This window comes from Rutidosis leptorrhynchoides, chromosome 3 (genome assembly GCF_046630445.1).
Source record: "Rutidosis leptorrhynchoides isolate AG116_Rl617_1_P2 chromosome 3, CSIRO_AGI_Rlap_v1, whole genome shotgun sequence".
NCBI classification, from domain to species: domain Eukaryota; kingdom Viridiplantae; phylum Streptophyta; class Magnoliopsida; order Asterales; family Asteraceae; genus Rutidosis; species Rutidosis leptorrhynchoides.
Genome location: NC_092335.1, coordinates 31263512 through 31335600, shown reverse-complemented (window position 1 = coordinate 31335600; position 72089 = coordinate 31263512). Strand labels below are relative to the sequence as shown.

The following is a 72089-nucleotide window of genomic DNA, read 5'->3' as shown; positions in this document are numbered from 1 at the left end:
GAAGAAAAGAGCATCAATGATGTTCCCATTGCAAAAGAATTTCCCGATGTATTTCCGAAAGAATTACCGGGATTACCCCCACATCGATCCGTTGAATTTCAAATAGATCTTGTACCAGGAGCTGCACCAATAGCTCGTGCTCCTTACAGACTCGCACCCAGCGAGATGAAAGAACTGCAAAGCCAATTACAAGAACTTTTAGAGCGTAGTTTCATTCGACCAAGCACATCACCGTGGGGAGCTCCTGTTTTGTTTGTCAAGAAGAAAGATGGTACATTCAGGTTGTGTATCGACTACCGAGAGTTGAACAAAATTACCATCAAGAACCGCTACCCACTACCGAGAATCGACGACTTATTTGATCAACTACAAGACTCGTCTGTTTATTCAAAGATTGACTTACGTTCCGGGTATCATCAAATGCGGGTGAAAGAAGATGATATTCCAAAGACTGCTTTCAGAACACGTTACGGTAATTACGAGTTTATGGTCATGCCGTTTGGTTTAACTAATGCACCAGCTGTGTTCATGGACCTTATGAACCGAGTGTGTGGACCATACCTTGACAAGTTTGTCATTGTTTTCATTGATGACATACTTATTTACTCAAAGAATGACCAAGAACACGGTGAACATTTAAGAAAGGTGTTAGAAGTATTGAGGAAGGAAGAATTGTACGCTAAGTTTTCAAAGTGTGCATTTTGGTTGGAAGAAGTTCAATTCCTCAGTCACATAGTGAACAAAGAAGGTATTAAGGTGGATCCGGCAAAGATAGAAACTGTTGAAAAGTGGAAAACCCCGAAAACTCCGAAACACATACGCCAGTTTTTAGGACTAGCTGGTTACTACAGAAGGTTCATCCAAGACTTTTCCAGAATAGCAAAACCCTTGACTGCATTAACGCATAAAGGGAAAAAATTTGAATGGAATGATGAACAAGAGAAAGCGTTTCAGTTATTGAAGAAAAAACTAACTACGGCACCTATATTGTCATTGCCTGAAGGGAATGATGATTTTGTGATTTATTGTGATGCATCAAAGCAAGGTCTCGGTTGTGTATTAATGCAACGAATGAAGGTGATTGCTTATGCGTCTAGACAATTGAAGATTCACGAACAAAATTATACGACGCATGATTTGGAATTAGGCGCGGTTGTTTTTGCATTAAAGACTTGGAGGCACTACTTATATGGGGTCAAAAGTATTATATATACCGACCACAAAAGTCTTCAACACATATTTAATCAGAAACAACTGAATATGAGGCAGCGTAGGTGGATTGAATTATTGAATGATTACGACTTTGAGATTCGTTACCACCCGGGAAAGGCAAATGTGGTAGCTGATGCCTTGAGCAGGAAGGACAGAGAACCCATTCGAGTAAAATCTATGAATATAATGATTCATAATAACATTACTACTCAAATAAAGGAGGCACAACAAGGAGTTTTAAAAGAGGGAAATTTAAAGGATGAAATACCCAAAGGATCGGAGAAGCATCTTAATATTCGGGAAAACGGAACCCGATATAGGGCTGAAAGGATTTGGGTACCAAAATTTGGAGATATGAGAGAAATGGTACTTAGAGAAGCTCATAAAACCAGATACTCAATACATCCTGGAACGGGGAAGATGTACAAGGATCTCAAGAAACATTTTTGGTGGCCGGGTATGAAAGCCGATGTTGCTAAATACGTAGGAGAATGTTTGACGTGTTCTAAGGTCAAAGCTGAGCATCAGAAACCATCAGGTCTACTTCAACAACCCGAAATCCCGGAATGGAAATGGGAAAACATTACCATGGATTTCATCACTAAATTGCCAAGGACTGCAAGTGGTTTTGATACTATTTGGGTAATAGTTAATCGTCTCACCAAATCAGCACACTTCCTACCAATAAGAGAAGATGACAAGATGGAGAAGTTAGCACGACTGTATTTGAAGGAAGTCGTCTCGAGACATGGAATACCAATCTCTATTATCTCTGATAGGGATGGCAGATTTATTTCAAGATTCTAGCAGACATTACAACAAGCATTAGGAACTCGTCTAGACATGAGTACTGCCTATCATCCACAAACTGATGGGCAGAGCAAAAGGACGATACAAACGCTTGAAGACATGCTACGAGCATGTGTTATTGATTTCGGAAACAGTTCGGATCGACATCTACCGTTAGCAGAATTTTTCTACAACAACAGCTACCATTCAAGCATTGAGATGGCGCCGTTTGAAGAACTTTATGGTAGAAAGTGCAGGTCTCCGATTTGTTGGAGTGAAGTGGGGGATAGACAGATTACGGGTCCGGAGATTATACAAGAAACTACCGAGAAGATCATCCAAATTCAACAACGGTTGAAAACCGCCCAAAGTCGACAAAAGAGCTACGCTGACATTAAAAGAAAAGATATAGAATTTGAAAATGGAGAGATGGTCATGCTTAAAGTTGCACCTTGGAAAGGCGTTGTTCGATTTGGTAAACGAGGGAAATTAAATCCAAGGTATATTGGACCATTCAAGATTATTGATCGTGTCGGACCAGTAGCTTACCGACTTGAGTTACCTCAACAACTCGCGGCTGTACATAACACTTTCCACGTCTCAAATTTGAAGAAATGTTTTGCTAAAGAAGATCTCACTATTCTGTTAGATGAAATCCAAATCAACGAAAAACTTCAATTCATCGAAGAACCCGTCGAAATAATGGATCGTGAGGTTAAAAGACTTAAGCAAAACAAGATACCACTTGTTAAGGTTCGATGGAAGGCTCGTAGAGGACCCGAGTTCACCTGGGAGCGTGAAGATCAGATGAAGAAGAAATACCCGCATCTATTTCCAGAAGATTCGTCAACACCTTCAACAGCTTAAAATTTCGGGACGAAATTTATTTAACGGGTAGGTACTGTAGTGACCCGAACTTTTCCATGTTTATATATATTAATTGAGATTGATATTTACATGATTAAATGTTTCCAACATGTTAAGCAATCAAACTTGTTAAGACTTGATTAATTGAAATATGTTTCATATAGACAATTGACCACCCAAGTTGACCGGCAATTCACGAACGTTAAAACTTGTAAAAACGACATGACGATATATATATGGATATACATATGGTTAACATGAGATTATGATAAGTAAGTATCTCCATAAGTATATTAACAATGAGTTATATACATATAAACAAGACTACTAACTTAAGGATTTCGAAACGAGACATATATGTAACGATTATCGTTGTAACGACATTTAAATGTATATATATCATATTAAGATATATTAATATATCATAATATCATGATAATATAATAATTTAACATCTCATTAGATATAATAAACAATGGGTTAACAACATTAATTGAGATCGTTAACTTAAAGGTTTCAAAACAACACTTACATGTAACGACTAACGATGACTTAACGACTCAGTTAAAATGTATATACATGTAGTGTATTTAGATGTATTAAAATACTTTTGGAAGACTTCAAGACATATATCAAAACACTCATACTTAACGAAAATGGTTACAGTTACTTTCCCATTCTTTTCTTTTATCAAGAATTCTAGTCGTATTTTTACCCGTATTATATACAGCTTCAAAACGTACTTACTATGGGTATATACCAATAGGAACTAGCATGGGATTCCACTCTTGATTATGTCATGTATGACTAATCAATTTTAACTTCTACCATGAGCTAGTCAACTAACTAGAACTCCTTTTAACCCCACTCACCAATTACCACTCATCATTCACTCCATTTCACTTCCAATTCTCTTTCTAATTCTCTCTCAACACACACACACTATTATGAACGTATTTTTCCAGTAGTTAATCATCATCTTCATCAAAAATCACTTCAAGAATCAAGCTATAATCATCATAGGAAGAACACTTCAAGAACACTTCAAAAATCCCTTCAAGTTTACTAATTTACTTCCAAGCTTTCTAATCCATTCCAAGTAATCATCTAAGATCAAGAAACCTTTGTTATATATAGTAGGTTATCTTTCTTATTCAAGGTAATATTCATATTCAAACTTTGATTCAATTTCTATAACTATAAACTATCTTAATTCGAGTAAAAATCTTACTTGAACTTGTTTTTGTGTCATGATCCTACTTCAAGAACTTTCAAGCCATCCGAGATCCTTTGAAGCTAGATCATTTCTTGTCACTTCCAGTAGGTTTACCTACTAAACTTGAGGTAGTAATGATGTTCATAACATCATTCGATTCATATATATATAACTATCTTATTCGAAGGTTTAAACTCGTAATCACTAGAACATAGTTTAGTTAATTCTAAACTTGTTCGCAAACAAAAGTTAATCCTTCTAACTTGACTTTTAAAATTAACTAAACACATGTTCTATATCTATATGATATGCTAACTTAATGATTTAAAACCAGGAAACACGAAAAACACCGTAAAACTGGATTTACGCCGTCGTATTAACACCGCGGGCTGTTTTGGGTTAGTTAAATAAAAACTATGATAAACTTTGATTTAAAAGTTGTTATTCTGAGAAAATAATTATTATTATGAACATGAAACTATATCCAAAAATTATGGTTAAACTCAAAGTGGAAGTATGTTTTCTAAAATGGTCATCTAGACGTCGTTCTTTCGACTGAAATGACTACCTTTACAAAAACGACTTGTAACTTATTTTTCCGACTATAAACCTATACTTTTTCTGTTTATATTCATAAAATAGAGTTCAATATGAAACCATAGCAATTTGATTCACTCAAAACGGATTTAAAATGAAGAAGTTATGGGTAAAACAAGATTGGATAATTTTTCTCATTTTAGCTACGTGAAAATTGGTAACAAATCTATTCCAACCATAACTTAATCAACTTGTATTGTATATTATGTAATCTTGAGATACCATAGACACGTATACAATGTTTCGACCTATCATGTCGACACATCTATATATATTTCGGAACAACCATAGACACTCTATATGTGAATGTTGGAGTTATCTATACAGGGTTGAGGTTGATTCCAAAATATGTATAGTTTGAGTTGTGATCAATACTGAGATACGTATACACTGGGTCGTGGATTGATTCAAGATAATATTTATCGATTTATTTCTGTATATCTAACTGTGGACAACTAGTTGTAGGTTACTAACGAGGACAGCTGATTTAATAAACTTAAAACATCAAAATATATTAAAAGTGTTGTAAATATATTTTGAACATACTTTGATATATATATGTATATATTGTTATAGGTTCGTGAATCAACCAGTGGCCAAGTCTTACTTCCCGACGAAGTAAAAATCTGTGAAAGTGAGTTATAGTCCCACTTTTAAAATCTAATATTTTTGGGATGAGAATACATGCAGGTTTTATAAATGATTTACAAAATAGACACAAGTACGTGAAACTACATTCTATGGTTGAATTATCGAAATCGAATATGCCCCTTTTTATTAAGTCTGGTAATCTAAGAATTAGGGAACAGACACCCTAATTGACGCGAATCCTAAAGATAGATCTATTGGGCCTAACAAACCCCATCCAAAGTACCGGATGCTTTAGTACTTCGAAATTTATATCATATCCGAAGGGTGTCCCGGAATGATGGGGATATTCTTATATATGCATCTTGTTAATGTCGGTTACCAGGTGTTCACCATATGAATGATTTTTATCTCTATGTATGGGATGTGTATTGAAATATGAAATCTTGTGGTCTATTGTTACGATTTGATATATATAGGTTAAACCTATAACTCACCAACATTTTTGTTGACGTTTTAAGCATGTTTTTTTCTCAGGTGATTATTAAGAGCTTCCGCTGTCGCATACTTAAATAAGGACGAGATTTGGAGTCCATGCTTGTATGATATTGTGTAAAAACTGCATTCAAGAAACTTATTTTGTTGTAACATATTTGTATTGTAAACCATTATTTAATGGTCGTGTGTAAACAGGATATTTTAGATTATCATTATTTGATAATCTACGTAAAGCTTTTTAAACCTTTATTGATGAAATAAAGGTTATGGTTTATTTTAAAATGAATGCAGTCTTTGAAAAACGTCTCATATAGAGGTCAAAACCTCACAACGAAATCAATTAATATGGAACGTTTTTAATCAATAAGAATGGGACATTTCACCCCCCCCCCCCCATTGTACGAGACAGATCCTCTCATGGTTAGGATAAGTCTGACCACTTGGCGACCCTGTTTGATGCTGAGGTCCGTGGATTTTCAGCTGATTTTCGAGAAAACTTTTCAAGGTTTTTCGTAGACTCTACAACTGGTCTGGAAGACAACTTCCTGACCTAAATCAAGAAGCACGTGTCTTTTTTGGAAGACTTTTCTTCCTTTTAATGATGGAATTGATTCATCGTGTAGATCCATCTTTCTTTCAAATATAATATAGTAAATCGGGTAAAACTTATTAGTTTTGTCCAAAACAAAAGTACCTACAATAAGCTTGTACAAAAATATGTGATATATGTTCTAAATAACTTGGTAAATTTTTCCCACACTTGGCTTTTATTTTCCTTTCTTTGCCTTTTTATTTTCCTCTATTCCATTTTAAATGAATTCAAGCATTTTGGGTTGTTTCTCAATTTATGTCCTTTCCGAGGTAACAATAATTTCGGTGTTAATACCTAGTTTTATCGTTCATAAATATGTATAAACATGATTTTGAGTTCATTTACTTGAAAATTCTGAAAAATTTTACTAGAATTGGGTAGTCGGTATATAAGACTAGGGCTGTTCTTTATTATCAGAGAGCACTAGATTCTAATACAACTACTGCGTTACTAGTATTTTTAATGGTAACCAAGTGTTTAAATTTAAAATTTTAAAAATCTGAAAGAATTTAACCCCTTCCCACACTTAAGATCTTGCAATGCCCTCATTTGCAAGAAATCAGTACAATTTAAATTATTGAGGGTGATTAGCGTAGAAAAATGATTAAATTTTACCAAAGTTTCCAAACATATTGGATTTTTTTTTTAAATCTTTAACTTATAAAACAAATAATTAATTAATTTTAAAATTTTGTTTCGTTCTATAATGAGGGCGTTTCGGTACGTTGACCTAGTCCGTCCCTCGAAAAAAATTTAAAATTTGTCATTTTAAAGCGTTTGTTTTAAAAGCAAAGATTTTTGGGTTTTTTAAATGTTTTTGGTATACTTTAAATCAATATGATTAAAAATAATGATAACAAAACTTCTCGTCCCGTCCTTGGGTAAAGCAATTTCGGTTCAACGACCTAGTTTTCAACTCACGACGAATTTTAAATATCAAATTTTTAACTTAATAAAATAAAGTAAATTTTTGTTTTTAAATTCACACCAAACTTAAATTTAAAATGCATAATAAAATTTCATACAAATATCATTAATATTTAAATATATTAGTTTTACAAACTTATATTAAAATATTTAAAAACTTAAATATATTGGTTTTAAAAATTTACAATAATAATATAATATTAATTTAAAAACAAGGTAAAAATTAAAATTAAAAATCTTTTTGGTCTTTTATCCCACTTTAATCAATCAAATATTAACAAAAATATACGTCCCTCTTTTTGGGTAAAGTAATTTTGGCTATATTACCTAGTTTTACTCTTGACGAATTTTTGAAATATTTTGGATTGATTGATTAAAGATATTTATACCTTATGAATAAACGGTAAATTTCGCAGTGATGTAATAAATTTTTGTATGATATCAATAATTTCAGTTTCGCATACCTAATTTTATTGAATATCAATTTAATACTTTATAGCGAACGATTCAGCGTTTATTATCAAAAGGTTAAAAGCAATAAATAAAAAATAAAAAAATATACATACTTACCTGTAAGATAGAATTCTCAGAGACCTACTTTAGCCGACTCATAGGAGAGTCGTGTGATTTGGTTTTTCATAGCTACATAAGCGTAACCTCGATTCTTCAATAACTTTTCTTCTAAACATATGACCGGTCCTTCTCTGAATAGAGTAACAAATTCGGTATATGAATATATTTGATTGTTCAAACATTTACCTTCGTATGACCATTTTCCGCATTTATGACATCTTTCAAGGTGTCGTGCTCTTCTTTTTGTTGCAGATTTTGATTTTCCTTTACCAAAATGTGTCTTATGATGATCTTTCCTGAGTTCTTTCCTCACTTCGTCCATTTTTCCTCTTATGAATGATACCAGTTCACTCGGGAAAGTGTTATTATTATGTTTAATAATCATAGCGTGTAGTAGTAGACCATGGTTCAGATCAAAGGAATTCTTCATCTCGTAAAACCTAAAAAAAATAAAAATTCAGAATGGAGGGAGAAGACTAGTTCTTTAGGGTCTGCTAGGGAAAGACCATTCGGATTCCATTCTCGAGAACTACACGAAAACAGAAAATCTAACTCTAACAGAAATATATATTATCCTTAAAAAGACTTGATTCTCCCCACACTTAGTTAGCTGTGGTATCGAAATTGTGATTAACTTCATTGTCAACTTCCATCGGACCATGTATGTAATGTTTAACTCTGTGACCATTAACCTTAAATTCAATCCCATTTGAATTTATTAACTCTATTGTTCCATATGGGAAAACTCTTTTGACTATGAATGGTCCAGACCATCTTGATTTTAATTTTCCAGGAAATAGCTTGAATCGTGAATTGAAAAGAAGAACTCTGTCTCCTTCTTTAAATTCTTTTGAACTTCTGATTCTTTTATCTTGCCATTTCTTTATTCTTTCTTTATAGATTAACGAATTTTCATATGCTTCATGTCTTAATTCTTCTAATTCATTTAGTTGACTTAACCGTAGACGTCCGGATTCATGTAAATCAAGATTACATGTCTTCAAAGCCCAAAATGCTTTGTGCTCAATTTCTACTGGAAGGTGACATGCTTTTTCATAAACGAGTTTAAAAGGTGTGGTTCCAATTGGAGTTTTGTAGGCTGTTCTTAAAGCCCAGAGTGCATCCTCCAATTTCATGGACCATTCCTTCGGATTTGATCCTACGGTTTTCTCTAGAATACGTTTTATTGCTCGGTTGGTATTTTCAACTTGTCCACTTGTTTGTGGATGATAAGCGGTTGAGATTTTATGAGTTACTCCATATCTTTTGAGAACTTTCTCAAGTTGATTATTACAAAAATGAGTACCCCGATCACTTATTAAAGCTTTCGGTGTTCCGAACCTTGCAAAAAGACGTTTTAAAAAATTAACTACAACTCGTGCATCGTTAGTTGGGAGAGCTTGTGCTTCCGCCCATTTAGATACATAATCAATGGCAACGAGAATGTAGAGATTATTATGAGATTTTGGAAATTGACCCATAAAGTCAATACCCCAACGTCAAATACTTCACATACTTGAATGACATTTTGTTGCATTTCATCACGTTGACTTATTTTTCCTGCCCTTTGACAAGCATCACAGGATTTACAGAGAAGGTGTGCGTCTTTAAAAATTGTAGGCCAATAGAATCCAGCGTCGTAGACTTTTCTTGCTATGAGTTGAGGCTCATAATGCCCTCTTGTTGGTCCTGTGTGACAATGGTTTAAGATTTGACTGGCTTCATCCCCGAATACACATCGGCGTATTATTCCATCGGGACAACTTTTAAACAAATGTGGATCTTCCCAGAAATAGTGTTTTATATCACTAAAGAATTTCTTTCGTTTTTGGTACGACAACCCTTTTTCAAGGAATCCACATACTAAGTAGTTTGCATAGTCTGCAAACCATGGAATTTCATTATAATCTATCTTCAATAGATATTCATCAGGAAAGTTGTCTTGTATAGCCGATTCATTTAGAACTTCTAATTCAGGATTTTCAAGACGAGAAAGATGATCAGCTGCGAGATTTTCTGCTCCCTTTTTGTCTCGGATTTCAATATCAAACTCTTGTAGGAGTAAGATCCAACGGATTAATCGTGGTTTGGCATCTTGTTTTGAAAATAGGTATCTAAGAGCAGAATGGTCAGTATAGACCACCGTTTTAGCTAGAACGAGATATGAACGAAATTTGTCAAAAGCAAAAACAATAGCAAGGAGTTCTTTTTCAGTAGTTGTGTAATTTGTTTGTGCTCCTTGTAACGTCTTACTTGCATAATAAATAGGTTGAAATCGTTTTTCAATCCTTTGTCCTAAAACGGCTCCCATTGCAAAATCACTTGCATCGCACATGAGTTCAAATGGTAGATTCCAATTTAGAATTATCATGATCGGCGCATTAGTGAGTTTTTCTTTGAGAATATTAAAAGATTTGATGCATTCATCTGAAAAGATGAATGGAGCATCCTTTTCTAGGAGTTTATTCATAGGAGTGGCAATTTTAGAAAAATCTTTTATGAAACGTCAGTAAAAACTGGCATGCCCTAGAAAACTCCTTACTCCTCTAACATTGGTGGGATGTGGAACTTTAGCAATTACATCTACTTTAGCTCTATCCACTTCAATTCCTTCCTTTGAAATTTTATGACCAAGAACGATGCCTTCTTTGACCATGAAATGGCATTTCTCCCAATTAAGTACTAGATTTGATTGCTTGCATCTAATAAGCATTAGTTCAAGATTAACTAGACATGTTTCAAAAGTATCACCGAAGACTGAAAAGTCATCCATGAAAACTTCCATGCATTCCTCTATCATGTCGTGGAAAATTGCCATCATGCACCTTTGAAAGGTTGCAGGGGCGTTGCATAATCCAAATGGCATGCGTTTGTAAGCAAAAGTACCATAAGGGCACGTGAATGTGGTTTTCTCTTGGTCCTCGGGTGCTATTCGAATTTGAAAATATCCGAAAAAACCGTCAAGAAAACAATAGTAACTATTTTCGGCTAATCTTTCCAACATTTGATCAATGAAAGGTAAGGGAAAGTGATCTTTTCTGGTGGCGTCATTTAATTTTCTATAATCAATACAAACACGACATCCTGTTACAGTCCTAGTAGGAATAAGCTCATTTTTTTCATTTGTGATGACAGTCATGCCACCCTTCTTAGGTACGCATTGAACTGGGCTTACCCATGGACTATCAGAGATTAGATAAATTAAACCTGCATCTAGCAGTTTAATAATTTCTTTCTTAACAACATCTTGCATATTAGGATTTAGTCTTCATTGGCGTTGCACATAGGTTTTATGGCCTTCTTCCATAAGGATTTTATGTGTGCAATACGAAGGATTTATGTCTTTAATGTCATGAATCTTCCATGCAATAGCTGGTTTATGAGCTTTTAGCACAGAAATGAGTTGAGATTTTTCATTTTCAGTAAGAGAAGACGATATTATTACAGTTAATTCAGATTCACCATGTAAATAAGCATATTCTAAATGGTTTAGAAGTGGTTTTAACTCTAATGTCGATGGTTCTTCTATCGATGATTTATATCGATATCTGTCTTATTCTTTTAACATTGTAATTTCTTCTTTGTTGGTTCATATCCATTAGACATGAGTGCGGCTAACATTTCAGCTTCATTAATTGGTTCAGTTTCTTCTCCTAAAGAACATTCTCCTGTTCCTTGTAATTCTGGAAATTCTTCTAACAATTCTGCATGTGAATCTATAGTTTGAATGTAATAACATGTATCATCTACAGATTGCGGTTGTTGCATGGCTCTATCCACAGAAAAGGTAACACTCTCGTCCTCTATACTTAGGGTCAGTTTCTTACCGAACACGTCTATTATTGCTTTAGCCGTGTTTAAGAATGGTCTTCCTAATATGAGAGGAACTCGAGAATCTTCTTCCATGTCCAGAATAACAAAATCTACTGGAAATACTAAAGTACTAACTTTAACTAGCATGTTTTTCATTATCCCTCTAGGATATTTTACTGATTGATCTGCTAGTTGTATACTTATTCGTGTTGGTTTTAATTCTCTAAGGTCTAGTTTAGCGTATAGTGAATAGGTCATTAGATTTATACTAGCACCTAAGTCTGCCAATGCTTCTATTGAACTAAGACTACCCAGAAAACATGGAATTGTGAAACTTCCTGGATCTGATAACTTTTCTGGTATCTCATTCAACAGCACTGCAGAACAATTAGCGTTCATTGTAACAGCCGAGAGTTCTTCAATTTTCTTTCTATTTGTGATTAGATCTTTCAGAAATTTAGCATATCTAGGCATTCCTGAAATCAAATCAATGAAAGGAAGATTAACATTTATTTGTTTAAATATATCCAAGAATTTGGATTGCTCGACTTCAAGTCTTTCTTTTCTCATTTTACTCGGGTAAGGAAGTGGTGGTTGGTATGGTTTAACATAAGGCTTTGCCTTAACTGTGTTATCTTCATTAACCTTTTCAACTACCGGTTCTGTTTCCTTATCTTGCTCAGATTGTGGTGCCTGTGGAGTAGGAATAGAGTCCTCAGATATTACAGGTATTTCAGGTGGTTTAAGTGTAATACCACTTCTTGTGGTAATGGCTTTAGCTGTTTCATTTCGGGGGTTAGCATTTATATCGCTAGGTAGACTTCCCGGTTTTCTTTCACCTATCAACCTTGCTAGGTTGCTTACTTCTTGTTCCAGATTTTGAATAGAAGCTTGTTGATTTCTAAATGCTTGAGCATTTTGTTCATTGGTTTGTTTCTAAGATGTGAAAAATTGAGTTTGAGATTCAACTAGCTTCGACATCATGTCTTCTAAATTTGGCTTTTTATCATCGGTTTTTAGTGGTTTATTTTGAAAAATAGGTCTTTGCTAATTGTAAGTATTATTGGATACTTGTTGATTGCTAGGACCTTGTTGATTGTTGTATGGAATATTTCGGTTATAATTCTAGTTTTGATTGTAGATTGGTCTTAGTGGTTGATAATTATTCTGATAATTATTTCCAAGCCTTTGGTTTATATATGAAACATTCTCTCTTTGTTCCATTGTTTGTTCAATACTGAGACAATCTTTTGTCAAATGTGGTCCTCCACACTGCTCACAACTAATTCGTATTGAGTGAATATCTTTAGTCATCTTTTCCATTCGTCTCTCGAAAGCATCTATATTTGCGGACATGGAATCAAAGTCATGGCTAGAATCGGCTCTAGCTGCTTTAGATGATCTAACGATATGTTTTTCTTGATGCCACTCATGTGAGTGGGAAGCAGTGTTATCAATAATTTTGTAAGCTTCAGTTGCTGTTTTCTTCATAATGGAACCACCAGCTGCTATATCTATGTCTTTTCTTGTAGTGATGTCGCATCCTTAGTAGAATATTTGTACTATTTGATAAGTGTCTAAACCATGTTGTGGACATCCTCTTAACAACTTTCCAAATCTTGTCCACGCTTCATATAGAGTTTTATTTGGCTTTTGCGTGAACGTAACAATTTCTCCTTGAAGTCTCACGGCTTTAGATGCCGGAAAGAACTGTTTAAGAAATTTTTCAACTAAAACATCCCATGTATCAATCGCCCTTTCAGGTAACGATTCTAACCAATCTTTGGCTTCTCCCTTTAAAGTCCAGGGAAATAACATGAGATATATCTGTTCATCCTCTACTTCTCGGATTTTAAATAGAGTACAGATCCTATTAAAGGTTCGAAGATGTTCGTTTGGATCTTCCTTCGGCGCACCACTAAATTGGCATTGATTAGTTACCATGTGTAGGATTTGTCCTTTGATTTCATAATCTGGCGCATTAATGTCTGGTTGAGTAATTGCAAGACCTTGGCCAGTGCATTTAGCCCTCATTCGGTCTTCCATACTTAGAGGTTCCAGATTTTCCATGATTGAATTTGTTGAATCTGAATCACTAGAGGATTCTGATTTAATGGTTTCTTCCTCGACAATCTCTGGATGAGTGATTTGTGGTTCAGGAGGAATGATTAGAGGTTCAGGATCTCTGAATTGTCCCTGAATATCCTCCGGATTCTCAATTGTGAGGTCGGGTTCAAAAAATGGATTATCAGAAATTTGAATTGGAGTACTTGGTCGACTAGATGAAGATTCTAAAGAAAAATCAACGGCGACAATATTGGCTAGATGTCTTGATCGAGTTACAGGTGGTGAACGTATGAAAGGTGGTGAACGTTTTGCTCGGTGCATTCACTGAATATCCTATTAGTTATAAAAGATAAAAATTATATAAGTTATTAAATTAATAGACTTTTCTAATTTTGTCCAAATTTCGAATAGCCAATAGATGCAGCAGGTAGCCAGGACCCTTTAAATCGGAAGCCCACAACTCGCCACTAACAAATCTAACTATTACTACGAACCAGAAAATTTTGGATGTCTATCAATTTAACCGCTTAAAATAATTTTTTGTTTTGAAATTTTAGAGAAGAAATAGAAAATTCTATGTCCTAAAAACTAGAGCGTCGAGAAATAAGAAAGAAAAAGAGTGCGTCGGAAAACGTCGAAAAATAAGAGGTCAAAAAATAATAAATGAAGCGTCGAAACTTAAAAGTCTAAAAACTAAAACTTAAAACTTACGTCTAAAGGTATTAAAGCTTAAAAGGAATTCTATATCTAAAACGGCAATAACTTTAAAAGTACTAAATCTATTAAAACTAAAGTGATAAGCGATGTCGTAAAATTCTAAAGCATCTAAATCTTAATCTAAAGAAAAAGCACTTAAGGGATTTTACGGCAAATCTTAGAAATCTAATAATAAAAATAAACTACGGCAAAAACTAACTTAAAACTAATTACGAACGATAAAAATACAAATTACGATTAAACGATTAAAAGATACAAAATTTAAAAATAAAACTAAAGTTATAAAAATACAATTTTTATAAAAATATTATTTTTATATTATTATTTTATAAAAGTATTAATTTATATAATTAATAATAATAAGAACACTTAATATTACAAATAAAATAATAAAACTAAAACTAATATTAACAACTAATTAATTAAACCCTAATTAGGGTTACTAATAATAATAATTATTAATACTCCGTAATTAATGCAGTACCAGGTCAAACTTGGCGTGTCAGAATGTACCATGCGGTCGCATGGGTTTCAAGGCCTGGGCTCATGCGATCGCATGAGATCGGATACCAGGCCAGAAAGTTGGGCTGCTACAGTGATCGGCCCGATTACTTTTATAATTTTTTTTTTCTGTTTTATATTTTTGTAAAATATTTATATAAAACTTATAAATAAGAAAAATTTACTTATTAGTTTTTATAACTTTTCACAATAAAAAGAAATATAAACTTTTTAAATTTAACTAAACTTAAAAATATAGATATATATTTTTCTTAAAAATATAGATATATATTTTTCTTTTTCTTTTATATTTTTGATTGTATTATATAAAACGTATTTTTATAAAAATGAATTAAAGCTTAATAAAAATCTTTTTTTTAATAGCGTTTCGCTTCAGCGTTCCCCGGTAGTGGCGCCAAAAAATACTTGATGTTAAAGCAGAGGGGTACAAAATAGTTATATTTTTGTTGCGAAATACTATTAAATACGATACAATTTTACACAAGTTATTTATTTATTTATAGAGTGGATATACCTAAACCTTAGTACAACACTTTATAGGCAGTGTACCTAATCGTACAGTAGTGTAGTTTTTAGTAAGTCCGGTTCGTTCCACAGGGAGCTAGCCAAGTGTAACGCTATATTTTTAAACTATATTTGTATATATATATATATATATATATATATATATATATATATATATATATATATATATATATATATAAGTAGTATTATTATTATTATTATAAAGGGAGGTTTTTACCGTTTAATGACCGGTTTGTCGATTTTTTGTCTTAAATCACAATTAAAACCTAATGTAAAATATTAAAAATAAATATAACTTAATTTAAAGCGTAAAGTAAATGACGATAATAAAATTGCGATAAATAAAAGTGCGATAAATAAAGTGGCAGTAAATAAAAGTTGCGATAATTTTAAAGTACGATAATTAAAAGTGCGATAAATAAAATGACAGTAAATAAAAGTGCGACGAGATATAAAATAAAGGAATTATGCTTATTTAAACTTCCGTAATCATGATGTTTGACGTGTTGATTTTAATTTATTACCATGGGTTAATTGTCCTTTGTCCTGGATTATTCGATATGTCCATCTGGTTTTTGTCCATAACAGTCCATCAGTCATAAATATAAAGTGCGAGTGTCCTCGTCAAATTATCCTTATATCCGAAGTCAAATATTCCAACTAATTGGGGACTTAAACTGTAACAAGGTCTTAATACTTTGTTTAATAATTACACCAGGATGTCGACTGCGTGTAACCCAAGGTTTTAATACTTTGTTAACAATTACGTCAAGTGTCCTTGTACATAATTCACCCCTGTTTTAATGAGTCCATTGACTATTAATCCATTCCCGTGTCCGGTTAAATGAACGATTATTAGTATTTATAAATATCCCGCCCATCGTGTGCGATCGAGTGTATGTGGTTATTTATAATTAGGTCTAATTGTAAATATTTATATTAAATTAATGAACTATCATTCAGTTAAACAAATATAAAGCCCATTAATAGTCCATAGTCCAATTTCTACAAGTGTCGTTCTTTTGTCCAAACCCCAATTATGGTATAAAGCCCAATTACCCCGTCTTTAATATTTAGCCCAACATCATGATTACTTTAATTTAAATAAGCATAATAATAACTTAGCTACGAGACATTAATTTAAAAAAGTTGAACATAACTTACAATAATTAATAATAGCGTAGCGTTACACGGACAGAATTTCGACTTACACTTACAACGTTCGCTAACATAATCTTATTATTATTAATCTTAAATTAAAATTAAAATTAAATATATATATATATATATATATATATATATATATATATATATATATATATATATATATATATATATCGTGCGAGAGAGAGATTAGAAAAAGATGTGTAAAATTCAGCCAAAACTCGCGAAATTTATAGACCTGGCCAAACTTTTGGGGCCATGCGATCGCATGGGCTTCCTTTGCACTTGCCATGCGATCGCATGGAGTCTAGGGACAGCTCACAATCTTTTGTTTTCTAGTTTGCCGACGGTTTTTAATATAATATAATATATATATAATTTTAAGAATTAATTATATATTATATTATATTCATGTGCATAGTTGACTTGTAATTTTTAGTCCGTTGCGTCACGCGTTGAGAGTTGACTCTGGTCCCGGTTCCGGATTTTCGAACGTCCTTGCGTACAATTTAATATCTTGTACTTTGCGTTTTGCGGCTCGTACTCTTGTAACTTTTAGACGTTTCTCATCAATAAATTGAACCACTTTGATTGTACTTTGTACTTTTTAGCTTTTTGATCGTTTGCGTCTTCAAATCGTCGAATCTGTCTTTTGTCTTCACCTTTTATTATTTAAACGAATATCACTTGTAAATAGAACAATTGCAACTAAAGGTTGTCTTTATTGAGGGATAATGCTATGAAATATATGTTCATTTTTAGCATTATCAGTAATCAATTCATTCTAATATTTCCATCATTACTAAAAAAAAAATTACACAACTTCTATCTTCTGCTAATGGGCAAATTAAATCATTTTTTTAAAGCTCGTAAACCTCTGTTTATTGTTCAGTTTTTTAAAATCTCGAATTCGAATTGTATTTCAAAATGTATAAATGTGGTCTTGTTAGGAATCTTTTGTTTAAACTATCTGTAAAATAGCAGCTTTCAATTCCTCTTATTCACTTCGAATTTTCGAGTCAAAGATTTATTACAAAAAGTCAAAGGATGCGTTCATCCTGAAATTCGATTTTTGTTCGATGTTTCTAGTTAAATTGATGATTTATAAAGTTTCTAGGAGTAATTTTAAACATAATTCGTGTTATAAACTTTGGCCAAAACGTTCTTAAAATCAAAAATCAATATTTATTTTTGTTTTTGCCACGACAAACAGCAGCAGGTGCTGTTTCCATTATTATTTTTTTAAAACATCTCTTTTTAGTTTAATGTTGCTTCAAATCCCAAAAACCGTTTTGATGATTGACAAATAAGAAATTGTTTTTGGATCGAGTAAATTTTTAAGAAGAGGAAGAAAATATAAACAGTTTTATTATTGGGTTATATACAATTAATTCAGGATATAAATCAGAAAAGTGGTAATAGAGAGATGGTATGAGGTGTTGCGGGTTAGCGAGAGGTCACGGGTTCGAGTCTCGTCTTGGTCATTTTTTTTAGAAAAGTTTTTCAAGGTAGTTTTCTATTTCTATATTATTATTATTATTATTATTATTATTATTATTATTATTATTATTATTATTATTATTATTATTATTATTATTATTATTATTATTATTAATATTATTATTATTATTATTATTATTATTATTATTATTATTATTATTATTATCTTTATTATTATTATTACTAATGTTATTATAATTATTGTTATTATAATTATTGTTACTAGTATTAAAAGTATTATTAGTATTATCATTATAATTATTAGTATTATCATTATAATTATTATTATTTATATCATGATTATTATTATTATTATCAAAAATTATTATTTTCATTATCATTTTATTGTTAATATGAGTATTTTTATTATTATTAAGAACTATTGTTATTATTATTTTTATTAAAAACTACTATTATTATAATTATTATTGGTATTATTATTGACATCAGTATCATTATTTTTAAATCTATCGATATATCCAATATTATCATTAAGAATATTATTAGTAGTATCATTATTATAAAAATTAACATTTTTATTAAAACTATCATTTTAAATAAAAATTATCATTTCTAAGTATTAGTATTATTACTACTACTATTATGATTATTATCATTTTTACTACTAGTATTATTATTATTGTTACAAAATAATACAACTCTTTATTCATTAACATTATTAATAGTATTTTATCAAATAAATACTTATATAGAATATATATATATATAAAACTATATATACAGAAATATATAACAACTGAAATAACATATATAAACTTATTCGATTACGAGTATATGTGTTAATATATATATACTTGATATAGGTTCGTGAATCCGAGGTCAACTCTGCACTTGTTCAGTGCCGCTCATATGCATAATTACTACGAAATACGAAATACAATATCGTGAGTTTTCATAGTTCCATTTTTATATATATTTTTGGGCTGAGAATACATGCAATGTTTTATATCTGTTTTACAAAATAGATACAAGTACTAAACTTAATTCTACGTGGGTTAGAATCACAAATTATTCCCCTAGCTTGGTAACTTAATCTACTGGTCTCTGTACCGTAGGCGCGAATCCTATTGATAGATCTATAGGGTTTGACAACCCCATCCGGGCTAGTCGCGCTAGCAGTCAACGGATGTTTAGTACTTCGAGGGTATTTTTCGCACTTGATTCGGTGCTCTATAGACATCAGGGGTATTCATTATTATATTATTATCGTTAAGGATGTTACCAAGTGCCCATGATTGTAGAATCTTTTTTATTACACTGCGGTGTAAGGATATTTGTGGAAACTGAAATCTTGTGATCTATTACTATTATCAAAATCATTAGTTAAGATAAACCTATGAACTCACCAACCTTTTGGTTGACACTTTTAGCATGTTTATTATCAGGTACTTTTTGCTTCCGCTGTAGAACTTTGCTGTTACATAGAAGTCAAGCCAAGCATTGAGACCAGAGTTAACATTGTCGTTAATGGATTTTGACGGGGTGTTACACGGATGCATAATGCATATCTACGGATACATGTGCAACCGCACGGTTGCAAACTGCAACCGCACGGTTACATGTGTAGATACTAAATATTGAGGATTTCGGGTACATTGTTGATGTTACGAACCTTTCCATAACCCTAGCCGTTTAGAACATCCTTAGCAAGTCTAGCACTCATCTAAGTCGATCTATAACGTTTACAAGTCGTTTACTATCAATAGATCAAAGTTGTTTAAGGTGTTTTTGATATAAAATTCAATATCGAGATTTCCACACTCGATATTGTTGATTAGGTCGATTAATACTGTTTAATCGGTCCTACAAATATACCTTTTGGTGAAGTGTTTTGGATATGATTTGAAGATGATATTACTTAAAATTTAAGCGGTTAATGGTTAAGAGAGTATTTCATCTCTGAATGGTTCAGCAAAAATTCTGAACCATTCAGCACCATATTTAATTCAAAAGTCAGAATCAAACGCCCTAAATACTGAATGATTTAGCATACATCGTTAAACCATTCAATTAAGAAGCAAACAAACACATCCTAACTCACTAATAAAGTTACCCTTACTTCCTTAGTCCTTAATCTCCATAACCATCTCTTTTCAATCTAGTATTCTCACTGTATACCATCCAATGCTACTTTAGGCTCAACAGGCACAGTTCAAAGCGTGGCTCAAAAGAAAATCAAGTACAACAACCAGAGTTGTAATCCCTTGAATCCAATAATTTGCTTAAAATTCAATGAACCAATCAGAGCGCGACATGTGGCGCGACAATCACATGTGATTGGAAAAAAAAATTAATTTTTTCTGAAAAAAAACATTTTTGATTTTTTTTTGAAAGTTTTTTTTTTATATTTAGCATGTCAAATCCAATCACATGTGATTGTAAAACCCAATCACATGTGATTATAAAACTCAATCACATATGATTCTGCATATCAAATTCAATCACATGTGATTGAAAAAAATTACAATTTTTTTTTTAATTTCAACCGGAAACAGACTTTAATTTGGTGATTTGATCAAGTTTGTTAGCGTTTCGTGATCATAACTTTAAAATTTCAAACTTTTATTCGGTGATTTGATCAACTTTTGATCAAAAACTTGGTGTTTGAAGGTTTTAGCACAAACTTATTGAAATTCGTCATTTTACTGGGAAAAAGAAAAATTTTAATCACATGTGATTGGATTTAAAATGCAAAATCACATGTGATTGGCATGCAGAATCACATATGATTGGCATGCAGAATCACATATGATTTACTGCATGTCAAATCCAATCACGGGTGATTGAAAAAAAATTGAAAAAAAAAATATCGAAAAAAATTGTTTTTGGAAAAAAAAATTAATTTTTTTTTCCAATCGCATGTGATTATCGCGCCACGTGTCGTATTCTGATTGGTCCCTTGAATCTCAACTTAAAAATTGATTTCATTTGAATATTTCTCGCAACATCTATACTACTTTAGTTTAGTCCCCCAACAAGCACGGTTCAAAGCCACTTAGATAATTGGCCCAAAGTTTATCAAGATAATTCGGCCTAACTAAACAAGCGCATAACCTTTTGTCAATATTTTTCTCCACACAAGAAAAACAAAATCATGATATAGAAATGAACACGCCCGTCTTCTTTCTTCTTTTTCCTTATCATTTTCTTGATCAAAAAAATTCAAGTAGAAAACAACCATCAAATGAGTAGTTACCTAGATTTTTACCTAAATTATAATAAGAGTTATCGGCTCTTGCTGTGGCCGATGTATGATGCCGCTTCTTATTTAAGTTCCACATAAACAAAAATAAAAATACTTGCTTTAATTTTATAGAATTGAGATATGATGCTATTCATAATTGAACTTGGCCAAGAACTTGTGTTTGTCATTGCCGTGTAAACTTGGCTTTATATTACAAGTATTTAAGACTTCATAAAAGGAGAAATTAATTAGAACACTTAAAACATTTAGCGTAAATTTGTCTTGGTTGGTCAAGTTCGTTAAAAGTTAAGTTACATACAACGACAATATTAGTGTATTACTGGTGTTCATTGGCTACCGGTCGTACTTTTGTTGACCAACCCGAAATTAAAATAAAATAATAAAAAATTATATTAATGGTAGATGTAACTAACTCTGGCGTTACATTAATTTGACAAGTTTTTGATGGTGTAATAGAGCAAAGTGGAGGGCATGTAAAGTTTTGGACAACATCACCTTAGTGGTAGCCTGGTAGGGTTATAATCTTGATCCGATGGACCAAAGTCAACTGTAACAATGTATTAAAAATATTTATTTCAGTAAACTCATTTGCAATAACGTGATAACCACTGATACAAAAGTACACAACGCTTGAATAGTTGAATATAATAAGTTGACAATATCTCATTTTAAATATTTTATATCGATGTAATATTATCAGATATTTTCTTATGTCAAATATAGTATTGTTAATAAGTATTGCATTTATTTATTTGGGTGCCAGTGTAATAACCTGTGGGATACGGCACCAGCTATTTGATAGTTCTCGTTTAATAATGCACATTTGTAGACCTTGGTTTTCTCAAAATCACCTTACAATTTTGCATAAATATATAAAAGTCTCCCCATATAGCTTATTTTGCGTATTGACATAGTTATCATTTTGCAGTTTTCATGTCCTGTGAGTATAGCCTAGTGATTGAGAGATATGTAGCACAAAGCACACTTTACGGGTTCAATTTTAGTTTTATGTCTCTTATTATGAATTACACGATATTTCTTTTTCATGTTAGCTATAATCATTGTGGATAATTTTACCTTTTTCTAATAAGGGACCAAGTACTGCATAATAATATAGTCATCCTCTTGGCAACCCATCCTCGATAAATTCGATAAACGTCTCTCTGACTGGAAAGCTAAAACCATATCATATGGTGGAAGACTCACCCTAATCAAATCTGTGTTATCCAGCCTCCCACTCTACTACTTCTCCCTTCTCCACGCACCGACAAAATTTATTAATGCACTTGAAACTAAAAGAAGGAAATTTTTTTGGGGGGGATTGGAAAATGAAAACAAAATTAATTGGATAAAATGGGAACAAATATTGTCACCTTATGATAAAGGCGGGTTAAACATCGGATCCTTACGCTGTAAAAACATATCACTGCTATGTAAATGGTGGTGGAGATTTCACAACGAAAAAAACGTACTATGGGTTAAAATCATATCGAGCATCTATGGGGCGGGGGGCGGGGTTTGCGCTAACGTTTTTTCTAGAAATATTTCAGGTAGCACGATTTGGAATGGAATTATTAAAGCAGGAAAGACAGCGGACAGCATCGGAACCAACTTCTCCACCTCTTTCGTTATTAGCATCGGAAACGGGATTAACACCAAATTCTGGCTAGATAACTGGTGCGGAACTGACAAATTTTGTAATACATTCCGAAGACTGTTTATGCTTGAAACAAACAAGCACGCATTGGTCTCAGAAAGGCTCGCAACACACAACTCTTCTACCACCGGCTTGTGGAGCTGGTCAAGAACACCCTCGGGTCGTGTACTCACTGAATTATCTGAGCTAAATTCCCTTTTAACCTCCATTTGCCTCACCGATAAACCCGACACCTGGAAATGGAATCTCGACCCATCCAGCACCTTCACAACAAAATCACTAGCCCGCACCCTCGACAACCTAAAACTGGCTAATTCTCACACATCAATTACAACACCAAATAATAAACTCATACCACTTAAAGTCAACATTCTCATTTGGCGTATAATAAATGGAAGAATCCCAACATGAGTCGAACTTGACAAACGTAGCATCGACCTCGACACATTACTTTGCCCACTTTGTAATTCACAGGTCGAGACTATAGAACATGTCCTTTTCCATTGTCCAAAAACAACATCGATTTGGAATGCTATTCTTCAATGGTGGAACCTCCCTAATAATTCTTTAACCAACATCCATGACATCACCTCAAACAATCAAAACTTCGCTTCTACACATACCGGTATTTCAATTTGGCAAGCCACCAAATGGGCCTCATTATATATAATTTGGAAATTCCGCAACGCTAAAGTCTTCAGTAAAAAGGAATGGAATGTCGCAATCATCCTCACCGAAATTCAATCCCAAACCTTTGCATGGATCTCAAAAAGGACAAAAAAGACATTAATCGATTGGCATCAATGGTTCATCAATCCATCTTTCTACATTTCCTCGAACACGCAAAGAATGGGTATAGGCTAAAATCGAGTCTATGATACCCTCCGAAAACCACACGTGATAATTCGCTATTATATTTTGGGCTGTGGTCGTCGTTTCGCACTTGACTAATTGGGTGGTTGTGATCAACTTTGTCATCGCAACTGCGATACTGTTGGTTTGCTCCCTCCCAGCTTATATTTTTAAGTGTCGCGGTACGTTGCGGGGCCTCGTTCCAAAATATTATAGCTCCTTAATGTAAATTTCCATCATTTGATACGATGTATAGTCTTATAGGGATTTGTAATTGACTCCTTTATATTAATACAATTTTACTTGCTTTTCAAAAAAAAAAAATAATAATAATATAGTCATCTTTTATTTTTCTATATAAATATAATACGTTACCATGTTGTATCGATTTTATACCTTGTTAATCTCCGAATCTCATTATTTATATTACTATATTTTCGCTATGAAAATAAAAGCTATGTTCATCTGTTTTAGACGCATTAAAGACGGGTAAAACAAAAGACATCGATGTTTCATAGTGTTGATATCACTCTGTATCATGTTCTGAACTTTTATTTAAATTTTTATTTATTTGATCCAAACATTTGTGGATCTGAATTAATTTAAATTTCATAAATATAAAGAACCAAAAAATACATCGTACTTGCAACGATTTAAAAAGTTTAGAAAAGGAAAACCTGCCTGTAACATGTGAATGTGAAGAAACATTAATACACAAACCTTACAACACAAGACATCCTCAAATATCTTCAACTACTTCCATTAAAAGCTGAGTGATTACAAATGATCCATACCATATATAACTGTACATTATTATATTATATTATATTATATAAACTATTAAAAGAATTCAAATACAATATATTTATTACTGTGTATATTATTAAATTAAATTAAATTTAAATAAAATTTTAAAATGGCTCATATATCAATCTGTCCGTTATCCAAATGAAAATACCACCCCCTTCCCTTAAAACAAAGTTACAAAACACTCACAAAATCTCTCTCCCTGCACAAACTGATTATTTTATTTTCTATCTTTTTGTTATTTATCACAAAAATCAAAACTTTGTTTGCATAATCTGCTCCATCAGTTGCAAGTATTTCACTTTTTAAACTACCATGATGAATGCATGTTACAAAATATCATGTGACATATCTTGATTCTTGTGTTTAACTATCTATTTTGACTATTTTTTTTGTTAGAAATAAGATATTGCCTTTACAGTTTTGTTCTTCCCCAAAATGTTTTTTTAACTGTATGTCCAGACTTAATTAACCATATCTTTCTGGCATCACAGCATATACTTGCCTTGAAATAACTGTATTCAATTAAATATTAAACATTAAATATAAATATCATATGGGAAACTGTTGTAAGTAGTTTATATACATACAGAGTATAGTAAATCTTTGTTACTGATTGTTATTGTTTTTGAAGATGATTTAAACTGCAAATGGGAAAAAAGAGTCATTGGTTATCTGCAGTCAAAAAAGCACTAACTCCTTCTGAATTCAAGGAAAACAAAGACAAGGTTTGTTTTGCATAACTGCTTACAATATTTTTTTTTTAATTTATTAAAATACTAATGTATGATTAAATTAAATGATAAATTTTGACAGAAATCTAATAAGAAAAGTTCTAAGAAATATTGGTTTGGGAAGCAAAGAAATGTGGATAAAGATTTATCCCAAACAGAAACTACAATAGTGACCGATGTTCATGTTTCTCCTTCAAATGAAGAACTGAAACTTACAAAAGCCGAAAATGAACAGACCAAACACGCGTATTCAGTCGCATACGCGACTGCTGTGGCTGCAGAAGCAGCCGTGGCAGCGGCTCATGCTGCCGCCGAAGTTGTTCGCCTGACCTCCACTGTGCGTTTCTTAGGTAAATCGAAGGAAGATATTGCAGCCATCAGGATTCAAACTGCTTATCGCGGCCACTTGGTAATCATGAATTTGCATCACAAACTTACAAACGCATAGTTAATTAATGTAACGAAAAGTGTTTAAGGATATGTTTGGTTAATGTGGTTTTCAGGCACGAAGAACTTTGCGTGCTGTGAAAGGGCTAGGGAGGTTAAAGTCGTTGATTGAAGGTGAATCGGTTAAACGCCAAGCAACAACCACTTTAAAATGTATGCAAACAGCCAATGGGGCTTTGCCTCATTGGTCACCATGTTAACATGGTGTTCGAGGAGACCAGGGTTCGAGTCTCGGGGGGGGGGGGATTTTCGTGAATTAACTTCGTGTGCTAACCACTAACATTGCCTTTCAAAAAAAAAAAAAAAAAAAAAAAAAAAAAATGTATGCAAACATTGGCTCGTGTACAAAGTCAAGTCCGGTCAAGGCGCATTCGTATGTCTGAGGAGAACCGGGCGCTCCAAATACGATTGCTTATGAAACATGAGAAAGAGTTCAACAATCGTAGATCCTCTGTAAGTGTTAAAATATTGACTAAAATCGCGATTGTTTTGTCAGTTATTGTCAGAGACGGATCTTGAACGGCTTTAGTGGGAGGGCCAAAATCGTTTCAAAAACTTATCAATTATATTAAAAAGAAATTCTAAAATTTTGGAGGGGCTATTATATAAAATATTTATATTTTAAATCCAAATAATATAAAATTTACACTTAGAACATAAAATTTTGGAGGGGCCACTGCCCACCCCTGCCACCCCAAAGATCCGTCCCTGGTTATTGTTAACAATAGCCAGAAGGGATGTCATTCTGATACATGCTCATATGGTTTTACAGTTGGGAAATGGATGGGATGAAAGTATAAAATCGAAAGAAGAAACTGAAGCAAGTTTACAAAGCAAACAGGATGCTGCTTTACGTCGAGAGCGGGCATTGGCATATGCTCATACTCATCAGGTACTTTCTGATAAAACGAGTTAGGAAGCCCGCGCGTTGCGGCGTGAGTAGTTTAACATGATGTCATCTATGTTCACTTAATTTCATGTTTTAGTATATGTGTTAATATGGTTGTTTATTGTTTTGTTTTCTCAAATAGAAATTGTGGAATAACTCTGCAAAGTCTGCAAATTCGACATTCCTGGACCCGAACAATCCACATTGGGGATGGAGTTGGTTAGAACGTTGGATGGCGGCCCGTCCCTGGGAAAATCAAAGCTTATCAGAGAGAGACAATTCTTTTAGAGAAGTTGGCAAACGGGTTAGCCGACCTGCTAGCCGCCAGTCACCGTCTACACCACCCAGGCCTTCTTCGTCCAGTCGAAGGATCAGGCCCGAAAGCCCAATAGGAAGTGTGGACGACGAATCTAGGAGTTATTATAGTGTGCAGTCAGACAGGAACCGACGTAATAGCCTTGCCAGTTCGGTGCGTGATGACGAGAGTCTTAACTCATCTCCTGCAATGCCTAATTACATGGCTTCCACAATGTCTACTAAAGCTCGGTCCCGGATGGCTAGTCCTGTTAATAGTCCAAGCCCACTAGGGTCAGGAAGAAAAGGCAACTCGGATAAGGGTTCACCGGTTGGATCAGCAAAGAAGCGGCTTTCATTTACTGGCTCACCTGCTCGCACCACTAAAAGGTCCCTTGAGCCATCATTGTTGGGTTCTAATTCGTAAGGCATTGTTTGTGTTGTTCTTTGTGTGTGAGTGTTGTTTACTTTATTACCAACTTAAATTGTTTGTTAGTTATGTATTGTATGTATTTAGAGAGTTGTTTTTGGTATTGTTTTAATTATGTACAACTGTTTTATTGTACTGAGTTTGGATCACATTTATTGTGTGATTCTTTTATGAACAGTGTTACGTACAAACAAATGATGCAATAGGCTTGTGTTGAAAGGTAAAATGATTAGTTGATAAAAAGTACCAAAAGTGCAAGCATCTTAAGTAGTACTTTGCTTTGTCGGAGGAACAGAACAAAATATATGTGTACATATTTCTTGTTATAAGGAATTTAATTTATGTTGTGTGAACAATTTGAAACAGCAGGGGTAATTTGTGTGTGCAAATGATAAGTATCGTTGAAATAAATGATACATTGATATGCAAAGTTTGTCGTTAATAAAAAAAACGTTATATTAAGAAAGAAAAAATGTTCTATATAGAGAAAGTCATAAAACTCAACTTGTTTCATATCTATATTCTATTTCTAACAAAGAGATAAAATGACACAAATAGAGAAACATTGACGTTGGCTTTAGCTTATTTACATGCTTAACATTATTAATTTGACACGCGAGATTAAAAATAAATCGTCGACAGCAGGGTTCGAACCTGCGCGGGCAGAGCCCAATAGATTTCAAGTCTATCTCCTTAACCACTCGGACATATCGACGTTTTGTTTTATTTGAGAGATTCAGAATTATATACTGGATACCTTGTATTAAGATTTTGATTTTAATTGTTTGAGTTTGTTATATATTTATTAATTAATTTATTATTATTAATTATTAAATTATCAATATTCGTTCATATGTTTAAATAAACAAAATTATCATCATCATTTTCATCTACCTATCGCAAAAATGACACACACAAATCAATAAATGATTCAAGTCTTTAGTTATTCAAGTCAAGCAGACCTAACAATGTAATAAACGAGAATTTGGAATGTTCTTATGAACATTGAAATACTTCATTAAAAGACTTATTTTTATAATGTTATACCAGGAATGTGACACATAATAACTAATAATGTTAGTATTAATAATCTAGTAGGTCAATATAATGCAATAAGTTTTGAGATTTGCGCACTATATTAGTCATCCTCTTGAAAATTTGATGGATAAGATTTAAAACTTAATGTGTTATGTTATGTCACGAATGATATAAATAGGTTAATACAATATCATAATAAATTACGAAATAAAAGTTTAATTTTAAATTATGAGAGATTTACACATATGTATATGATGTATGATGTATGAAGATACTTCTTACCATTAATCGATCAAAATCGAATTTGTTGATCAAAATCGGTCAAAGTCAATATTGATCAACAGTTTAACATATTTAAATTAGAATTTTTAGAATTTTTAGAATTTTTGAACAAAATTGATGATTTTAAATAATTATATCAAACTTTATATTTATGTTTATAATTTTCTTCTATAATTACATATATAATTTTGAATTTTAATATTTAAATATATAAAAAATACAATTCGATTAATTCTCGAATTGACGATTACTTTTTCTAAAGTCTTGATCGATTACTTCTCGAATAGTGAATTTTGAAACCTTCATTTTCCTACTACGGGCTAATATTAATTTAAAAATATTAATTTAAAAATGTACTAAATACGAAGTATTTGTTTTCTATTTATGACATATAATAAATAAAATAAATTTATCATCTTGATCATGCTAATTAACTAACCATTATTTTACTCCTAAACATCAAGTAAAAAAAAATTTGGAGTACAGTATAAGGTTTACATGGAATTACTTCTTACCATTATATCACCTTTTCATGGCTTAGCAGTTGGGACTTTCCACATCAGTTCTTGAAAATATACTTATTGAATTATATAAAGTAATCTAAACATTTGTTCTTTATTTTGTATTTATTTCTGGGTTAAGAATGTGCAGGGGCTAAAGTTGTCATTTCTGGAACTGAAGTTGTGTGGCTGAACTGTAAAAAACAAAAGATGAATGTACTAGGAATGAAGACTTGAAGGGCTTTTCTGCAAATTAATTTATCTATATATAATTTATTTTCTTTTATAATTTATTCATTCAGTTTCATATTTATGTAGTTTTGGGCGATTTCTCTCTCAAATTAGGGTTTGCTGTTTGATTCAATTTGTGAGTTATAACAAGATCAAACTGTATTGATCTTGTTAAAGAGTGAATCATTGTGTAATTGTGTAAACTGAATCATTTATTTTCTTTGATTGGTTTGAATAACCTCTTGTGATTAGAGGTTTTATCCTTCTGTGATTGAAGGATTATATCTTGTGATTCTTCTATTGTTTGTTCATGGTATCAGAGCGACAAGGTTGATTTCGTTCGATCTATTGATTAATTGATAACTAATTTTCAGATATGGAAATTAGGGTTTCTGTTCTTCAATTGATTCTTTCAAGATTGGTTGAAAGTGTGACTGTTATTGCTGTGTTTGGGTTCGACAACGGCTTGTGGATTCTTTTGTTGGGTCGATTTTGTTAATCTGAAGCTGTTTGGTTGAAAACCCTAATTTTAAAAAATTAGGGTTTGTTCGTCTTTGTTCTTCCGCTGCTTTTCTTGTCATCAAAGGGGAGTCTCGTGTTTATTCGTGCATTTTTTTACCCTAACTAGATCTCTACGCCCAACTCTTGATCTAGATCCTTTGAGATCTATGAAAACCTGATCAAGCGTAGATTGATCTTGACCATTTATTCTGTAAATCATCTCTACAGGTTGCCTGGTTATTAACCAGTCGATTGGGGTTTGTTTTCTTTCCCTACAGGTGTCTGAACCGTGGATTTGTTGCGGTTATTGTGTGCTACTTGTTTAACTTTCTTGCTATATTGTTTTGTTTGAGTTTCTTGAATCTTGCTTGATTATTTGTTATCTGTTTGTGCTATCTTGATCTTATTTGTTATCTTCTTGTTACTGCAATCATGTCTGATGATAGTTCTGTTAGTTCTGGTAGTATTACTAAGATTAGTAAGCTTGAATTTAATGATCCTCTATATTTACATCCTAGTGATACATCTGGTGCTTCTTTAATTACACAAAAGTTAAAAAGAACTGAAAATTATAATGTTTGGTCTTGTGCTATGAAAGTTGCTTTACAAACAAAAAATAAACTTGGTTTTATTGATGGTACATGTGTCAGGTATGAATATGAGGATGATGAAGTGTTATTAGGTCAATGGGATAGATGTAACTCTGTTGTTCTTACATGGATTCTTATGTCTCTGTCTGAAGATGTTTACAATGGTCAAATTTTTTCAAAAACAGCTGAATCTGTTTGGAATGAGTTAAAAGAAACTTATGATAAGATAGATGCATCTGTTACCTTTAATCTATATCGGAAAATTAATTCATGTAGTCAATCTGGTCAATCATTATCTGACTATTATCATAAGTTGAATGCTATGTGGAGACAATTTGATGATATGGTTAAAATTGATGATATTGTGTCTGCTAATAAATCTTTCCAAGAACATTGTCAATTTCTGAAACTTATGCAGTTTTTAATGGGTCTTGATGATGTTTATGTGCCTATTAGAAGTCAAATTCTTACTTCTGATCCTGTTCCATCTGTGAAAACTGCTTTTTCAATTATTTCTAGGGATGAGTCTCATAGATTGCATTCTGCTTCTAGTTCTAATGTCAATAAGATGCACTCATATGCTTTTAATTCTAAAACAACTAATTTTATTAATGGTAATAATAATTTTACTAATAACAAGAAAAAATACAAAAATCCACCTTTGAAATGCACTAACTGTAACATGCTTGGTCATACTATTGAAAGATGTTATGAACTAATTGGATATCCGCCAGGTTATATTAAAAAACTTTTCAATCAAGGTGCTCCTAGGTTTAATAGTAGTAATTGTATTACTGAAAAACATGATTCTTGTGCTACTAATGTTCAATTGACTAGTGATCAGATTATGAAGCTTCTTAATCTTGTTAATGAGAAACCTGTCTACGATCAAGTGGAGTCAAACATGTCAGGTAGTATTCAAAACAATAATGTGTTTTTTAATTCACAGTTTGATAAATTTTTCTGTTCATATATTTTTCAAAATGATTCAAAAGGTTGGATTATTGACTCTGGTGCAAACCAACATATGGTTTCAAATTCTCACAATTTAAACAAAGTTATTGATGTTTCAGATTTAAATTTAACTGTCAATCATCCTAATGGTGCTGTTGCTAAAATTTTACAAATGGGAAATTTAAGACTGTATGATAATATTGAACTGTATGATGTTTTAGTCATTCCTCAATATTGTGTTAGTTTACTGTCTGTAAATAAAATGATTAAAGATAGCAATCTTGTTATTAGTTTTGATGCAAATAAATGTTATATTCAGGATTTAATTCAAAAAAGACTGATGGGGACTGGTAGTGAATTTGATGGTCTTTACTTCTTTGATGATAATTTCAATGGTAAGATATTTAAGTCTAACATGATTTATTCAAATTTGTCTAAAAGTAAACTGTGGCATGAAAGACTTGGACATCCTGCATATCAAGCTTTGAATGAATTAAGTGATAAACTTGGTTTTAATAAAATTAATGACAATGCTGAACCTTGTGAAACTTGTCATAAAGCTAAACAAACAAGAGATCCTTTTCCATTAAGTGATCATAAAACAAAAAGTTTAGGTGACTTAATACATCTTGACACATGGGGTCCTTATAAAGTTAAAAGTCTAGAGGGATTTAGATATTTTCTAACTATTGTTGATGATTTTTCTAGGGCTGTCTGGACTTATTTGTTAAAAACCAAAGAAGAAGTATTTAGCTGTTTTGAAATGTTTTACAATTTATTTTAAATCAATTTGGTAAAACTGTCAAAGTTATAAGAAGTGATAATGGAACAGAATTTTTAAACAATAAAATGAGTAGTTTTGTTAAAGATAAAGGTATTATACATCAAACTACATGTACTTATACCCCACAACAGAATGGCATAGCTGAAAGGAAACATAGGCATCTTCTTAATGTGGCTAGGTCCCTTATGTTTCAAGGGGGATTACCTCTGTATTTGTGGTCTGGATGCATTATAACTGCTACTTATTTGATTAACAGAATTCCTTCTTCTGTTTTGTCTGGCAAGTGTCCCTATGAATTGATTTATGGAAATGTCCTAATCTCTCTCACTTAAGGATTTTTGGTTGTCTTTGTTTTGCTACTATTTTAAATAATCATGACAAGTTTTCCAGTAAAGCTTTAAAATGTGTTTTCATTGGGTATTCTAATTTTCAAAAAGGTTACAAGTTATTCTGTTTATATGACAAAACTTTTATTTTTTCAAGGGATGTAAAATTTTATGAAAACATTTTTCCTTTTAAACTAGATTCTGTTTTTAAAACTGATTTTGCAAAAGAAAATGTTAATTATCAAAATTTCTTTGATTGTTTTGAAGATTCTTTTTTTAATCTAAACCAAAAAACAAAATTAAATGTTATTGAGTCAACTGAGTCTGAAAGTTCCAATGATGAAGGGAGAGGCAGTACTAAGGATGATGGCAATCATGGCTTACTTTATAGCTCAATTGAGTCACAAAGTGATGGTGTACCTGCAACATCTAATGATGAAAGTATTGAGACACAAACTGTCTCTGAGGGCAATTTAACTGATAATGTTTTTAACTGTATACCTCAGTTAAGAAGGTCAAGTAGAAAAACAAAAAATCCTGTTAAATTCAAAGATTATGTGCTTAACAATAATGTTAAGTACAGTATCAATGATTACTTGAACTATTCTAAACTAGGGTCTGAAAATTATTGTTTTGTAACAAGTTTAACCAAAGGACATGAACCAAAGTCATTCAAAGAGGCTTGTATAGATCAAAACTGGGTTAATGCCATGAATGATGAAATGAAGGCTTTAAATAGAAATAATACTTGGATATTAACTGAGTTACCTAAAGATAGAAAGCCTATTGGTTCTAAATGGGTATATAGAATCAAGTACAAGTCAACTGATGAAATAGATAGGTACTGAAATGTCCTGTTCATATTGATTATAAACGTTCCATATTAATTGATTTCGTTGCGAGGTTTTGACCTCTATATGAGACGTTTTTAAAAGACTGCATTCGTTTTTTAAAACAAACCATAACATTTATTTTATCGACAAGGTTAAAAGGACACCACCTAGATTATCAGAAATGATAATCTAAAAATATCACACTTACACACTACCAATACATATTGGTTTACAATATTAATATGTTACAACAAAGTAAATCTCGAATGCAGTTTTAAACAATATTATACAAGCATGCTGACACCAAGTCTTGTCCATATATTAGCATGCAACAGCGGAAGCTCTTAATAATCACCTGAGAATAAACATGCTTTAAGCGTCAACAAAAATGTTGGTGAGTTATAGGTTTAACCTATATATTATCAAATTAATATAATAGACCACAAGATTTCATTTATTCAATAATCCTACACTCGTAAGTGTATAAAAATCATTCTATGATGAACACCTGGTAACCGACATTAACATAATGCATATAGAATATTCCCCGCATACTCGCAAGTATGTTATAAATTGGCAATCGCAATCACCATATAAATCGAAGTATTAAAGCATTCTAAATTCCAGAATGGGGTTTGTAAGGCCCATAGATCTATCTTTAGGATTTGGGTCAATTAGGAGTTATTTCCCTAATTCTTAGGCTACCAGACTTGAAGGGGCAATATTCAGTTTAATAATCTAACAATAGAATGTAGTTTCGTGTACTTGTGTCTATTTTGTAAAACATTTAGAAAGCTGCATGTATTCTCATTCCAAAAATATTAGATTTTAAAAGTGGGACTATAACTCACTTTCACAGATTTTTACTTCGTCGGGAAGTAAGACTTGGCCACTGGTCGATTCACGAACCTATAACAAATATATACATATATATCAAAGTATGTTCAAAATATATTTACAACACTTTTAATACATTTTGATGTTTTAAGTTTATTAAGTCAGCTGTCCTCGTTAGTAACCTACAACTAGTTGTCTATAGCTAGATGTACAGAAATAAATTGATATATATTATCTTGAATCAATCCATGACCCAGTGTATACACGTCTCAGGCTAGATCACAACTCAAAGTATATATATTTTTGGAATCAACCTCAACCCTGTATAGCTAACTCCAACAATACTGCATATAGAGTGTCTATGGTTGTTCCAAATAACATATATAGATGGGTCGATATGATATGTTAAAACATTTGCATACGTGTATATGGTATCCCAAGATTACATAATATATTAGAATACATGTATAATACAATATAAGTTAGCTAGGATATGATTAATATAGATTTGTTACCAATTTTCACGTAGCTACAACAAGCAAAAATATCCAATCTTGTTTTACCCGTAACTTCTTCGTTTTAAATCCGTTTTGAGTGTTTCAAGTTGCTATGGTTTCATATTGAACTTAAGTTTATAAATCTAAACAGAAAAAGTATAAGTTTATAGTCAGAAATACAGGTTACAAGTCATTTTTGTAAAGTTAGTCATTTCAGTCGAAAGAACGACGTCTAGATGACCATTTTGGAAAACATACTTCCACTTTGAGTTTAACCATGATTTTTGGATATAGTTTCATGTTCATAAGAAAAATCATTTTCCCAGAAGAACAACTTTTAAATCAAAGTTTATCATAGTTTTTAATTAACTAACCCAAAACAGCCCGCGGTGTTACTACGACGGCGTATATCCGGTTTTACGGTGTTTTTCGTGTTTTCCGGTTTTAAATCATTAAGTTAGCATATCATATATATATATATATATAGAACATGTGTTTAGTTGATTTTAAAAGTCAAGTTAGAAGGATTAACTTTTGTTTGCGAACAAGTTTAGAATTAACTAAACTATGTTCTAGTGATTTCAAGTTTAAACCTTCGAATAAGGTAGTTTTATATATATGAATCGAATGATGCTATGAACATTATTACTACCTCAGGTTTTGTGGATAAACCTACTGGAAATGAAAAAAATAGATCTAGCTTCAAAGGATCCTTGGATGGCTTGAAAGTTCTTGAAGCAGAATCATGACACGAAAACAAGTTCAAGTAAGATTTCCACTTGAAATAAGATTGTTATAGTTATAGAAATTGAATCAAAGTTTGAATATGAGTATTACCTTGTATTAGAAAGATATATTATTGTAAATAAGAAAGATTTCTTGAGGTTGGATGATCACTTTACAAGATTGGAACTAAGCTAGCAAACTTGGAAGTATTCTTGATTTTATGAAACTAGAACTTATAGAATTTATGAAGAACACTTAGAACTTGAAGATAGAACTTGAGAGAGATTAATTAGATGAAGAAAATTGAAGAATGAAAGTGTTTGTAGGTATTTTTGGTCGTTGGTATATGGATTAGATATAAAGGATGTGTAATTTTGTTTACTTGTAATTAAGTCATGAATGATTACTAATATTTTTGTAATTTTATGAGATATTTCATGCTAGTTGCCAAATAATGGTTCCCACATGTGTTAGGTGACTCACATGGGCTGCTAAGAGCTGATCATTGAAGTATATATACCAATAGTACATACATCTAAAAGCTGTGTATTGTACGAGTACGAATACGGGTGCATACGAGTAGAATTGTTGATGAAACTGAACGAGGATGTAATTGTAAGCATTTTTGTTAAGTAGAAGTATTTTGATAAGTGTCTTGAAGTCTTTCAAAAGTGTATGAATACATATTAAAATACTACATGTATATACATTTTAACTGAGTCGTTAAGTCATCGTTAGTCGTTACATGTAAATGTTGATTTGAAACCTTTAAGTTAAAGATCTTGTTAAATGTTGTTAACCCAATGTTTATTATATCTAATGAGATGTTAAATTATTATATTATCATGATATTATGATATATTAATATATCTTAATATGATATATATACATTTAAATGTCGTTACAACGATAATCGTTACATATATGTCTCGTTTCGAAATCCTTAAGTTAGTAGTCTTGTTTTTACATATGTAGTTCATTGTTAATATACATAATGACATGTTTACTTATCATTTATCATGATTAAACATAGTGTAACAATATCTTAATATGATTCATATATAATTAGTAAGACGTTGTTATAACGATAATCGTTATATATATCGTTTCGAGTTTCTTAATTCTATAAACTCAATTTTATGTATATAACTCATTGTTAAAATACCTAATGAGATACTTACTTATCATAATATCACGTTAATTATATATATAATCATATATATGTCATCATATAGTTTTTACAAGTTATAACGTTCGTGAATCACCGGTCAACTTGGGTGGTCAATTGTCTATATGAAACCTATTTCAATTAATCAAGTCTTAACAAGTTTGATTGCTTAACATGTTGGAAACACTTAATCATCTAAATATCAATTTTATTTAATATATATAAACATGGAAAAGTGTAACAACCTAAACCAGTAACCATCCGAACGCTCGAAAGAAGTTTTTTTTTTATAACAGTGGAGTGCGCCACGCGCACCCCCTCAGGGTGCGCGGCGCGCACAGCTCAATTTCAGTTCTGTCCGATTTTGCAATTTTTCAAATAAAGATCTCCCACTTCCCGACATATTTAGACAAAACGCTTTTCACAACATGATATAATAGTTAAAACTCACACGGTTCAAACATAAAATGAGTTTTACAAAACGGGGACCACATCGGTCGTTTTACGAGTTTCGTACAAATAATGAGTTTCGACCACATTAGTTTAATTTCTAAACGACACTATGAGCATGGTGTTTGGGGTTAAACTACCCAAGTCTCAGTCAAACTCCAAAAGCTATCACATCCCAAAAGCGTCCCCTAAACAACAAGCGGGATCTCTAATCCAATCGAATGTCCTTACCCTTGTCAACGCCAGAGCCTATAAAAAGATAAACAACGAGAGGGTAAGAAAAGCTTAGTGAATGCAATAATTATACACATACATATATAATATACCTACTTGCAAACACTCATACACATACCACATACATGCTAGCAACACAATTCGCTTAACATCAATACGAGGCTACCAACCTCCAATACCACAAGCTAGCATAACAATCGCATAAATATATATATATAACTCGAACAATATAATATGCTTTCGCTTACAACACAATAACCATGGTTAACCAATCGTACAAGGGAATGGCGCTCGCGAAAGGCCATCGGAGTTCATAACGTCTATAACAACCCTCACTTTTTGACTTCTGAAATTACTGAAATGACCCTAGGGTTTACTGTCTGACTATACGTATTAATTATTTAAGGGTTGTTATATACATAATCAATTTAACGTTGACCAAATAATAAATTTTTATTCGACACTCACTGCTAATTAAAATTTATGCATTTCAGTAATATTATTTATAACTATTAATCTATAAGTAATAAATAAAAAGTGACATTTATATAAATAATAAAACAATTGGGAACTAAATAAAAATAAATACAAGTCATGAATTAGTAAAAAGAAAATAATACTTATCATGTAGTAAATGTAAATAATAATAATAATAATAATAATAATAATAATAATAATAATAATAATAATAATAATAATAATAATAATAATAATAATAATAATAATAATAATAGTAATAATAATGAGACTAAAGAATCTTAAAAAATTACATCCTTATGTTGACTAAAAATAAAGTATAAACTAGTACATCCTTATGTTGACTAATTATAAACTAGTACCACCTTTTGTTGACTAAAAATTATAAAACAAAATAAAATCATTAATTAGAACATCCTTATGTTGACTAACACTCTAATACTTGCACTATATAAACACTCCTAGACTCCTAGTTTCTCATTCACAAATCACACCAAAATCCTCTCTCAAAAACAATCTCTCCCTCTCCCTCTCTTGCGGTATTCGGATCTTCAAGCTTGTTCTTAGTGTTCTTCAAGAATCTTCAAGGTGTTCTTCAAGATTTTCAAGGCTTTGATCTTCCATCTTCATCGTGTTCATCTTTTCTTTGTTAATTATCTTGAATCTTCAAAGGTATAACATAAACCCTAAACTATTTACATAAACTTTAATCTTTGTTAATTCATATTCATATTATAAACTTGTTATTCATAAGTATATACATAAACACACCTAGATTTATATATACATATATACATGTAAAAAAAATATATTTTTATATATATATATATATACATATATATACGAATTATATAGACATATACATATTAAAACCTTAAACCCTAATACTACTTATACTAGTACTTAACATGTATACACTATTACTATTACTAGCACCTATAACCTACTACTTATATTGTAGCACAAAAATATTTTGGGATATGTATTAGAGATGTATAGATCTTCGAACTTTCTTGACGAATGGTTTCTACGAGATTCTAGGTAGAGGGTTTGGATTTCCGATTTAAAGGGTCCTATGGCTCAAGCCCCTAGATCTAAATTAGCCATTCGAAGGGAAAGGGGTGATTGGAAGCTTATCTAATACAGCAAGTATCCTAAAATGGAAAACACTCATAAAAGTAGAAACTCTCTAGTCATAGAAACTTAGTAAAATAAGAAACTTTCTAAAAATGGTAACTTTGTAAAAATAGTAACTTACTAGGAATAGAAACTTAGTAAAACAAACTATACTTAAACACATACTTAAACTTAAACATGGGCAAAACACTTAACTACTCTTAAATGTCAATAGGTTGACTTTCCTGCTCACTCGTTCAACTCTTTATTCCGAGGAATAACTCTCTCTCTACTTACTAAGGTGACTTTCATAGCCTCACTCTTATTGCTATAGCACTTTTTATACTTACTGGGGTGAGACACATGCTGCTTTTATACTTTAAACAACTTAGACACAAGTACGAACCTAAACTGTACTATGACTAGCTTATGCTACTAAGACCCCACAGTGATATTTTTTAATTGCTTTCAGGATAAGGCATTCTTAATTATTGGGGGTAGGCCTATCGGGAGTAACGTCCCTGATACATTTGACCGCGATGTCTTTGTATTACTTAATAATGATTTAAACATGGTGATAAGGTACTGCCAACTTATCATCGGGGCAACAAAACAAACGTTTAGTCTAAAATATCACGAATCAGTACTACTTTTGGATCTGCGAGATCTACTTTTTGATCTTGCGGGAGATCAACTTTACAACTAAATCTTGTGGTCTAAAAACAACGATAACTACTTTTGTTAAACCTATGAACTTCACTCAACCTTTTTGGTTGACACTTTAGCATGTTTTGTCTCAGGTGATGTTTAATTCAAGCTTTCCTATCTACTGCTTATGTGATGCTACTTGGACATAGGATCAAGAGATTATCGCATTTATTACTACTGCATTTAAACAATTACATATTTCTTTTGTAACGACATTTCATTTTCCGCTGCGTACTCATTCTAGTTAATTTTATCATTTAGTATTGTTCTCGTATTATAATATGTTGGTTTATTTGCTATTAGTAACGTTTCTTCCAGACCCTATTGGGAGGATGTTACAGATTGGTATCAGAGCATAACCAGGCTGTTATAGAGAACCAGGATTGCATTTTTATGTGTGCCTTACTTGCTAGCTAGGGTGCCTTAGCAATCTAGAAAACTATAACCTTTCCTGCCTTAGACTTAAAGCACTTAGGATTGCCTTATAATCTTAACAATCATGTTTTACCAAACTTGACTTAAAGATTCTAATCAAAGTCTCTTTCCTAATGTAGGACTACAACTTTCCTTGACCATAGTGCCTTTAATTGTGGCCTTTAACTGTTAAATGCTACACTATACTTTAGAAACTTTACTTATCTTAGAATGCCGAGCTAATCTAAGAACTCTGCTCACTTTCCTGAGTACTATCCAATTACACCACCACATCTAAATGCGACACAATGATTTCAGAAATTCTTGACATTCATAAGTCATCTATCATGGTTATGTGTATTACATATGTATTACATGAAATATTATCCATGATTTTGAAACTCTTATAATTGTCACTACTCACAATCAAACGTATATAACTCCCTATTATATCACGTACCTATATGCCTTATGCCTTCATGCATCGGTTTGCGAATCGAAAAATGTCATTGGGCTATCACAGTATACGAATTGAAAGTCTTTAATCAAAAGATTATTAGATTACATACTTATCACTTTATGATCTCGACACGTCATACTGCCATTATTAAAGTATAGACACATCATATCTTATTATATCTTATCGTATCTATCCCAATAGATTTTATCTAACACTTTTCCTAAATTCCCACCGTAAATTACGAAAATCTTTTTACTATATACACGTATTCGAGGAGACGAATATATCATCCAGTATTCAACACTAATCTCATATCAAAAACCCTATTCCAAACACATAATATGGATTCCTCGAACTCTTCGAGCTCCAATGGCAGCGTAACCGGAATGAACGAACCAATCAGCCATCATCTATTTTGGATGAATTGGGGATGGGTTCGTAGTAAACTTAATCAATGGAGACAAGAAGAAGGTGATCCCTTCCACCAACCGAATTCACCTCTTGGTGAAGAACCTGAAGCACTTACTGGCGAACCCGTTCGGAACACTATTTTCACCCTCATTTCCAGGATATCCAGTCACGAATATATAATATCTAAAATTTTAGATCTTATTCATCCCCTTGTCCGAACCGCCAATCATCCCGGAATAATAGAAGAAGTCAACGAGCTTCGCGCTCGAGTAGTGGCTCTGGAGAATATGGTGCGAAACCTACAAACACCAGCAGCAGCACCAGCAGCACCAGCAGCATAACCAGTACCACCAGTACCATCGGCATCACCACCAACATCACCAGCTTCACCGACGACAACATCCGCATTCCACGCCTCAACATCACACTCAGTACCTCAAACATCAACATCATACACCCCATATATACCAAGGAATATTAGTAATAATGAGTTGAGATGTATTGACTCATTCTTCCTGAAGAATTACATATGTATACTTTATATATATGGATTGGAAAAATAATAAATCTTTTCGTACTAAGCTATTACGTGTGAATCTTAACTAGTATGTACTACATGGTTAATTCATATCATAATATGCTATGATGTACATCTTTTGTTAATAACTTAACAATCGTTAATCATTGCTTCAACACAATAAACTCCATTTCGTAATAAACCAAGTGTATTACTCAAATACATGATTGATTGTATACTTTAATTTTCGATGTACTCGAAACTTTCTAGAAAACATCATTAGTGCCTTATGAATTTCACAAGAATTCCACGAGCACCAACATCATATACCGAAGTATATCAATAATAATGAATGATGAAGTATTGATTCATAACTTCATTAGCGAAATATTTCACGACAATTATGAAATCTCAAAGGTTTTGGAGATTATTTATTCTCGTTTCAACAGCAAATCAAATGAGTTTAATATTATATTAACTCATTAAAACCATGATTACATCTGAAGAATACATATATGAACGTATATCTTCTCTTTTGTAATTGTGAAAAATATTTTAACGGGTAGGTAAAACCCGAGAGATATTCATATCTCATATAAATATGTTACATTGTACATTCTTCCATTCTGATTCAGTAGTTGTTAACTATACTACTTACATTCACATGATATATGTATATGTTCACCAAAGAACAACCATTTTCATACAAATTCAGTTACATATTCTGATTTTGACATATCGGAACTTAAGTAAAGCTTTAGCAAGTGTTATCTTCCTAAAGATCACTACATTCATGAATTATATTCATTCGTATTCTATGATGAATTATCACATCAAACCACCGAACTTACCATTCCTTACTTTTGAAAATCACAACATTTCTTCGTCAACCGTTAGATCCATTGATGGATGCATCTTACGCTTAAACACTTCAAATTCAAAATTCTTGAAAACATCCTTTGAATCTTGACGATCGCAATCAGCGTTTAATCATCTAAAAATGAAATTTCTTGAAACCATCTCGGATTGATAACCGATGATTCAAATATGGCTGCATTAAATGCAGAGGAAACAGAAAAATTTTAGATGGTCTTAAGGGCCAACAGTTTGATAATAAAGAATGGTACGTTGGAAAAGCTCAAAAGAAAATTTTGAACTGAAAAACGGATTGAGCTAACCATGGAGGAGACCAAGGACAAACACAAGGGCCAAACCCTATATTCAAAGAATCCAGGTAATTCTGGATCCGGTGAAATCTTTAGAGAATATCTTGCTCCGAAGTCATGTTAAAAGCTTGTGGAAAATTTTTCTTCATCAACTTTCAAACTTAGAAATTCCAAAATATCATCATAAATATCCTCTATATTTCGGAAGATATCTTCATAACGATTCATGTCCGCAATTAAGTATCTCTTTGCGATATCTTTATAAAGGAAACTTTTTTAGTTTCTATATTCTGTAAAATTCGAGTTTAAATTATAAATGCTTTGAAAAAGTGTTGGGAATTGAAGCATGAGTTAGTATAATATAATGACGTCAGGCCAACGTGATTATATTACAGTAAGTCATGCTAAGTTTTTAATGGAAGATGATGATTCATAGATTTTATAATCATCATTTGCCATGTTACACGACTCTTACATTCTATTTAACCTCTAAACATATCAAGAAAATATTTTTCTTGATGATTCGGTCTTTTCTGGATATTCTGGTAATATGACAAATCAAATCGTGCTATTACCTTTCCTTTCTACTTTATATATTATGATCATTTTAAACTTCATACCTATGAATTCTGGACCATTACTCGCTTGACTTGAAGTCGAGAAGAAGAAACAAAAGCATAAAGCTCCGACATATAAGGGAAAATATAAAGCCCGATAACGACTCCGAAATTACAAACCGTGTATATCAATGCGTATAGCAATATAAAGACACGGGATAATTAAAAACACTATAACCCCAAGAGCATAGTAGAAGTAAATAGATTCCTCTGGCGGTAAAAGAAAAAGAAGAATGACTGCATATATGGTCAATATAATAACCAGGATCAGAACTGGATTAAGCATTTTCTTAATCTTTTGGAAGTTTGAATTGAGGAAGAAAGTATAGAAGTGGTGAAGATAATGAAATGGAAGAAGCTAATTTATAGCAAAATTCCAAACACAACAATCGAAACAATCCACCGCATTTAATCAAAGAAAATCTCAAATTCCTTAATTACCGGAGAATCAAATCTTATAGATTACGAATATTTCCTTTAATTCCTTGAATTCCGGAAATCAATCGTGACTACGTCAAAAGTTAAGGCGAACATTTAATTTTCTCATTTCACTCTTTTATGATTGCTTCGTTTATACTCTTCCTATAAACGAATCGTTTTATCCATATTATCCAATAGTGATAAAACTTTATTTTTCAACTTATATTCATCATTAAAATATTCTTGTTGTAAACAATGAAGTTCTCTATCAAATTTCATGACTGTGATTTTCACGAACTCCTCTCTGTTTGTCTGCCCTAATATTGTGGCATAAAATGCTCAAGGTTTTAAATGAGCTCAATACTATTCATAACACATTTCATGTATCCAATTTACTGAAATGACTTGTATCACATCATCATTTTGAATGATCTTCGCATTAATGATAAAATGCACTTCGTTGAAGAACCTATAGAAATCATGGAAGGAGAGGTCAAACAAACGCGTAAAAGCAACATACCTATCATTAAAGTCTGTTGGAATTCGCGTAGAGGCCCCGAATATACCTGGGAACGCAAAGACCATATGTGTGATGCCCCGTACAAAACCATCGTGTACGAATCATCAACAACAGGATCATTACAAGGTTAAGTACTATATGCTGTAATTAAAGAAGTTGCATTCACGATAAAAAGGTGATGTCATAACCGACATCAAATGTTTTACATTTCAAAAGCCTGCTTCACTAAGTAGAAGCAAATAAATAAGTGTACGTGACCCCAAAGGTCGTTACATAACATAGTTTCAATAGTAAATAAGTTTGAATGCAAGATAAGTAGTCATGCGATAACAACTCTAAGCAGCGGGTTCTACAGCATGACTAGTACACAGCGGAAGCAACCTCAAGCATCTGAGAAATACATGCTTAAAAACATCAACACAACGGTTGGTGAGCTATAGTTTAAGTATAACAGTATGTAAGGTAGGCCACGAGATTTCAGTGCTACAAAGAGCGTTTCAAAACAGTATGATAAAGTATATGTTAACCGTGGGCACTTGGTAACTAACTTAACGTTTAAAATACCCCCTGAAAGTACACTTGGCGAGTGCGTATGTTTATGAAGTATTAAACACTCGTTGACTGCTAGCGCGACTAGCCCGAGTGGGGATGTCAAACCCTATGGATCCATATCTAAGATTCGCGTTCACCGGTTCATAAACCAATGATTAAACGTTACCGAGCTAAAGGGAATGTTTCTGCCGTTATATAACCCACACATATATAAAGTTTAAGTACTCATGCCTAGTATGTAAAACATAAAATCCGCATGTATTCTCAGTTCCCAAAATAAGTTTAAAGTAAAAAGGGAATGCTATAACTCACAATGATATGTAGCGGTAAGGTAGTAGTCGGGAAAGGTGTGCAAGTAAATGGTCCGAAGTCCTCAACCTAAGTCAAATAGTACTAAGTCATTAAATCGTCTTAATAGGTTTAAAAGTATGTAATTAAGGTCTTAAGGGTCATCATCATTCATCATCAAACAAAAGGCGTAAGGTAGGTTTCGTTTATGAAAGTAATGTAAAACAAAGTCTGACTTCAGTCAGTCACCACGGACTCTACCGTTACTGAATTAAGGTGAGACCAGTGGCCATGGCTCTATCTATGAGTCCCTTAAGTGTGGTAAAATTTACAGAAGCAAAATCGTCTTGGTTTGACCGTGGCGACGGTCTAAGTGCGAGTAGGTCAGAAATTTCTGCACAACGTTAAAGGACATAGTAACGATCGGAGGGCCATAAATCCTAAACCGTAACTCGGATTAAGATGAGTCCTATATGAAAAGTTATCTACACGAACTGAGATATCTGAAAATCAAGGTTACAGTAGCCCAGGTGTACTGGTCTGTTACAGAAACCAGAAAAACAGAAACTGTACACAGAAAACAGAAAAGTAAATGGACATAGTGACGCTCGGAGGGCCGTAGACTCTAAACCGTAACTCGGATTAAGACGAGTCTTATATGAAAAGTTATCTACTCGAAAAGTTCTATCTAAAAATCAAGGTTAGAACAGCTCAGGTCTAATGGTCTGTTCCAGAAGCATCAGGTCAGTAGGTTTTGGACAGAATAGTGAGTTTAAAAGGGTTCCGGTGGTCTTGGTGCTTGATGTTCATCATGGTTCTCATCCTTGATGCATATAGCTTCAAGTGTACAACTCATTGATGTATCTACATCATCTCAACCAAGTCTTGACCATCATAACCCATGTGCAAGTCTAAGACATGAAGCACAACTCACTTAAGAGTTGTATGAAGTTTGATGAACCAAAGTTGCATCAAGGTCTTAGATCTAACACATACATGGACTTTAAAGCTAATAACAAGTTACAAACTTGAAAGTAAACTAACTAATCAAGATCATAAGTAGTAGAACATAGTTCTTAGTTTGATCTTGAAGATCCAAGACTCAAAAGTCTAGATCCAAAGTTATATTTAAAGAAAACTTGATTGTGTGTTCTTGAACTTTCAAAGTTAACTTAATTTGTTCAAGAGATATGAGATCAAGACTAACTTGTAGTACTTGACCATATAAACTAACTACATGAAATTAAAGTGTATAAAATAAAGAAACAAGTTAATTAAACAAGTAACTAGTTCAAGGGTTGCTCATACTTTAAAGATTCAACCAAAGTTGATCTTTAAGTAAAGTAAACTTTAAGTTTACTTTCATGACTTACAAGTATGATTTCAACAACAATGAACTTATATCTTTTGAAACAATATATGTAGAACATAAACTAGTAAGTTTAGTTCTTGTGTTCTTGATGAATACAAGATATTATGAAGAATCAAGACTAGGAAGTTAGATTCTTGGAACATGTAAGTAAATAACAACAAGTAAGTAAACAACTATAACTAACAAGTAATCAAACAACAAAGTTAATGATGATTTAAGGTGTATAAATTCAGTTTTGTAAGAAAAGAAAAGGAAGAAAAGAAGTTCATAATGCTTACAATCTAGAGAGAAAAAGAGAGGAAAAGTTGAGAGGATTTTGTGTGTGTTTTTGAGAGAGAAATGCAAATGAATGAAGTGATGAATAATGAAATCAAAACTCCCCATATGGAGCCTCAACTCCACGGTTTTGCTGCAGCAAAAATGGAGGGAGAAGTTTGTTTGTTGGTTACTAGAATGTAAAGCTTCAAAAGGTGGATATTAAGGGTGCATGCATGGGGAAGGTGTGCAACTAGATTCCAAGTCTCCTTTAACTAACTAGTTCATTAACTAATTGATACTTACAAGTGAAAGAGTGGGCTAAAGGGTCCATTAATAATGTAGGGTGGGCTTGGAAGTCCAATAACATGAGTCCATTACACTAACAAAGCCCAAGTTCAAATAAATCACAAGTTAAACCAATTAAAGCCCAAGTAACTAACTAATAGCCTTAGTTAATTAAAATGATTAATAAATTTAATCATGAATGTAAATAATATCTAAAGATATTATTCGTGAAAGTTCCGGGTGTCACAAAGACGTTTCGGGCACTTAAAAGTCAAGTTCGGGCAATCATGGCAACATGTAAATGTAATAACGCACATTCGTTTTATCACACGTATTAATAATAATAATTATTAATAAATAAACATTGGAAATTCCAGGGTCGTTACATTACCCACCTGTTAAAGAAAATTTCGTCCCGAAATTTAAGCTGAGGTAGATGGAGGAGTTGGAAAAGGTGAGGATACTTTCGCATCATTTGATCCTCTCGCTCCCAAGTAAACTCAGGTCCTCATTTGGCATTCCATCGTACTCGTACAATCAGAATCTTGTTGCGTTTCAAAGTTTTGATCCCACGATCCATAATTTCAACAGGTTCCTCCACAAAGTGGAGTTTGTCGTCAATAGTAAGTTCTTCCAATGGTATGATAAGTTCGGGTGCAGCAAGACACTTCTTCAAGTTCGATACATGGAAGGTAGGATGAACTGAGCTCAATTGTGCTGGTAGATCCAAACGGTATGCAACTGGTCCAACACATTCCAAGATCTCAAAAGGACCAATGTATCATGGGTTCAACTTTCCACGTTTTCCAAAACGGATCACACCTTTCCAAGGTGCAACCTTTAACATTACACGATCACCAACGTTGAATTCAAAGTCTTTACATTTAAGATCGGCATAACTCTTTTGAAGATCACGGGCAGTCTTAAGTCTAGCTTGAATCTGAGCAATCTTCTCCGTGGTTTCGTGGACTACCTCGGGTCCGGTGATTTGCTTTTCGCCTACTTCGGCCCAACAAATAGGAGATCGGCACTTACGGCCATACAATGCTTCAAAAGGTGCAGCATTAATGCTAGAGTGATAACTGTTGTTGTACGAGAATTCGGCGAGTGGCAAATGTCTTTCCCAGGCTTTTCCAAAATCAATGACACATGCACGCAACATGTCCTCCAAGGTCTGAATCGTTCGCTCACTTTGCCCGTCAGTCTGAGGATGATAAGCAGTACTCATGTCAAGACGAGTTCCCATGGCTTCTTGCAAGGAACGCCAAAATCTAGAAGCAAAACGGGGATCGCGATCGGAGATTATCGATAAAGGTACACCGTGTCATGATACAACCTCCTTGATGTATAATTGAGCAAGTCTCTCCATTGTATCAGTTTCCTTCATCGCTAGAAAGTGTGCAGATTTGGTAAGGCGGTCAACAATAACCCAAATAGTATCGTATCCGCCCACCGTCTTTGGTAGCTTAGTAATGAAATCCATTGTGATCCTTTCCCACTTCCATTGTGGGATTTCTGGCTGTTGAAGTAACCCAGAAGGTCTCTGATGTTCGGCCTTAACTTTCGAACAAGTCAAACACTTCCCAACATAAGTTGCAACGTCCTTCTTGAGATTCGGCCACCAATACTGTTCTTTAAGGTCGTGGTACATCTTGCCCGCACCGGGGTGAATTGAATATCTCGATTTGTGTGCTTCATCAAGTATCAGGTTTCGTAGATCTCCATAAAGAGGTACCCAAATTCTTCCGGCATAACATCGGAGTCCAGACTCCCTAACCTCGAATCGGGAGACAAGTATGTTCAAATGTTCGTGAGATATGTTCTCCTCCTTGAGAGCCTCATCTTGGGCTACTCTGATCTGGCTGTTGAGGTTCGAATGGATGGTGATGTTCAGAGCCCTAACATGGAGAGGTGCCGTCCTCTCCTTTCGGCTTAAAGCGTCAGCTACAACATTGGCCTTGCCAGGGTGATAACGGAGTTCACAATCGTAGTCGTTGAGCGTCTCGATCCATCGACGCTGTCTCATATTCAGTTGCTTCTGATCAAAGATGTGCTGGAGACTCTTGTGATCGGTGAAAATAGTGCTCTTAGTTCCATACAAATAATGTCTCCACAATTTGAGCGCAAAGACCACGGCTCCAAGTTCAAGATCATGTGTAGTGTAGTTCCGCTCGTGAATCTTCAATTAGCGGGAGGCATAGGCAATAACCTTTGATCGTTGCATTAGTACACAACCAAAACCACTCTTCGATGCATCACAATAAACAACAAAGTCGTCACTGCCTTCAGGAAGTGATAGGATAGGTGCGGTGGTTAACTTCTTCTTCAAAGTTTGGAATGCTGATTCGTGTGCGGGTTCCCAAATGAACTTCTTGCCCTTGTGAGTCAGCGCGGTCAAAGGACGCGCAATCAGAGAAAATCCTTCGATAAACCTTCGATAATAACCGGCGAGACCTAGGAATTGGCGAATATGCGTTGGAGTAGTGGGGGTCTCCCACTTGCTGATGGCTTCAATCTTGGCGGGATCAACTTTGATACCCTGGTCGCTTACAACATGACCCAAAAATTGTACTTCCTTCAACCAAAATTCACACTTGGAGAATTTGGCGTAAAGTTGCTCTTGTCTTAAGAGTTCAAGCACTAATCGGAGGTGTTGCTCATGTTCTTCTTCGCTCTTAGAGTAGATGAGGATATCATGTATGAAGACGATAACAAACTTGTCCAAGTAAGGCTTGCAGACACGATTCATGAGGTCCATGAACACGGCAGGTGCATTTGTCAAACCGAATGGCATCACAAGAAACTCATAATGACCATAGCGGGTTCTGAATGCAGTTTTCATCACGTCACTTTCCTTCACCCTCAACCGGTGATATCCGGATCGCAAATCGATCTTTGAATAAACGCTCGATCCTTGTAGTTGATCAAAAAGATCATCAATTCGCGGAAGAGGATACCGATTCTTGATTGTCAATTTGTTGAGCTCACGGTAGTCGATATACATACGAAAGGATCCATCCTTCTTCTTCATAAACAAAACAGGTGCGCCCCAAGGCGAGAAACTTGGTTGGATAAACCCTCGATCTAACAGCTCTTGTAGTTGACTCTGTAATTCTTGCATCTCGGAAGGTGCGAGTCTATAAGGTGCGCGAGCTACAGGTGCAGCTCGTGGCACTAAGTCAATCTGAAACTCTACGGCTCTCGGCGGTGGTAATCCAGGAAATTCCTCTGGGAAGACATCGAAAAATTCGTTCATAATTCGAACGTCTTTCATGCTCTTCATCTCAGTTTCTACCTCTTTCACATGTGCTAGGACAGCAAAGCGTCCCTTCTTCATAATCTTTTGCGCTTTCACGCAACTAATGAGGTTTAACTTTGAGGTACATCTCTCTCCATAGATAACCAGTGGTTCGCCATCTCCTTGTGGTATGCGAAGTGCTTTATCTCCACAAATAACATCGGCCTTTATCTTGCTCAACCAATCCATACCAACGATCACGTCAAAACTTCCCAGTTTGATAGGTATCAAATCAATTTCGAAATCTGCACCAGCTATGTTGATAATAGCTCCACGACTAATATGGTTAACCTTTTCAAGTTTTCCATTGGCGACCTCGACAAGCATACTTTCTTTTAACGGGACTAATGACCAATTAATCTTATCGCAAAAATGTCTACATACATAACTTCTATCCGCACCAGTATCAAACAAGACAGAAGCTAAAAGATTGTTGATTTTGAATATACCTGTCACCAAGTCGGGGTTATCGCGTGCATCCCTTGCATTAACATTAAAAGCTCTAGCACGCGGTGGTCCGCCATCCTTTCGTTTATTCGGGCACTCGTTTCTGAAATGGCCCGTCTGCCCGCATTCGTAACACTTTTTCGGCCCGTTGGTGTTCGGCCTCCCTGTCATCGTGGTAGTCTTGCAGTCTCTACTGATGTGCCCGCTCTTCTTGCACTTCTCACAAACAGCATTACAATACCCGGTGTGGTGCTTGTAGCACCTCTTGCATTGTGGTAGCGTGCCCTTATAGTTCGGGTTGGAGTTGTTGTTGGGGTTGGGGTTGTTGTTGTTTTGCCTGAACCCTTCATGTCCCTTCGCCGGGTTTTGATCATAGTTTCTACCCCTGTTGTTGTTATTGTTGTTGTGGTTGTTGTGGTTGTTATCCCATTTCCTCTTTTCGCTACTACCAGCTTCAAACTTAGCCTTCTCTGGCTCATCAATAAGGATCTGATTCATGAGAGTATGCGCCATACGCATTGCTTCGGGAACATTCGGTGGTTTGGATGAGGTGACATTTCCTTTGATGGACTTAGGGAGTCCCGAGAAGTATTTCTCCATGCGCTTGAATTCGGGGGTGACCATGGTCTAACACATTAATGCTAACTCCAAAAACCTACGATTATAACTGTTAAGGTCGTTCCCTAGGGCCTTCAACTGCATGAATTCAATTTCCATCTTCTGAATTTCGGTTCTTGGACAATACTCATCAATCATAGCCGCCTTGAATTCCTCCCATGGCGTAGCATACGCCTCATCGATACCTTTCGCTTGAGCTAACATGTTCCACCACGTTAGCGCGCCGTCTGATAGCGTGCAAGATGCAAACTTGGTCTTATTGTCCTCCGAACAGTTGCTAACTCGGAATACCGATTCAAGTTTTTCGAACCATCTGGTGAGACCAACTGGTCCCTCGGTGCCGTTGAAGTTATGCGGTTTGCAGCTCTGGAATTCCTTGTATGTACACCCATTTCGAACGGGTGGGATAACTGGTGGTGGTGGCGGTGGAGCTTGGAGATTTCTTTCAGCTAGGGCTGCAGTGACCCGTTCGCTGATCATGTCCTCAATCTGGGCGGCGGTAGGTGTGGTTCTTCCGTTAGCCATGGTATTCTAAACAAAATTTTTTGACCCAAGTCAAAATCCAGCATGCAAGTAGTAATAATACAGTATATAGTGACCAATCATGGAATCAAAACATCACATGTTATTAAATAATGCCTCTAGGTACAAATACCACAGAATCATCGTACAGCAATGTAAATAGAATATCGTGCAAGAATTAAATAATGCAAAGTTCCATTCATTAATAATAATAAGTTTCATACATCTGAATAAGTTCGTACAATACATATGAAATACATGAAACTATATCTAGATTACATCATGAAATCTAAATACAAAGTCCTATGGTGAAGGCGGGTGAACTGCTCCTCGAGCCAACTGCTCCTCGAGCTCAGTGACTCGAGCTCGGAGAGTCTCAATCTCCCTCATCAGTTCCTCGTTAGAGGGAGCTGGTGGGGCAGACGGTGCAGGTGGGGCGGGTGGTGCGGGTGGTGCCGGTAGTGCTGATGTAGATGGTCCGGCTCCGGATGTAGACGGTACGTCCCTAGATGTAAGTGGTCCGTATCTAAATCTAGGTGGTACGGTTCCAGGAATAGTCAATACGTAACGGGGAACCTTACGTATCTGTGGGTCGGCAGGGTATGGCACAACTCGTTTACGAGCAGTAACCCTACGACGATGGCCAAAAGCGTCAGTAAAAGCACGACCTCTATTCACCCCTGGAATGACGGTGCCGTCGAAACGGTACCGCTTCTTCAGCGGGGTGGAGGGTGCCTGAATAGGTCTATCAGCAGGATCCTCATCATCGCTGGAGTCGTCTGATGATGAAGAATCGGCGGATGATGAGTCATCCGAATCGTGTGGTGGTGACACTGGTGGCTGAGCTGGTAATCCGAAGCGTCCGAAGGCGGCCAACATCTGTCTGTGTCTGCCTGGAGGAATCATGACTAAACGTCCGTCGGGAGTGCGTCGGCAAGGCGTGCGCATATGGTTACGAAACGGTCCTTCCCCGAACTCCGCGGGGATCTCAATACCACCAATGCGGGGCTGTGACCTCGAGGGTCCAGGAGAAGACACTGGGGCAGGTGCACTAGTACCAGCTCTGGAAGTAGAAGCGCCGGGATCACTAGTGGGTGTCGGGGCCGGTGTATCGGCAGTAGCAGCAACATGTGTAGCAGTAGGTAGGGCGACGGGGTCTGAGTTTGTACTGCCCGAAATGCTAGCAGGTGGAACATCCGACATCTGAACAAGGAAAAATAAATTTTCCATGTCAGTATGTCATAAAGCAAGCAAATAATAGGCCAACAGTTTAAATCATGTATAACGGTAACCAGCATGGCAATAACAGTAATTCGTATGAATGTAGCATGCAATCGAAAGCAAGTAGCATCATGCAGTAGTGAAATCATGTAGTAGCATACGGCATATAGTAGAAAAAGTAAGCATTAGCATGCAGTAAATTCAGCGGAAACAAGTAAGCTAGCAAGTTGTAGTTTAGTCCTATTAGTGAATCCTACTCGGGTCGGTCTTAGACTCACTAATGCAACCTAATTCCCTACAACCAATGCTCTGATACCAAATGTGATGCCCCGTACAAAACCATCATGTACAAATCATCAACAACAGGATCATTACAAGGTTAAGTACTATATGCTGTAATTAAAGAAGTTGGATTCACGATAAAAAGGTGATGTCATAACCGACATCAAATGTTTTACATTTCAAAAGCCTGCTTCACTAAGTAGAAGCAAATAAATAAGTGTACGTGACCCCAAAGGTCGTTACATAACATAGTTTCAATAGTAAATAAGTTTGAATGCAAGATAAGTAGTCATGCGATAACAACTCTAAGCAGCGGGTTCTACAGCACGACTAGTACACAGCGGAAGCAACCTCAAGCACCTGAGAAATACATGCTTAAAAACGTCAACACAACGGTTGGTGAGCTATAGTTTAAGTATAACAGTATGTAAGGTAGGCCACGAGATTTCAGTGCTACAAAGAGCGTTTCAAAACAGTATGATAAAGTATATGTTAACCGTGGGCACTTGGTAACTAACTTAACGTTTAAAATACCCCCTGAAAGTACACTTGGCGAGTGCGTATGTTTACGAAGTATTAAACACTCGTTGACTGCTAGCGCGACTAGCCCGAGTGGGGATGTCAAACTCTATGGATCCATATCTAAGATTCGCGTTCACCGGTTCATAAACCAATGATTAAACGTTACCGAGCTAAATGGAATGTTTCTGCCGTTATATAACCCACACATATAGAAAGTTTAAGTACTCGTGCCTAGTATGTAAAACATAAAATCCGCATGTATTCTCAGTTCCCAAAATAAGTTTAAAGTAAAAAGGGAATGCTATAACTCACAATGATATGTTGCGGTAAGGTAGTAGTCGGGAAAGGTGTGCAAGTAAATGGTCCGAAGTCCTCAACCTAAGTCAAATAGTACTAAGTCAGTAAATCTTCTTAATAGGTTTAAAAGTATGTAATTAAGGTCTTAAGGGTCATCATCATTCATCATCAAACAAAAGGCGTAAGGTAGGTTTCGTTTATGAAAGTAATGTAAAACAAAGTCTGATTTCAGTCAGTCACCACGGCCTCTACCCTTACTGAATTAAGGTGAGACCAGTGGCCATGGCTCCGTCTATGAGTCCCTTAAGTGTGGTAAAATTTACAGAAGCAAAATCGTCTTGGTTTGACCGTGGCGACGGTCTAAGTGCGAGTAGGTCAGAAATTTCTGCACAACGTTAAAGGACATAGTAACGATCGGAGGGCCATAAATCCTAAACCGTAACTCGGATTAAGATGAGTCCTATATGAAAAGTTATCTACACGAACTGAGCTATCTGAAAATATAGGTTACAGTAGCCCAGGTGTACTGGTCTGTTACAGAAACCATAAAAACAGAAACTGTACACAGAAAACAGAAAAGTAAATGGACATAGTGACGCTCGGAGGGCCGTAGACTCTAAACCGTAACTCGGATTAAGATGAGTCTTATATGAAAAGTTATCTACTCGAAAAGTTCTATCTAAAAATCAAGGTTAGAACAGCCCAGGTCTACTGATCTGTTCCAGAAGCATCAGGTCAGTAGGTTTTGGACAGAACAGTGAGTTTAAAAGGGTTCCGGTGGTCTTGGTGCTTGATGTTCATCATGGTTCTCATCCTTGATGCATATAGCTTCAAGTGTACAACTCATTGATGTATCTACATCATCTCAACCAAGTCTTGACCATCATAACCCATGTGCAAGTCTAAGACATGAAGCACAACTCACTTAAGAGTTGTATGAAGTTTGATGAACCAAAGTTGCATCAAGGTCTTAGATCTAACACATACATGGACTTTAAAGCTAATAACAAGTTACAAACTTGAAAGTAAACTAACTAATCAAGATCATAAGTAGTAGAACATAGTTCTTAGTTTGATCTTGAAGATCCAAGACTCAAAAGTCTAGATCCAAAGTTATATTTAAAGAAAACTTGTTTGTGTGTTCTTGAACTTTCAAAGTTAACTTAATTTGTTCAAGAGATATGAGATCAAGACTAACTTGTAGTACTTGACCATATAAACTAACTACATGAAATTAAAGTGTATAAAATAAAGAAACAAGTTAATTAAACAAGTAACTAGTTCAAGGGTTGCTCATACTTTAAAGATTCAACCAAAGTTGATCTTTAAGTAAAGTAAACTTTAAGTTTACTTCCATGACTTACAAGTATGATTTCAACAACAATGAACTTATATCTTTTGAAACAATATATGTAGAACATAAACTAGTAAGTTTAGTTCTTGTGTTCTTGATGAATACAAGATATTATGAAGAATCAAGACTAGGAAGTTAGATTCTTGGAACATGTAAGTAAATAACAACAAATAAGTAAACAACTATAACTAACAAGTAATCAAACAACAAAGATGATGATGATTTAAGGTGTATAAATTCAGTTTTGTAAGAAAAGAAAAGGAAGAAAAGAAGTTCATAATGCTTACAATCTAGAGAGAAAAAGAGAGGAAAAGTTGAGAGGATTTTGTGTGTGTTTTTGAGAGAGAAATGCAAATGAATGAAGTGATGAATAATGAAATCAAAACTCCCCATATGGAGCCTCAACTCCACGGTTTTGCTGCAGCAAAAATGGAGGGAGAAGTTTGTTTGTTGGTTACTAGAATGTAAAGCTTCAAAAGGTGGATATTAAGGGTGCATGCATGGGGAAGGTGTGCAACTAGATTACAAGTCTCCTTTAACTAAATAGTTCATGAACTAATTGATACTTACAAGTGAAAGAGTGGGCTAAAGGGTCCATTAATAATGTAGGGTGGGCTTGGAAGTCCAATAACATGAGTCCATTACACTAACAAATCCCAAGTTCAAATAAATCACAAATTAAACCAATTAAAGCCCAAGTAACTAACTAATAGCCTTAGTTAATTAAAATGATTAATAAATTTAATCATGAATGTAAATAATATCTAAAAATATTATTCGTGAAAGTTCCGGGTGTCACAAAGACGTTTCGGGCACTTAAAAGTCAAGTTCGGGCAATCATGGCAACATGTAAATGTAATAACGTACATTCGTTTTATCACACGTATTAATAATAATAATTATTAATAAATAAACGTTGGAAATTCCAGGGTCGTTACAATATGAAACGGAAATATCCCCATCTCTTCTCAACTGCTGATGCATCCGAGAAGTCTACCTAAAACTTCGGGACGAAGTTTTTATTAACGGGGAGGTACTATAACAACCCTCACTTTTTGACTTCTGAAATTACTGAAATGACCCTAGGGTTTACTGTCTGACTATACGTATTAATTATTTAAGGGTTATTATATACACAATCAATTTAACGTTGACCAAATAATAAATTTTTATTCGACACTCACTGCTAATTAAAATTTATGCATTTCAGTAATATTATTTATAACTATTAATCTATAAGTAATAAATAAAAAGTGATATTTATATAAATAATAAAACAATTGGGAACTAAATAAAAATAAATACAAGTCATGAATTAGTAAAAAGAAAATAATACTTATCATGTAGTAAATGTAAATAATAATAATAATAATAATAATAATAATAATAATAATAATAATAATAATAATAATAATAATAATAATAATAATAATAATAATAATAATAATAATAGTAATAATAATGAGACTAAAGAATCTTAAACAATTACATCCTTATGTTGACTAAAAATAAAGTATAAACTAGTACATCCTTATGTTGACTAATTATAAACTAGTACCACCTTTTGTTGACTAAAAATTATAAAACAAAATAAAATCATTAATTAGAACATTCTTATATTGACTAACACTCTAATACTTGCACTATATAAACACTCCTAGACTCCTAGTTTCTCATTCACAAATCACACCAAAATCCTCTCTCAAAAACAATCCCTCCCTCTCCCTCTCTTGTGGTATTCGGATCTTCAAGCTTGTTCTTCGTGTTTTTCAAGAATCTTCAAGGAGTTCTTCAAGATTTTCAAGGCTTTGATCTTCCATCTTCATCGTGTTCATCTTTTCTTTGTTAATTATCTTGAATCTTCAAAGGTATAACATAAACCCTAAACTATTTACATAAACTTTAATCTTTGTTAATTCATATTCATATTATAAACTTGTTATTCATAAGTATATACATAAACACACCTAGATTTATATATACATATATACATGTAAAAAAAATATATTTTTTATATATATATACATATATATACGAATTATATATACATATACATATTAAAACCTTAAACCCTAATACTACTTATACTAGTACTTAACATGTATACACTATTACTATTACTAGCACCTATAACCTACTACTTATATTGTAGCACAAAAACATTTTGGGATATATATTAGAGATGTATAGATCTTCGAACTTTCTTGACGAATGGTTTCTACGAGATTCTAGGCAGAGGGTTTGGATTTCCGATTTAAAGGGTCCTATGGCTCAAGCCCCTAGATCTAAATTAGCCATTCGAAGGGAAAGGGGTGATTGGAAGCTTATCTAATACAGCAAGTATCCTAAAATGGAAAACACTCATAAAAGTAGAAACTCTCTAGTCATAGAAACTTAGTAAAATAAGAAACTTTCTAAAAATGGAAACTTTATAAAAATAGTAACTTACTAGGAATAGAAACTTAGTAAAACAAACTATACTTAAACACATACTTAAACTTAAACATGGGCAAAACACTTAACTACTCTTAAATGTCAATAGGTTGACTTTCCTGCTCACTCGTTCAACTCTTTATTCCGAGGAATAACTCTCTCTCTACTTACTAAGGTGACTTTCATAGCCCCACTCTTATTGCTATAGCACTTTTTATACTTACTGGGGTGAGACACATGCTGCTTTTATACTTTAAACAACTTAGACACAAGTACGAACCTAAACTGTACTATGACTAGCTTATGCTACTAAGACCCCACAGTGATATTTTTTAATTGCTTTCAGGATAAGGCATTCTTAATTATTGGGGGTAGGCCTATCGGGAGTAACGTCCCCGATATATTTGACCGCGATGTCTTTGTATTACTTAATAATGATTTAAACATGGTGATAAGGTACTGCCAACTTATCATCGGGGCAACAAAACAAACGTTTAGTCTAAAATATCACGAATCAGTACTACTTTTGGATCTGCGAGATCTACTTTTTGATCCTGCGGGAGATCAACTTTACAACTAAATCTTGTGGTCTAAAAACAACGATAACTACTTTTGTTAAACCTATGAACTTCACTCAACCGTTTTGGTTGACACTTTAGAATGTTTTGTCTCAGGTGATGTTTAATTCAAGCTTTCCTATCTACTGCTTATGTGATGCTACTTGGACATAGGATCAAGAGATTATCGCATTTATTACTACTGCATTTAAACAATTACATATTTCTTTTGTAACGACATTTCATTTTCCGCTGCGTACTCATTCCAGTTAATTTTATCATTTAGTATTGTTCTCGTATTATAATATGTTGGTTTATTTGATATTAGTAACGTTTCTTCCAGACCCTATTGGGAGGACGTTACAACGTCCATTAGTGTACTTAGCTCCTCGTATCACTAAACCCTAGGGTGGCACCTTAACACCTCCGTACTTCACCCCGAGTGGCATCTTAACACCTCGATGCTTCACTCTTTACTTTACGGAGTGGCGTCTTAACACCTCGACACTTCACTCCTAGGTGGCATCTTAACACCTCGATGCTTCACTCCGAGTGGCATCTTAACACCTCGATGTTTCACTCGTCAATTACTTAGAGTGGCATCTTAACACCTCGATGCTTCACTCTTCACGTGAAACATGGTGTCTTAACACTTCGACACTTCACATCTCACGCTACAACAAATAAATACATTATATACCTACGCATATAATTATTCCACTCACCTTAACGATTCGGTGACGGTTTAAACTTCCACAAGCTTCAAAGCAAAGTACCTAATACAATAAGTACTCAATCAATACACCAACTAGTTGGACTAAACACCAACCATTCATCAATATGCATTTAATGACTTAATGCATTAAATGCCCCATTTTCACCAAAACCGCCCTTAAGGGTCAAGACCACCATTAATCATTTAAAAGCTAGTGATTTAGGTCCAATAACACTAACTATAACATAATTAGGGTAATTCATACCCATAATCCCCAACTAGGTCAATAATTAACCCCTTTGACTCATTTAAAGTCAACACACCCATTTCGGGTCATCCACTAACCCGACTAACACCCATTTACCAATTAGCTAGGTGTGCTAGTAATTAACTAACCATTTAGGACTCATAAATATCCATTACCACTTTGAAACCCTAGGTTAGTTACCATTGAGTCTTCATGACTCAACCTTACCCAAGAACACCCAAAATCATCAAATATGGGTTTTATGTTCATCACTATCCCAAACCCTAACCCTTACAAAAATTTAAAACAAGGAAATCAAGATTAGAGCTTACCACTACAACCACAACGTAGCTAGTGAGTAGATGAACAACTTTAACACCTGCACTTTGGCCCGAGAACAACTTCTTCCTCTTGGATTTAAGCTTTGTCACTCAAGAAATCACACTCTCTCTCTAAAATCAAAGTGAAGAAGATAAGGTTGTTGAAAATGGAGTGAACGATACTCCACAAACTGATCTACTGGCATTTAACTCGTCCACAGGTGAAATTACCAAAATACCCATCAAAATAACTAATTAAAACAAGCAGAACCCGGCTACAGTGAGGAGTGCGCCACGCGCAACCCTATGTGTGTGCTGAGCGCACCCAGCCCAGATCACTCTCTGTCTTCTGTTTAACTGCACAATCATTCCCACACTTTATGTACTCTATTTATTCTGCTGTACAATGAAGATTAGGGTCTTACAACTCTCCCCCACTTGAATTGGAGCGCGTCCTCGCGATCCAAGCCGCATGACAAGAGGGAAGATAAACTAACACAAACTCTTCGGGCTCCCAAGTAAACTCGGAACCTATATTACGACTCCGTTGAACTTTATAAGTTCTCACTTCTTTATTTCTCAACCTTTTGACCTTCTCATCGAGTATGGCAATCGGCTCCTCAATATATTCTAACTTATTGTTTAGCTCAATCTCTTCTAACGGTACCCAAGATGAATCATCCGCAAGACACTTGTGGAGATGGGAAACATGAAATGTATTATGGATCCCCGCAAGATCTTCGGGTAATTCCAAACGATACGCGACTTCACCAACACGAGCTAAAACCTTAAATGGCCCAATAAACCGAGGAGCTAACTTTCCCCGTTTTCTAAACCGAATAACACCTTTTCATGGCGAAACCTTAAGCATCACCATGTCACCTTCTTTAAATTCGATCATTCGCATACGTTTGTCGGCATACGACTTTTATCTATCTTGAGCCTTTTACAAATGATCCCGAATCATATCAATCTTGCTATTAGTCTCTATAACCAAATCGGTACTCCCGATTTCTCTTTGACCTACTTCACCCCAACAAATTGGAGTTCGACACTCCGCCCATAAAGCATCTCGTAAGGTGGCATCCCAATACTAGTATGATAACTATTATTGTACGAGAATTCCACCAAAGGTAAGTGCTCATCCCAACTACCACCGAAATCAATAATACACGCCCATAACATATCCTCCAAAGTTTGATTCGTACGTTCGGTTTGACTGTCCGTTTGAGGATGATACGCCGTTCTCAATTTCAATTGTGTACCCATATCTTCGTGAAACTTTTCCCAAAACTGAGATGTGAAACGGGTATCCCGTTCCGAAATAATAGATATAGGAACCCTGTGTCTCGCTATCACCTCCCTGATAAACAGCTTAGCCAAAGTCTCCGATGATATCGCTTCCCGAATGGGAAGAAACAAGGCACTCTTCGTCAATCGATCAACTATCACCTAAATCGAATCGAATTGGGTTCTCGCTGTTTTAGGTAACTTTGTGATGAAATCCATGGTAATGTGCTCCCATTTCCACGTGACACATTACTCAACATACTTAACAACATCACATTTCATGCCCGGCCACCAATAATCCTTTCTCAAATCGAGATACATTTTCATCGTGCCCGGATGAATGAAATACTTTGACTTATGTGCTTCATCAAGTAGCACTCGTCGATAATCTCCCATCTTAGGCACCCACACTCTTCCTTGAAAAGACAACAAACTACGCGAACCCATAGTAATGAATTCCGATTGCCCCACAATTCGTTCCGCATGCTTGTTGTGAACGTAAGCTTCAATTTGAATCACACCAAGTTTTTCAAGAAAATCGTTAGTAATAATCATACGTAACGATCCTACTCGTATCGCCGAATGTTGACTCTTTCGACTTAATGCATCCGCGACCACATTCGCCTTACCCGGATGATAAAGTATTTCACAATCGTAGTCTTTCACCACATCCATCCACCTACGTTGACGATAATTCAAATCTCTTTGATGAAAAAGATGTTTCAAACTCTTGTGATCCGAATAAATCGTACACTTGACACCATACAAGTAATGACACCAAATTTTCAACGCATGAACAACTGCCGCCAACTCAAGATCATGAGTCGGATATCTCGTTTCGTGTTCCTTTAATTGTCGAGAGGCATAAGTAATGACTTTACCCCTTTGCATTAGAACACACCCGAGCCCATTTAAAGAAGCATCACAATAAACCGTCATGTCTTCTACCCATTCCGGCAATACTAACACCGGAGCTTGACATAACTTTTCTTTTAACAATTGAAAAGCAATTTCTTGCTCGTTCTCCCAATTAAACCTCGCGTTCTTTCTCGTCAATTTCGTCAATGGAGAAGCAATTTTAGAAAAATCTTGGATAAACCGACGATAATAACCGGCCAATCCGAGAAAACTTCGGATTTCTGTAGGCGTAGTCGGTCGTCCCCAACTCTTTACCGTCTCATTCTTCCCCGAATCTACTTGAATACCATTTTCGTTCACGATATGGCCAAGGAATTGAACTTCCCTTAGCCAAAATTCACATTTGGAGAATTTAGCATACAACTTCTCCTTCCGCAACGTCTTTAACACACCCCTTAAATGATGTTCATGTTCCCTCATACTTTTCGAATAGACAAGTATGTCGTCAATGAACACAATTACCGACTTGTCCAACATAGGTTGGCACACTCGGTTCATAAGGTCCATGAATGCCGCCGGTGCATTCGTAAGACCAAAAGGCATAACTACGAATTCAAAATGCCCATAACGCATTCGAAAAGCCGTTTTCTCAATATCTTCCTCATGGACCCGCATTTGGTGATAGCCGGACCGTAGGTCAATTTTAGAGAAATACGTTGCACCTTGGAGTTGGTCAAACAAATCGTCAATCCTAGGCAATGGATAACGATTCTTGATCGTCACTTTGTTCAACTCCCGATAATCAATGCACATCCGCATACTACCATCCTTCTTCTTCACGAATAAAACTGGAGCGCCCCATGGCGAAGCACTCGGTCGAATGAAACCCTTTTCAAATAACTCTTGGGTTTGATTTAACAACTCTTGCATTTCCGTCGACGCTAAACTATAAGGAGTTTTAGCAATGGGGGTAGCCCCGGAACCAACTCAATGCGAAATTCAACTTGCCTTTCCGCCGGAACACCTGGTAACTCATCCGGAAAAATGTCTTCAAACTCATTTACCACCGGAATTTCACGAATGGGTGGTGGCTCATCACGAGTATCAACAACATGGGCAAGAAAAGCCATGCCACCACTAACAAGGAAACGACGTGCCCGTGCAAAAGTGCATATCGGCACAAGTCTTCTACGCTTATCACCGTGAATAATTAACTCTCCCCCACTTGGGGTCTTCACACGAATAAATTTTTCATGGCATGCAATATCGGCTCTATTATGATCGAGCCAATCCATACCAACAACGATATCAAAATCACCCAAAGTCATCGGGATGAGATCAATTTTAAAGTTTTCGGCACCAAACACAACATCACAATTTTTACACACATCAACCACTAGCACCGTTTTGCCGTCCGCTATTTTGTCTTCTACTGGACGACTTAACTTAGCTAATGGTCTATTAAGTTTAATCACAAATTTTGGAGACACAAACGACAAATTTGCACCGCTATCAAATAGAATTCTTGCCGGATTAGAGTTAACCATAAATGTACCTGAGACAACTTCGTTGGATTACTTGGATTCATCATTCGTCATCAAATAGTTGCGACCCCTAGCCGTACCCGCCACCTTATCTAGACGCTTAATATTATCGTTTCGCAAATCGGGACACTCCGGCTTCTTATGCCCTTCTTTACCACAATTAAAACAAGTGAGCTTGTTTCCGGAAGATGGTTTTGGATAATCACGAGCCATATGACCCGCTTGCCCACAATTGTGGCACGTAAAAGAAAAACCACCGGAAGCGCCCTTCTTCACGCTATTGACACTTTCGGAACCCTTCTTGTTCTTGTTCTTCTTGTTTGAAAAGTTAGAATGACTAGAACCTTCAAACTTTCTTTTAGAAAAAGTGAAGTCACTTTTCCTTGGAACCTCCGGCTCAAAACCCCGAGCCAACTCAAATAACTCGTCAAAAGACTTAGCCGCTCCTCGACTAATCTTACCCTTGAACTCATTATTCATGGTACGGTAGAAATCTTTCATTAGCTTATGATCGTCACCAACATATTCCGGACAAAAACGAGTCTTTGCCAAGAAGGTAGACTTGAGAGTAACCAAGTCCATTGAACCTTGTTGCAAATTGTGCAACTCATCCCGGATTCTATCAAGATCGGAAGAAGTTCGGTATTCTTTGAAAAATTCCTTCTTAAACTCTTCTCACGTCAAACTCATACATTGCTCCTCACCATATAAGTTGATTTTATCATCCCACCACAACTTAGCTTCTTCCCGCAACATACTAGAACCATACCTCGCCTTCTTCTCGGGAGGACATTCCGCGGTACGGAAAGCTCCCTTGATATCGGAAATCCAACATGTGCTTTTCAACGGATCTCGTACCCCATTAAACATCGGGGGTTGAGCATCCTTGAAATTTTTGTAATGGAAGTCCCGCCTTCCATTCCCACCGTTACCATCACCCCCTTCACCACGAGGATGAATGTTTCTAGCTTCTAATGCCTCCTCGGTCGCGGTATTCATTCGCTCATTTATCATTTCGGTTACTTGCCCATCAACCGACTCTTGGAAAACCTTTCGAACATCGTCAAGAAAATCCTTTTTTAGCCTTTTAAAGATGGCCTCAACCTTGGCCATGAGTTCAACATCCTCACTCGTACTTCCGTCATTGGTGTCGTGTCCATTTTTCATCTTCATTCTATAAAACGAAGTAAATTAAGCAACGAAACGAAAGGACTTAACACATATGTATATACATATACACCACACTACCCTATCTTGCTCAACAATCGTCGTACATCGCTTGTTTGACATGATTTGAACCCGTAACAATGGTAGCTAATCATTGTTACGCGATCATGTCGCATTAATTCGCTTAGTACAACGTCTATATCGCATGATGATTGCTAAAACAACACAAAACAGTTAGTGCAAGGTTAATTCACATAAACCTAAGAACTAATCAACGCCCGGTCCGACCCGTCTCCTACAAGTCCCGCATAACGCGCATTCACAATTAAGTCTAAGTCTAGGCACCTATCTCAAGTCGCCTAAATCCCCTAGACCATGCTCTGATACCACTTGTAACAACCCAAACCAGTAACCATCCGAACGCTCGAAAGAATTTTTTTTTTATAACAGTGGAGTGCGCCACGCGCACCCCCTCAGGGTGCGCGGCGCGCACAGCTCAATTTCAGTTCTGTTCGGTTTTACAATTTTTCAAATAAAGATCTCCTACTTCCCGACATATTTAGACAAAACGTTTTTCACAACATGATATAATAGTTAAAACTCACACAGTTCAAACATAAAATGAGTTTTACAAAACGGGGCCCACATCAGCCGTTTTACGAGTTTCATACAAATCAAGAGTTTCGACCACATTAGTTTAATTTCCAAACAACACTATGAGCATGGTGTTTGGGGTTAAACTACCCAAGAATCGGTCAAACTCCAAAAGCTATCACATCTCAAAAGCGTCCCCTAAACAACAAGCGGGATCTCTAATCCAATCGAATGCCCTTACCCTTGTCAACGCCGGAGCCTATAAAAAGATAAACAATGAGAGGGTAAGCAAAGCTTAGTGAATGCAATAATTATACACATACATATATAATATACTTACTTACAAACACTCATATACATACCGCATACATGCTAGCAACACAATTCGCTTAACATCAATACGAGGCTACCAACCTCCAATACCACAAGCTATCATAACAATCGCATAAATATATATATAACTCGAACAATATAATATGCTTTCGCTTACAACACAATAACCATGGTTAACCAATCGTACAAGGGAATGGCGCTCGCGAAAGGCCATCGGAGTTCATAACGTCCATTAGTGTACTTAGCACCTCGTATCACTAAACCCTAGGGTGGCACCTTAACACCTCGGTACTTCACCCCGAGTGGCATCTTAACACCTCAATGCTTCACTCTTTACTTTACGGAGTGGCGTCTTAACACCTCGACACTTCACTCCTAGGTGGCATCTTAACACCTCGATGCTTCACCCCGAGTGGCATCTTAACACCTCGATGTTTCACTCGTCAATTACTTAGAGTGGCATCTTAACACCTCGATGCTTCACTCGTTACGTGAAACGTGGTGTCTTAACACTTCGACACTTCACATCTCACGCTACAACAAATAAATACATTATATACCTACGCATATAATTATTCCACTCACCTTAACGATTGGGTGACAGTTTAAACTTCCACAAGCTTCAAAGCAAAGTACCTAATACAATAAGTACTCAATCAATACACCAAATAGTTGAACTAAACACCAACCATTCACCAATGTGCATTTAATGACTTAATGCATTAAATTTCCCATTTTCACCAAAACCGCCCTTAAGGGTCAAGACCACCATTAATCACTTAAAAGCTAGTGATTAAGGTCCAATAACACTAACTATAACATAATTAGGGTAATTCATACCCATAATCCCCAACTAGGTCAATCATTAACCCCTTTGACTCATTTAAAGTCAACACACCCATTTCGGGTCATCCACTAACCCGACTAACACCCATTTACCAATTAGCTAGGTGTGCTAGTAATTAACTAACCAATTAGGACTCATAAACATCCATTACCACTTTGAAACCCTAGGTTAGTTACCGTTGAGTCTTCATGACTCAATCTTACCCAAGAACACCCAAAATCATCAAATATGGGTTTTATGTTCATCACTATCCCAAACCCTAACCCTTACACAAATTTAAAACAAGGAAATCAAGATTAGAGCTTACCACTACAACCACAACGTAGCTAGTGAGTAGATGAACGACTTTAACACCCGCACTTTAGCCCGAGAACAACTTCTTCCTCTTAGATTTAAGCTTTCTCACTTAAGAAATCACACACTCTCTCTAAAATTAAAGTGAAGAAGATAAGGTTGTTGAAAATGGAGTGAACGATACTCCACAAACTGACCTACTGGCCTTTAACTCGTCCACAGGTGAAATTACCAAAATACCCATCAAAATATCTAATTAAAACAAGCAGAATCCGGCTACAGTGAGGAGTGCGCCACGCGCACCCCTATGTATGCGCTGAGCGCACCCAGCCCAGATCACTCTCTGTCTTCTGCTTAACTGCACAATCATTCCCACACTTTATGTACTCTATTTATTCTGCTGTACAATGAAGATTAGGGTCTTACAAAAAGTTCGGGTCACTACACATAGATCTATCTTTAGAATTCGCGTCAATTAGGAGTCATTTCCCTAATTCTTAGGCTACCAGACTTGAAGGGGCAAATCCAACCATAGAACGTAGTTTCGCGTACTTGTGTCTATTTTGTAAAACATTTAGAAAGCTGCATGTATTCTCATCCCAAAAATATTAGATTTTAAAAGTGGGACTATAACTCAGTTTCACAGATTTTTACTTCGTCGGGAAGTAAGACTTGGCCAGCATTCGAAGATGAGGAAGAGAAGATCGACGTGTTTGTGAAAGGATTACCGGAAAGAATCCAAGAAGATATAAGTACGCTGACATTAAAAGAAAAGATATAGAATTTGAAATTGGAGAGATGGTCATGCTTAAAGTTGCACCTGGTCGATTCACGAACCTATAACAAATATGTACATATATATCAAAGTATGTTCAAAATATAATTACAACATTTTTAATACGTTTTAATGTTTTAAGTTTATTAAGTCAGTTGTCCTCGTTAGTAACCTACAACTAGTTGTCCACAGTTAGATGTACAAAAATAAATTGATATAAATTATCTTGAATCAATCCACGACCCAGTGTATACATGTCTCAGGCTAGATCACAACTCAAAGTATATATATTTTTGGAATCAACCTCAACCCTGTATAGCTAACTTAATCATTACTGCATATAGAGTGTCTATGGTTGTTCCAAATAATATATATACGTGGGTCAATATGATATGTCAAAACATTTGCATACGTGTCTATGGTATCCCAAGATTACCTAATATATTAGAATACATGTATAATACAATATAAGTTAGCTAGGATATGATTTGTATAGATTTGTTACAAATTTCACGTAGCTACAACAAGCAAAAATTATCTAATCTTTTTTACCCATAACTTCTTCGTTTTAAATCCGTTTTGAGTGATTCAAGTTGCTATGGTTTCATATTGAACTTAAGTTTATGAATCTAAACAGAAAATGTATAAGTTTATTGTCAGAAATACAGGTTACAAGCCGTTTTTGTAAAGGAAGTCATTTCAGTCGAAAGAACGACGTCTAGATGACTATTTTGGAAAACTTACTTCCACTTTGAGTTTAACCATGATTTTTGGATATAGTTTCATGTTCATAACAAAAATCATTTTCCCAGAAGAACAACTTTTAAATCAAAGTTTATCATAGTTTTTAATTAGCTAACCCAAAACAGCCCGCGGTGTTACTACGACGGCGTATATCCGGTTTTACGGTGTTTTTCGTGTTTTCAGGTTTTAAATCATTAAGTTATCATATCATATAGATATATAACATGTGTTTAGTTGATTTTAAAAGTCAAGTTAGAAGGATTAACTTTTGTTTGCGAACAAGTTTAGAATTAACTAAACTATGTTCTAGTGATTACAAGTTTAAACCTTCGAAGAAGGTAGTTTTATATATATGAATCGAATGATGTTATGAACATCATTACTACCTCAAGTTTTGTGGATAAACCTACTGGAATTGAGAAAAATAGATCTAGCTTCAAAGGATCCTTGGATGGCTTGAAAGTTCTTGAAGCAAAATCATGACACGAAAACAAGTTCAAGTAAGATTTTCACTCTAAATAAGATTGTTAAAGTTATAGAAATTGAATCAAAGTTTGAATATGAGTATTACCTTATATTAGAAAGATATTTTACTGTAAATAAGAAAGATTTCTTGAGGTTAGATGATCACTCAAAGTGGATTTGCAAGATTGGAAGTAAGTTAGCAAACATGGAAGTGTTGTTGGTGTGTTCTTGAGTAGTTGTTTTATAACTTGGTTTATATATGGATTTATGAACTAGATTGAGCTAGATTTTGTTGAAGATGATGAAGAACACTTAGAACAAAGGAAGAACACTTGAGAGAGAGTAGTTTGATTCAAGAAAATTGCAAAGTGAATGTGTTTGTGAGGTACCTCATTCACGTGAATATGGAGTCTCCATATAGGCTCCATTAGTTTGTATTTTTGTTAGATATTTCATGCTAGATGTTAAATTATGGTTCCCACATGGTTAGGTGACTCTCATGGGCTGCTAAGAGCTGATCATTGGAGTGTATATACCAATAGTAAATATATTTAGAAGCTGTGTATTGTACAAGTACAAATACGAGTGCATACGAGTAGAATTGTTGATGAAAATGAATGAGGATGTAATCGTAAGCATTTTTGTTAAGTAGAAGTACTTGGATAAGTGTCTTGAAGTCTTTCAAAAGTGTATGAATACATATTAAAACACTACATGTATATACATTTTAACTGAGTCGTTAAGTCATCGTTAGTCGTTACATGAAAACGTTGTTTTGAAACTTTTAAGTTAACGATCTTGTTAAGTGCTATTAACACATTGTTTATTATATCTAATGAGATGTTAAATTATTACATTATCATGATATAATAATGTATTAATATATCTTAATATGATATATATACAGTTAAATGTCGTTACAACGATAATCATTACATATATGTCTCGTTTCGAAATCCTTAAGTTAGTAGTCTTGTTTTTACATATGTAGTTCATTGTTATTATACTTAATGATATGTTTACTTATTATTTAACATGTTTATATATAGTGTATCAATATCTTAAAATGATTCATATGTAATTAGTAAGACGTTGTTATAACGATAATCGTTATATATACCGTTTTCAAGTTTCTTAATTCAATAGTCTCATTTTTATGTATATAACTCATTATTAAAATACTTAATGAGGTACATACTTATCATAATATCATGATAACTATATATATATATCCATATGTATGTCATCATATAGTTTTTACAAGTTTTAACGTTCGTGAATCGCCGGTCAACTTGGGTGGTCAATTGTCTATATAAAACCTATTTCAATTAATCAAGTCTTAACAAGTTTGATTGCTTAACATGTTGGAAACACTTAATCATGTAAATATCAATTTCATTTAATATATATAAACATAGAAAAGTTCGGGTCACTACAGGTATAAAGCTAGGTTAGTAGCTAAAGGTTTTAATCAAAGAGAATGAATTGACTTTGATGAAACTTTTTCTCCTGTTGTTAAAATGGTTACTGTTAGACTTATCTTATCTATTTCTTGTCAAAATAACGGGTCATTATATCAAATTGACATTAATAATGCTTTTCTTTATGGTGATTTGATTGAAGATGTTTATATGACTTTGCCTGAAGGTTATTTTGATAAAAATGATACTAGAGTGTGCAAACTTGTTAAATCTTTGTATGGTCTTAAACAAGCTCCTAGAAAATGGAATGAAAAATTTTGTGATGTTATGTTTGAATATGGATTTAAACAAAGTGTAAATGATTATTCCTTATTTGTTAAAACTGATGGTATTAACTGTAGTGACCCGAACTGTTCCATGTTTATATATATTAAATAAAATTGATATTTACATGATTAAATATTTTCAACAATTTAAGTAATCAAACTTGTTAAGACTTGATTAATTGAAATAGGTTTCATATAGACAATTGACCACCCAAATTGACCGGCGGTTCAAGAACGTTACAAATTCGTAAAAACTATATGATGTTATATATATATATATAGACATATATATGGTTAACATGAATTATGATAAGTAAGTTTCTCACTAGGTATGTTAACAATGAGTGATATATATAAAAATGAGTTTATTGAATTAAGAAACACGAAACGATATATATAACGATTATCGTTATAACAACGTCTTACTAAATACATATGTATCATTTTAAGATATTGTTACACTATATTTAAGATGATAAAATGATAATTAAGTAAATCATTAAGTGTGTTAACAATGAACTACATATGTAAAAACAAGACTACTAACTTAAGGATTTCGAAACGAGACATATATGTAACGATTATCGTTGTAACGACATTTTAATGTATATATATCATATTAAGATATATTCATACATAATAATATCATGATAATATAATAATTTAACATCTCATTTAAGTATAATAACAATGGATTAATTACATTTAACAAGATCGTTAAATTAAAGGTCTCAAAACAACACTTACATGTAACGACTAACGGTGACTTAACGACTCAGTTAAAATGTATATACATGTAGTGTATTAAGATGTATTAATACACTTTTGAAAGAGTTCATGACACATATCAAAGTACTTCTACTTAATAAAAATGTTTACGATTACATTCTCGTTCATTTTCATCAACAATTTTACTCGTATGCACCCGTATTCGTACTAGTACAATACACAGCTCCTAGATGTATATACTATTGGTATATACGCTCAATCATCAGCTCCTTAGCAGCCCATGTGAGTCATTAAACATGTGGGAACCATCATTTGGTAACTAGCATGAATGATTACACAAAATTACAAAAATATTATAAATCATTCATGAATTATTTACATGAAAACAAAATTACACATCCTTTATATCTAATCTATATACCAACGACCAAAAACACCTACAAACACTTTCATTCTTTAATTTTATTCATCTAATTGATCTCTCTCAAGTTCTATCTTCAAGTTCTAAGTGTTCTTCATAAATTCTATAAGTTCTAGTTTCATAAAATCAAGAATACTTCCAAGTTTGCTAGCTTACTTCCAGTCTTGTAAAGTGATCATCCAACCTCAAGAAATCTTTCTTATTTACAGTAAGATATCTTTCTAATACAAGGTAATACTCATATTCAAACTTTGATTCAATTTCTATAACTATAACAATCTTATTTCGAGTGGAAATCTTACTTGAACTTGTTTTCGTGTCATGATTCTGCTTCAAGAACTTTCAAGCCATCCAAGGATCCTTTGAAGCTAGATCTATTTTTCTCATTTCCAGTAGGTTTATGCACAAAACCT

At 34.3% G+C, this 72089-nt stretch overlaps 1 protein-coding gene and 1 non-coding gene across 3 annotated transcripts; one reads left to right on the top strand and one right to left on the bottom strand.

Moving 5' to 3' along the window:
• Positions 1-24869: 24869 nt before the first annotated feature.
• LOC139895916 (protein IQ-DOMAIN 3-like) lies at positions 24870-27676 on the top strand. Of its 2 annotated transcripts, XM_071878463.1 has the most exons (7): positions 24870-25002; positions 25344-25437; positions 25526-25852; positions 25947-26054; positions 26224-26343; positions 26663-26782; positions 26922-27676. In XM_071878463.1, exons 2-7 carry the CDS (start codon positions 25360-25362, stop codon positions 27498-27500), a joined length of 1332 nt encoding a protein of 443 aa, XP_071734564.1. In that variant the 5' UTR covers positions 24870-25002; positions 25344-25359; the 3' UTR covers positions 27501-27676. The 2 variants fall into 2 exon arrangements, with proteins under 2 accessions (XP_071734564.1, XP_071734562.1); XM_071878461.1 differs by lacking the exon at positions 24870-25002 and having other exon boundaries at positions 25335-25437.
• Positions 27677-28136: 460 nt separating this feature from the next.
• TRNAS-UGA (transfer RNA serine (anticodon UGA)) lies at positions 28137-28218 on the bottom strand. Its single transcript has one exon. It is a non-coding gene; the product is annotated as a tRNA-Ser (tRNA).
• Positions 28219-72089: the final 43871 nt, after the last annotated feature.

What these genes read in the sequence shown, in the direction of transcription:
- LOC139895916 (XM_071878463.1), top strand. Translation starts at nt 25,360, where the DNA reads ATGGGAAAAAAGAGTCATTGGTTATCTGCAGTCAAAAAAGCACTAACT. An exon ending in CTGCTTATCGCGGCCACTTG is followed by an intron (nt 25,853 to 25,946) that starts GTAATCATGAAT and finishes TGTGGTTTTCAG; the next exon opens with GCACGAAGAACTTTGCGTGC. An exon ending in TCAACAATCGTAGATCCTCT is followed by an intron (nt 26,344 to 26,662) that starts GTAAGTGTTAAA and finishes ATGGTTTTACAG; the next exon opens with TTGGGAAATGGATGGGATGA.